Below are 68890 nucleotides of genomic sequence, written 5' to 3'. Positions count from 1 at the left end.
ACCCAAGAAAACCCTTGTCCTGGAATAAACCTCTTCCAGGTGCCCAAACCAGGCAAAAGCAGATTCAATGTCAAGGGCTCCAAAAGACAGGAGCTGTTTTGGATGCTCCAGCTGGAATACCACTCACAAAAGCCATCTCTTAATAAGCAAAACTTCACCTGAATCTCCATCCCCTGGTATCTTGCCATTGACGAAGCAACTGCTGCCCCCTAGTGGTGTGAAGGGACAGGCGTGGGATGGGGGTGTATGTGACCGGTATGGTACTTGCATGAGGAAGAAAAGTCAGAGGACCGAATGCCTCACAGTTGCTTTCCCCTTTTTATTAAAAATAGACCCAAACACTTTATGTATCATACAAAAGTTTCGTTCGCTGGTGGCAGCCACGAGGAAGCCTGGCCCCGTAGCACTGATTTCCCGCCTTCCCCCCAAGGGCCTGGGTGCCAGGGAGCAGTGGCTGGGCCTCGGAGAACGCCCACAAAGCCTGCTTGCTCTGGAATCTGCCAGCTGGGGGTGAGGCTGTTCCAGGGCAACTCTCCCTACCCCACGCAAGGGTCAGATACTTGAAAGTGCCTCTTCAGTGCCAAGATAAACAAGTGGAGTGAAATGGAAACCCCTGTGATTCTTTTATTATTACCCAGGGCCTGGGATTTGGGATTTCCACCCCCAACGAATCCTTGCTTCTACAAACGGGGGTGGGAAACTTCACCCTTAGAGACTCTGGTATCTCCCGGTGTCTGAGGCCAAAATTTCACTCCACCTCGAGCCTTTTCCCACCTGCTATTCTGTGGCCTAGGATCTACCAGTCCCATGACTCAAAGTTGCTTCTCTGTTCATTCACAGAGGTGGAGCAAACACCGATTCTTCCCGTGGTCCTCTCTGCCTGAGTCTACGCACCGCCATCCCCTCAATGTTCAGGACCTTGGGGCTAGAAGGCCCCACAGCCAGCCCTTTCCCCCAGTCTGTCTCCCTGGCTGCTGCCCACTCCTGAGCCTTCAACACCCCTGGGGTACCCCAGAGCCCCGTGCCAAAGGGGCCTGGGAGTGATGAGGTGGAGGCAGGGGAGGGGTTGGCGGGAGCCGGGTTTCCCCCAGGGGTGGGGCAGTACTCATGCTGGTATGGACGCTTGGCAGGGCCAGGGGACAGGGGTGGGGAGAGTGGGGCATGCGGAGGAAGGGCACAGCCTGCCGGAGCCCCTCAGTCCCAGCCGTTGTCCTTCACCATGTGTGACATTTCAATGATGTACTTCCCTTCCTTGTACTTCTGGCTTGTCTCAAAAGCTTGTTCCTGATGGAGGGGACGCCGTGAACGCAGGACAGAGCAGTTCCCTCCCAGGCATTCCTGCTGCCACCTGTGTTACCCCTGACCCCAACCCCGCTACCCTCCACCCAGTCCAACCCACTACTAGCTCCCTCTCCCCTCTGGATCATGCAAACACCTAACGTGGGCACTGGGGCTTGGAGGGCCATGGAGACCCCCCTTCAGAGGATGGCCCTCTCCCTCCCCCCGGTACTTACATATTTCCAGCCGAGGGTGGTTTTGCAGCTCTCACAGAAGATATCAGCTACCGAGTGGAGCCCCGTGAGAAGGAGGCGCTGCTCAGCTGGCCCGCAGCCCACGTTGACCCTGTCTCAGGAAACAGGAAGGACCCAGGACCCGGTGGGGTCGCTCTGTCAGTCTAGACCCCGAACAGCCCAAAGGACCTTCCATCTGGAGAGAGCTTAACCCTCCAAATGGAAGCCCCTGCCTTCAGCAATCCACCCTTTTCTGGCTAGTGCCTAGGCCTTTTCCTTCCGGTGCTGGGATTGCAGAGCTGCCCAGAATCCCCCCGCAGAAGAACTGTAGACCGAGTTCCTGAACCGCTTCGCAAAAGGAGAGGCAAAGGCAGCAGGTGCAAAGCCACCTTCAGATGGCTCACCCTGTTTCTCCCAGAGGAAAATTATTCACAACACAAGCACACATGCACAAGGAGAGAGGTAGACTCACACGGAGTTAAACAGGTAGGCTCGGCCATGGCTCCCTTGGAAGGACTGTGGAGACATAGGACAGACAGACAGTGACTACTGGGTAGCCCTTGACCCCAGGGTTACCCTTGCACTGAGTCCCCCCGGGACGCGGAGGAGGGAGGCTGGGCTTCGTTGCCTCACCCCTAGGTGATGTTTGGGCTACCTTGCGGGCAGAGCGGAGGGGAGTGGCAGGCCCCCCACTTGGCGTACCTTGGAAATGAGCTCATCGTGTTTGGCCAGGTGTGCACGGCAGTGGACGCAGCTGTAGGTGCGGTGGCAGCGGGGCAGGTAGCTGCGGAAAGTCTTGGTGGGGAGGCAGGCAGGGGCCGGGCCAGGGTCGCAGCTGGGCATGACGGGCTGGAGGACGATGCCCTGGCGGGCAGGAGGGGCTGGTGCCGTGCAGCTCCCACACAGACGGTCGCAGGTGAAGCAGCGGAGCAGGTTGGCTAGAGCCGTGTTTCAGGGCAGGAGAGATGTGGGGGGGCTGCCCGGCCAGGCCCCCCCCAGACGTGAACCAGATAGAAATGGAAGTCACCTGGGAAGAGGGGAAGGTGCATCAGGAGAGCCGAGACCGCGTGAGGAGCCCCTCCTGCGGGGATGGAGAAGATGGGGCTCTGCTCACCTCCACCCCTACTTCCCCCCGCATCACCAGCAACCCTCCTCAGCGTCCAGTCGCACTGTGTCTCCCTGTCCCCTGGATGACAGTCTGCTCTGGCGAGCCTGGCAGCGGATCCAGGCCTCTAGCCCAGGAGGTGGTGTCTCTCCCTCCTGGGGCGGGAGCAGCCTCCACCATTTTCCGCCGAGAGCAGCCCGCCGGCACCGGCGCTGCCATGGGAGCAACGTCATTTGCAAGTGCTCTTTCCTTGGTTTTCAGTTCTTTTGTGAGGATCTGCGTCCCACATGCACTGGTAGGCTCTGTGTCTCTGTGGAGCTCAAAGCCTTTAAAAAGTTGGGGGTGCCTGGCAGTTCTTCTTTCTCATGGCCTCCGTTTGCAATATAATTGGTCCATCACACATTTTGTGTGGGAGGGAGGGGCGTGATGAGAAAGGGAAGGAGAGCAGGCAGGCAGGTACACACACTCTGCTCCAGCCCTCTTCTGGGGCTGGAGTCCTGCATTCTGGGAACTAGAACTTGATGGATGTCTCATCCGGTACCAAAGACCTCAGACGTGGCTGCTGCCCAGTCTTGCACCTTGGTCCACTCATTCTGGCCCAGAAGCAACACTGGGCTTGTCTTCTCAGCCTCTGAGGCCCTCGGTCTCTCTTTCCTGCTCTCTGTAATTGCTGCCTTAGCCCTCAGTTAAGGACTTGGGCACCAAGCCTAGGAGAGAAACTCTCTTTCCTTCGGGCGCATCTGACAGCTGGAACCGATGGGCAATGGGGACTGTGTCGGGGAGGCCAGCGCTCCTGGGCTGTGTCTGTAGGGTGGAGCAGCGTCTAAGATGGACAGCAAAAGTGGAGGCTCTTATTTTCAAAACCCGTGCTTTGGGGCCCAAGGCAGAGGATGTTTCTCTTCACCTTCTCCCAACAGCAGGACGAACAGCAGTGACTCTGTGGGTGACATGAGATAAAATAATTGCTGGGTCCTGATTAAGAATTTTGAGGAAGATGCCCAGACTCCAGCCCCAGAATGGCTGAGGGTGCTGGATAACGAGGGAGGTGTCCCGTGTTGGTTCTGATAAGCAAGTGAGCTGCTGTCTTCTCCCTCCTTCATGGGGCCTTCAGGCCCATGGTGGACGGTTTAGCCCAAGTCTGGTTCCGAGATGCCAGCTGGGTGCTCTGGCAATGCTAGGCCACTAGGCAGAGCCGAGGCAGTGTGACTGAGCAAGCCAGGGCGACGGGCTCTCATCCTGTCCTCTGCGGTGGCCACCAGCACCCCTGCTGCTTCAGTGCTTCCTGGGGCCGCCAGGCATTCTGTCTACAAAAACCCCCTGGCAGAGACCATCTTCAGATTCAGGCCTTCTCCCCCTGCTGGGGCCCAGGAAGACACCTTGGGCTGTGTTGAGGGTGACATTGGGCTCTGGCTGCAGGAGACGGGCCCTCCTCACCAGCCCAACTCTTCAGCCTCCACTTCGCAGGTCTGCCTTCAACTTTGCCTGCAGGTTCCCCTCTGACGCGCTCCAACTAGCACACCTTCGAGGGGCCTGGGGAGGGGGCCGGGTCCTAGCTCTCAGACTCCTTCCCCAGCCTCCAGCACGCCTCCCTCCCTCTCTCTCCCCTGCTTCCCCATCTAGCTCAGGAGAGGCTGCACAGAAGGCCAGAGAGTCACTCACGGGAGGGGAGGAGGGGTCACTTCTTTCCCCATCTCAGATTACCGAGAGAAGCAAGTTGAGCAAATGACTGGGAAAAAAACAAAGGCAAGCTGAGTGCTGGGGAGAGGATGCTCCCCCAAGTGAGATGGGGCTGGACCGTGGGAGGCGGGGGAGAGGGAGGGCTGGGGGAGGGGGATGCCGAGCAACCGGCGCTGACGGCAGAGGCGCCGAGGCGGAGGCTCCAGGAAACAGGTGCGAATCCCGTGCCTCTTAGGGGAACAAAAAGGGAGGGGGACACCTGCTCACAAAGGATTTTCTCATCTGCTCCGAGGCTGCGGCCCCCTCCGGGCTGGCATTCCTTAGTAGGGTAGGGTCCGAATAATTAGCAGCGCAGCCGGCTCCCAGGGCGGGCTTTGGGGGTCTGCACCAGCAGCAAAACAATAAACAGTGATGCCTGATGCTGCAGCCAGAGTTGCCGGGAAATAAGTGCGGGAACCGTCAGAGCTTGGAGAGGGATGAAGGAGCTGAGAGAGGAGCGGAGGCAGCGGGGAGGGGGAAGGGAGGACAAAGGGTGGATGAATAATGCTTTTGCAAAGGGGAGAAAGCGGCACGCAGCAGAAGGAGGAAATTTGCAAAGGGAAAAAGATTCATTTGGAGAAGGGCTGCCCCCTCACCTTGAGGTCTGCTCCAGAGATCTCCGTCTATCTCTCTCTCTCTCTCTCTCTCTCAATCTCAATCTCTCTGCTCACTCTTCTCTCTTCTCCTTCCGCTCCTTCAATGGGGAAGGGGATGGGGGCGGGGGGAGGGTAGTTAGGGGCTCAAGACTGGGGCTGCAAAGCTGGCCAGCTGCTAGGGGGCCAGAGGTTGTCTCTCGTCTGTACCCCGGGCTGTGGGTGAATGTAGCTGTATGTTGTGGAGCTGCATCATAACACTGTGAGTCATCCATCCCCCCACCCCCCTCACCTCCCACGTCAGAGCAGGGCTGGGAGACACAGGAGGAGGGTTGGGAGGAAGGGAGCGCGCAGGCATTGAGGGATGGGGCTGGGGGAGTGATGCAGAGGGATGGGAGCAGAGGGGCGGGTGCAAGAGGAGAGGCTGGCTGCTGAGGAGGAAGGCAGTGTGGCCAAGGAGACAGCAAGAACCTGGGGGAAGGACAGGGCTGGGCAAGGATGGCGTACAGTACGGGTGGCAGGACTGGAGGAAAGGTGGTGGCTAGGCGGGTGACAGCGAGAGACGGGTGCAGAGTCAGGAGCGTGCACACACATTCAAGATGATACATTTCCCATTTCAGCTCTGGTACCAGCCTTGACGCAGGGAAAAGAAAGACACAGTAATTGTCACATATGGCATAGAGTGCCCCCAAGCTTGTACCAGCCACTTCCATGCCTCAAAGCCTCCAGCTGAATACCCCCGAAGGAGTCATAGACCAAATAGGACATCTCACATGCAGGAACCTCTTATCACCTACCTCCAAATTACTTGGGCTTCGTAAAGGGAGACACCCACGTTACATAAGATTCTCTACTGGGCTATAAACTTTCCGAGGCAGGTCCTCTGGGAAACTCCTCTCTGCATCCCAGGACTGCGATGCCTAGCGCAGAACTTTGCATACACAAGATTCTCACAAAACAGCCGTTGAGTTGCATCTTCAGATGTTGTCCAAGTGTCTGGCTTTGGTCTCAGAGAGACCTGAGTTGGAATCCCGGCTCTGCCAATACACTTCCCAGACACCACTGGGTGAGTTACTGATAAACTTCGTGCCCCTGATTTGCTCTTCTGCTAAATGAAGCTAATAATGTTTACCCCATGGAGACGTGAAGTAAAGTGAGACAACATGTAAACACCTAAAAAATGCCTGGCACGTGATAGGCACTTAGTAAACCCTAGTTACTGTCATTTCAAAACAGTGTTCTCAACTTAGTACCCCTAAACCCAGAGCAGATTTACTATTAAATTCTGATAGCTCAAGAGACACATGCCAAGTTTATGTCTGATGAAGAATTTAACATCTTTCTTGCTATTTTTGTATCGGTTTCCAGTTATACTTCAGTTGACCCAGAATATTTATCATGGAGTGTTACAAGCTGCTAAAGTAGGTGGACACAGAACATAACCCTCTAAGAGAAAAACTCCGATTTCTAACCAAGGCTAACAGTCAGAAAACGAAGTATTTTTTACAAGCAAGGAGGGGGAAAAGTTAAGGAAGGGAAATAAGGTTAATGGGAGGCAGTGCTAGCTGGGTCTGAAAAAGTGAAAAGAATTCTGAATATTTAATAAGGGAAGATTCTGGGGTTTAAGGTAAATTCTGAAAACACAGTGTGGGTATCTTGAGTGATGTTACCAGAGGTTTGGAATTGAGAGGTAGAACTGAGTAAAGAAAGAGGGAAATATTCTTGCCTGGGCAACAGATGAGAAGGGAAATGTAAGTGGAGGAGGCATTTGTTGAGGAAAACAGTGGGAAGTGGGAAAAGGAAGGTGAGTAGTTTTTTAGGGCAAGGTTTGCAAGTGTGGAAGCAAAAAAGGATGCCACTTAATTTAAATGAACTCAGGAAGAAAATTATCAAGAATTTAGCTGGAAAGGAGAATGAACAAGACACGTGAGGACAGTATTATTTGGGGGTGGGGTGGAGATGACCTGAGTGCTTGGTGAAAGATTGAAAGTGAGGAAGGAGAGTGTAGGGAAGCACAGATGCTTTCAATGTTCTGCCCTGACTCTTTCTGTGTTTAAGAAGCAAAATGGAGAGCAGCCCAAAGGAGGGGGAGGGGTTTCTTCTCCCTAAAGTCAGCTTGAGATGGCTATACAATACCCAAATTAAGATGACCTTCAGATAACTGGGAGAAATTGCCTCAAGGGAGAGGCAAAGAAACAAATCTGGGAGATAGACTGCATGGAAACAGGAGAGGATGAGCTCACTAAGGGAGAGAATTTTGCAAATTTGGAAGACTAGAATTGAATTTTTGAAGAATGGTGAAAGATTAGGGGATACCTGGTAGTTCCCTGGAGAACTAATAGAGCCGTGGTGAATGAATTAAATAATTAAAGCAAATCGCCAAAGAAAAAATACTGTGAGAAGTGAGAAGTGAGGGACTTCCCTGGTGGTCCAGTGGGTAGGGCTCTGTGCTCCCAGTGCAGGGGGCCCTGGTTTGGTCCATGGTCGGGGAACTAGATACTGCACGCGTGCCCCAGCTAAGAGCCCGCATGTCGCAACGAAGATCCCGCGTGCTGCAACTGAGACCCGGTGCAGCCAAAATAATTAAATAATTAAAAGAAGTGAGAAGTGAGGAAGGCACTCTTAGGAAGGGAATGGTAAAATGGGGCCAGCCGGAAAAAGGCAACCCAGAAAATCTTACCAGGCTTTTCTACTCAGATTAACCCTGTGAGCTGGACTGAAAAAAGTACTCATCTCTAAAGCAGGGATGACAATTACAGTGTGTACTTCACAGGATTCTTGTGAGGATTAGATGGATTTATACCTGTAATGCCCATAGAACACTGTGTGGCATCTGGCACTATGCATTTGCTATTATTATAACGGCACTCAAACTCCAAAATCTTGGGTTTGAGTACTAGCTTGGGCAAGACGCTTCACCTACCTTCGTCTCCTACCTCACCTGAAATTGAAGATGATAAAGCTGACTTTACAGGTGGCTGTGAAAGAGGATACCTGAAAGGGCTTTGAAAAATGTAAACTACAAATAGATGGCATCGTTATAGCTTCCCCTCCTCAACTTACAATAACTTAAGAGCTAACATCAGATGCTTTCTATGTTACAGGCATTGGGCTTAGTACTTTACATATATCATCCTATGCAGTCTTCAAAACGACTTGAAGAGGTTGGGTACTGTTATCGCTAGTTCACAGTCAAAAAACTGGGTCTCAGAGAGTTTAAGTCTGTGATTTGCCCAAAAATCACACAGCAAGCAAGTGGCATACAAGGCAAAGAATACAAGATTCCAAAGTCCAAACGCATCAGAAGCGTAAAGACGTGGCCCAGCCTGTTGCTTGTGGGGTTAAATGACTGACCTTGTATAACTGTCAGGGATTTAGGGCGGGAAACAGAGTCCCCAACAAAACTCCCCGCTCAATAGGAGAGAGGTTGTTGGGTAATGATTGACTTGCAGAGTAACTGGAAGAAATTCTTGGACTTCTATTCGTTTATTTAAAAAAATTTTTTTTAATGCTCTCTAGGGGACAAACGTTGTGTCGGGTTGGGGATGACAGTCCAGGTTAGTCTCTGATAAGCTGTTTTCCTCCACGTTCCCTACCCCTTGGTTTCCTCGTATCCAAATGGGGTTCTGCTAATTTCCCGGTTTCCAGGCGATCGTGGGACCTAGACTAGTGAGTCCCCTTCGCATCCCGCCGCCCTACCCCTCCCCGGACGGCAGGTGAGCGGGACTACTGTGGCGAGAGGCCCCAACCGCCGCGTCTCAGCGACCATTGGCCCCCTCTGCTGGTCCCCGCCCCGCGCGGGGGCGTAACCGCCACTCCTCCTACTCCGCCCGCCCCCGGGCTTCGCGAACAATGACGGCCGCCGTCCGCCCACCTTTGACGTCACGATCAAAAACAATCCATTAACTACAAGTCCCAGAAAGCCGAGCGGCTGCGCGAGCTCGATCGCTCGCGGCTGTTCTGGCACAACTACATATCCCAGGGGGTAGCGCGTGGCCGCGGCTTCTCCACTGCGCAAGTGCGGAAACGCCTGAATTTCCGGTGTGGGTCTAGGCGAGCGTGGCTAGCTGTTGGGTTTAGGTCCTAGTTAGTGAGGGCTTTTTGGTTTCCAAGTTTGGGCTCGTGGCTGTACAGGTAAGGTAATAAGCTCAGGAACGCAACCGTCGCTTCCTTGGAGCCTGGGCAGATTTCGGTGCCTGGGGAGGCTGGGACAGATGCTGGACCTAGAGCTGCGATCCGGGATCGGAGATGGTTCTTCGCTGTTCCTCGGCGTTTTCTAGTTTATGTAGTGATTTTTTTCCCCCATTCCAGCAATCGCTGTTAATCCCCAGAACAACACTTTGTGTGAGGAAGTGTAAGTTCCTCCAGTTGACAACTGAGGAAAAGGTACAGAGAAGTTAAGTGATTTATTTGTCTAAAGACACTACCAGTGGTTGCTGAGCTGTTTTATTGCTGTTTTGAGTCCGAACCCGGTATTCTCTGCTTTGCATCCGGATTGCTGGCTCCCTTTCTTGTTGACTAAGAGGGTTAGGTTGCCTTTTTAAGTCTGGAGTATCCCAGTAGGGCGATGAAGGTGATGTAATCAAGTCTTTCAATCTGTAGATACCGTTTTCTTCTTACTCCGAGTCATGTATTCACTGGGTGTTTTTATAGAGGTGCCTTTGGGTTGTCAAGCCGTATTCTAGGTACTAGAGTTACAGCAGCAAACAAAAATACCCCGCCCCGTACGTTCTAGTGAGGGTAGACAGACAAATATATAGTGAGACAGATGGTGATCAGAGGTAAGAAGAAGTATGAAGCAAGGTAAGGAGAAACGTCCACTGGAGGATTTTGAAGTGAGTCCTGACTTATGTTTAGATCTGATATTTGTGTTCTAGGCACAGCAGCCACACAGAAAAGATGGGGGAGGAGGCCAATGATGACAAGAAGCCAACTACTAAATTTGAACTAGAGCGAGAAACAGAACTTCGCTTTGAGGTGGAGGCATCTCAGTCAGTTCAGTTGGAGCTGCTCGCTGGCATGGCAGAAATCTTTGGCACAGAGCTGACCCGAAACAAGAAATTCACCTTTGATGCTGGTGCCAAGGTGGCTGTTTTCACTTGGCATGGCTGTTCTCTACAGCTCAGTGGCCGCACCGAGGTGGCTTATGTCTCCAAGGACACCCCTATGTTGCTTTATCTCAACACTCATACAGCTTTGGAGCAGATGCGGAGGCAGGCGGAGAAGGAAGAAGAGCGAGGGCCCCGGGTGATGGTAGTGGGCCCCACTGATGTGGGCAAGTCCACAGTGTGCCGTCTGCTGCTCAACTACGCAGTGCGTTTGGGCCGCCGGCCCACTTACGTGGAGTTGGATGTGGGCCAGGGCTCTGTGTCCATCCCTGGTACCATGGGGGCCCTCTACATTGAGCGGCCAGCAGATGTTGAAGAGGGATTCTCTATCCAGGCCCCTCTGGTGTATCATTTTGGCTCCACCACCCCTGGCACCAATATCAAGCTTTATAATAAGGTCAGAGCCAGGGCCAAGGTGGGGTGGAGGGGAGGGCTGCTGTCAGGGTTGGAAGCTGTGGAGAAGTTTGCCAGTTAAAATTCTTTGCTCCCGGGCTTCCCTGGTGGCGCAGTGGTTGAGAGTCCGCCTGCCGATGCAGGGGACACGAGTTCGTGCCCCGGTCCGGGAAGATCCCACATGCCGCGGAGCGGCTGGGCCCGTGAGCCATGGCCGCTGAGCCTGTGCGTCCGGAGCCTGTGCTCCGCAACGGGAGAGGCCACAACAGTGAGAGGCCCGCGTAACAAAACAAAACAAACAAAAAAATTCTTTGCTCCCTCAGCTGGTATTATTGTCACATGATTTTGAAAAAGACAGTTTCAAAAATAAGTCAACCTCAGATTGGTAAACGTTTCTATGGACCTATTCTTAAGTGATTTACTAAATTTCTACTTAGGACATGAAACACAAGTGACAGAAGAAGCAACATAAAATAAAAATTAAATCCACGTTATGGGGTCACAACCACAGCCATTAAGAATGTCCATTTTTTTTATATCTAATTCCACTTATTCTAAAGAAGGGTAAGAGAGCTGTGGGTTGGTTTGTTTTTGTGGGTTTTTTTTCCCCTCACCTCTGTCCTTTCTTCTGCAGATTACATCTCGTTTAGCAGATGTGTTCAACCAAAGGTGTGAAGTGAACCGAAGGGCCTCTGTGAGTGGCTGTGTCATTAACACCTGTGGCTGGGTCAAGGGCTCTGGTTACCAGGCACTGGTGCATGCAGCCTCCGCCTTTGAGGTGGATGTAGTTGTGGTTCTGGATCAAGAACGACTGTACAATGAACTGAAACGGGACCTACCCCACTTTGTACGCACTGTGCTGCTCCCTAAATCCGGGGGTGTGGTTGAGCGCTCCAAGGACTTCCGGCGGGAATGTAGGGATGAGCGTATCCGTGAGTATTTCTATGGATTCCGGGGCTGTTTCTACCCCCACGCCTTCAATGTCAAATTTTCAGATGTGAAAATCTACAAAGTTGGGGCACCCACCATCCCAGACTCCTGTCTGCCTTTGGGCATGTCTCAGGAGGACAATCAGCTCAAGCTAGTACCCGTCACCCCTGGCCGAGATATGGTGCACCACCTCCTGAGTGTCAGCTCTGCTGAGGGCACAGAGGAGAACCTTTCTGAGACCAGTGTGGCCGGCTTCATCGTGGTGACCAGTGTGGACCTAGAGCATCAGGTGTTTACTGTTCTCTCTCCAGCCCCCCGCCCACTGCCTAAGAACTTCCTTCTCATCATGGATATCCGGTTCATGGATCTTAAGTAGAGATGAGCAGGAAGCCTTGCTGCCTGGGGCATAGAGATCTTCTGGCCATCACCTAAGGCAGATGGGCTGAGGTATGAGAATCTCTCGAGGCCAGGCTGACCAGTAAATGGTGGACTACTCGAAAGCGTATATTCTACCTCTTAAAACAGGTGGTGGTAACCGAACTCTTCTGATCTTGAACCAGAAGGAAAACCATGAGAATATAATTGGTTTCTTAGATCACCTGAGTTGCCACTTTGAATGATCTGAGTTCCAGAGAAGTCCCGTTTTTTTCACTGTGCTACTATGTGGGCTAATTTATTACTGCTTTATATTCTGTATATAGTACTTTGTTACCTTGTTTGTCCAGGATGAGAGAGTGAATTCAAAGGACTCCTTCCAATAAAGTTCATACTTGGGAAAAAAAGAAAACTATTTTAATAAACATTTTTGCCATATCACAGAAGTTGGTGTAATTTTAAAAATTTTTGTTTTTCCCCTAAGCATTATAGAAACATTATTGTAATGACTTATTGCTGAATGCCTAGAGGAGAAGAAAGCCAAGAGCCCACCTGTGAGCTAAGCAGGTGAATTTTTTATGATGAGTCCCCTTTCCTTTGCACTTAGGTAAATAGATGCTAAATCTGTTGTTTAATTGGAACCAGACCATAAGTCAAAATGTAAATTGAGCTTTCGGGTAGTAAGCTGGGAGAGCCCATTCTCTTTGATCTCTTGCAAATGATTGTCATTCCTGGTTTGGACTTGCATTATTGAATAAGTATCATGATGCCTTTCATCCATTCATTCTTTTTTTTTTAAATAAATTTATTTACTATATTTTATTTATTTTTGGCCATGTTGGGTCTTCGTTGCTCCACACGGGCTTTCTCTAGTTGCGGCGAGCAGGGGCTACTCTTCGTTGCGGTGCGCGGGCTTCTCATTGAGGTGACTTCTCTTGTTGCAGAGCACGGGCTCTAGGTGCTCAGGCTTCAGTAGTTGCAGCATGCTGGCTCAGTAGTTGTGGCTCACGGGCTCTAGAACTCAGGCTCAGTAGTTGTGGCACACAGGCTTAGTTGCTCCGCGGCATGTGGGATCTTCCTGGACCAGGGCTCGAACCCGTGTCCCCTGCATTGGCAGGCGGATTCTTAACCACTGTGCCACCATGGAAGTCCCCATTCATTCTTTCCACACATTTTTATCATGCACCTACTATGTGACAGGGACCATTCTAGATGGGGGGAACAAGATAGACAAAGTCTTACAGAGCTTACACTAAACATAAAAAGGTAAGTGCTGTGCAGAGACTTAAGATTGGGTGATAGGAGAGAGTGGCTGGGAGGCTTTTTAGATTGGATGGTCAGGAAAGGCCTCTTCTGAGCACACATTTTGAGTTAGGACCTGAATGGCTGTGTGAAATTGGGGCAAAATCTTCCTGGTGGAGGAAACAGTGCAAAACCCTAAGAAAGGAAAAAAAAAAACTTAATGTGTTGGATGAAGGGAAAGGCCAGTGTGGTTGGAGTATAGTGAATCTGGGGGAGAGTGGTAAAAGTTGAGGCTGGGGTTGGGGGGAGGGGGACCGCAAAGACCAGATAATGTAGGGCTTTTGTAATCCAAGAGCCGTGGGAAATGATGGGAGAGGGGTAATGTCCTAGTCCCTTCAGGCTGCTGTAAAAAAATGCCACAAACTGGGGTAGCTTATAAACGTCAGAAATTTTTCACATTTTTGGAGGCTGGAATGGCCCAAATCAAGGCACCAAGCGTGGTCACGTTCTGCTAAGGGCTGTCTTCCAAGTTGCAGATTGCCTGTCTCAACTGTAGCCTCACATAGTGAAAGGGGCAGGAAGCTCTCTGGAGCCTCTTTTATAAAGGCACTAATCCCATTCATGAAGGCTCTACATTCATGACGTAAGCATCTTTCAAAGATTCCATCCCCTAATACCAGCATCTTCGGAGATTTCAGCATAAGAATTGGGGTGGGGGGGCACAAAAATGCAGACCATAGCAGGTGGTTAGACGAGTGACATGATTTATCAATAATTTCCATTGAAGAGATCGCTGCTGTGTGGAAAATGGGTTATAGAGGCAAGAGAAGAAGCAAGGACACAAGTTAGGAGACTTGTGGTAGCTTCAATGTGAGAATGGATTAGAAGAGGGCAGCAGAGGTAGAGTTGGTGAGTAGATTGCCTTGGAATATTTTGGAGGTAAAATTGATAGGACTTGCTGATGGGAGAGGTGAGGAAGAGCAAGTGTAATCAAAGATGATTTTTTTACTTGAGCAACTACTACATTTTTTACTTGAGCAACTAGATCCGATCTGAGATTGGGGAAACTCTGGGAGGGGAAAAGGAAACAGCAGGAGTTCTACTTCGGCAGCGTTAAGTTTGAGCTATTAGTCATCTATAGGGGATGCCACATAGACAGTTGGAAACATGAGTCTGGAGGGTTGGGGAGAGTTAGGGTTGAAGGTTCGTGGGAGCTTTTGGCCTACAGAGGGCATTTAAAGCAATGGCATTGGATGAAGTCACATAGGGACTGTGTAAGTGGAAATCAGAAGTAGGCAGAATAATGGACTTTCAGGGCATTCCAAACATAAGAGGTAAATTATAATGGGAGCTAGCAAAGGAGACTTGACTATTGATCTGGAAGTATGGATGTCGGTGGTGACCTTGAAGGGTGTTGTCTTGGAATGGTGGGGATGAAATCCTGTTGAAACATATTGAGATAGATAAACAGAAGTGGAGATGACAACAATAGAGAACTCTCAAGAAGCTTTGCTTAGAAAGGAAGTGGGGGTGGGGTTATGGAGTCAAGGGAGGGTTTGTTGTTAGGTTTTTAGATAGGATACCTCTCAGCATATCAACAGATTCTAGAGGGGGAGAATTGAATGATGGGTATGGGTGTGTCCTTTATATGGGTGTGTTTTTCATTTTTCAAATAAAATGTCAAAAAATTCAGAAGAAAATGAAGGGTGTGGGATCCAGAGCACAAGAGGGGAAACTGTGCCTTAACACAAGCAAAGACATTTCAGAAGGACAGGAGGGAAGGCAGCAGTATTTAAACATAAAAAGGTCTTTGGTGGTTTTGGTTCTGAAAGGGCATTCTTCTTTGCACCTAAATCCAAGCCTAGCATTTTGTTCTTGTCTTCCTGTAAATACCAGAGAGTTAAACTTAAAAAAAAAAAAAAAATGACCCTGTAGTTGCCATCTGTAGACATGAGGAAATGCAAGTGGAGAGGATTTGAAGAAGTACAGATAAACTACACTAGAAAAAAAAAAAAAAACTATAAGGTATTACTTGACATATATAGCAAAGTAATTTATTTGAAGTTCGGTGGTCTGGATATCTCATTGTTTTAGTCTAGATGAGCGGTCCCCAACCTTTTTGTCACCAGGGACCGGTTTCGTGAAAGACAATTTTTCCACAGAACGGAGGGAGGGGGTGGGGTGGGGCGGACTATTTAGGCGGTGATGCTAGTGATGGGGAGCGGCAGATGAAGCTCTGCTCGCTTGCCTGCCCTGCTCTCAACTCCTGCTGTGCGGCCCGGTTCCTAACAGGGGGTTGGGGACCCCTGGTCTAGTTTTTACTGTGCAGTACTTTTCAGAAGAGGCTGTCAGTTTAAACCTTATGTTCTATTAAACATCCTTTCCAGGAAATATCTTCCACGATCCTAAGGAAAACTGGATAAGAAAATGGAATCTCTCTCTAAACCTTGGGATAGTGATTATGCCACCATTAGTGCTCACCTATCGAAGAGCTTGGCATACAGTAATCCAGTGTCCCAGGGGAGTTTAGTATACGTGGTTGGTTGGCGGAATGTAGGATACTCATTCCTATTTAGCACTGTCTAGCCAAGAGACAAAACAATTTACAGGTTCTTAGACTGTTGAAAGTGGGAAGAGAAAGATCCCTAATCTGTGAAGTTGGGGGAATGAAGTCTTAAAATCCAAGAAAAATATACAATAGTCAAATGACATTTGATTTCTTCCTAAGGAAGCAACCTGATTTACAAATAGAAAATCCTCTATAAATAAAACAAATATTGTATCTCCAATACCTTACCTTTACCTTCTATAAGGTCTAAAGTTTTTAAATTTTTCATTTTTTTAAAAAATTTTTCATTTTTTAAATGAACACTCATTAAAAGAGAACTCTCCAGGGTGATGCAGTAAATGGCAGATTGAAGCCCTTAGCAAGAATGAACTAGAACCTGTTATATATGCCATGTCAGAGAAGGAACTAGACTAGATCTCAGAAAACAGAAGGTAGACTTTCTCCTTTCCCTTCCTGCTTAGTGCTAACTTATCAGAGCACAGTCAAGCCATCAACATTTGACACCAAAGCCGAGGACAGACCACAGGATTTAGAATCACACTTTACAGGTGAGACACCTTGGCTTCAGAGAAGTGGCTGGTGGAACACTTTTTTGAAAGACTATTATGTAATAGCCAGAGCAGCTTTCAAAAGAGAAATGGCCTTGAGCGAAATGAGAGAACACTGGGCCTTGCTCTTGGGTTCACATCTGTGTTGGGCTAATTAGGGCAAAATGTGGCGCTGTGAGCTAAGTAGAGCTGGCCAGCAGCTCGCCAGGGACTGGAGCTTCTAGAGAACCTTTTCCTTCCTGTCTGTATTCCCGGATTGGGAGAGGTTAGGCTTGGGGGCGTCCAGCCTTTGTGTTGCGGTGAAACACTAAGGGAATTAAGCGGAGCCAAGAGCCGGCTCTCACTCCAGGGGGCTGCCACCGCCTCAGCGCGCATTCCCTGCGCCTCCTTCCAAGGTTGGCACTACGGCTCCAAGGCTCGCGACCGCTCTCCTTCCTCTTCCTCCCGTGCCTTAGGCAGGAGCTTCGGCCCCCACTGACTCTTCCAGTCCCTGCGGCCCTTCCCTGCGGAAGCCGCAGCCCAGACCTTTCCATTATCCTGGGATTCTGCTGGTACCAGGGAACTCTTCAGACTGAGGACTGCTCCATAAAGATGGTTTTAAATAAAGTTTTCGGCATCCAAGAAGGGGGGGGGGGAGGGATTGGGGGAGGGCTATTTAGTGGCCGAACCGTTGGCCAATGCATGAAGGGGCTGAAGCAGGAAGACGCAGGGGCCAGTGGATGATTGGTTACGCCAGAAGCCTGTCTAGACTGTACCATACTTATTGGAGGGGGGGGTTGGCGAATACGGGAGGGTAGCTGCTTGTTCTTGAGTACTTTCAGTAAACACATATAATTATTTTTTACTTCTGAGGATTTCTGCCTCGATTCAGGAGGGGTAGAAAGCAGGATGCAGGAAAAAGGAATATTCGCTCGGCCATTTCCCCAGTTCCAACTCCTGCGCAGTATGCCCAGCCTCCTCTCCCAGTTGCCTGCGGAGCCGGACGGCCCTGCGCGCGCGCTCTCGTTTTCTCGCGTGGTACGGCGCTGTGCTCCTGCAGCCAATCAGGCCGCGAGGTCGCCGCGGTCGCCGGGGTGCGCGCGCACGCCCTAGAGCAGAGTTGGGGTGGGGGCTATGGGTGAATGGGAGAGTGAGCGGGGGCGGGCGCGGCGGCGCGAGCCGCATGAATGAGAGAAACGTGCCCCGCGCGACATGTCGCGCGCGCCCGGGACAGGGAGCCAATGAGAACGCTGGGAGGGCTCGAGACCCGGCACTGAGGGCAACGGCCGCGCGCCGGCTCGAAGACGAGCGTCGCCGGGCGGGAGCGCGCGGAGCGGGGCGGGCGTGGAGCGTGCGGGGGCCGCGCGCTGCCTCTCAGAGGCCGGACGGCGCTGCTGAGAGGCGGCGGCGACTACGACGGCAGCGGTAACGGGAACCGCGCCGGGGGTGAGTACTCGGGACACGGGTCTTTGCGGAACCGGAAGTGCCAGGCCAGGAAGGTGGGAGGGGAGAGTGACCTCTAGGGAAGGGGGACCAAGGAGGGGGAGGTAGCTTGAGGCCCCATTCCTCCCCCGGGCCGGGTCATCCAAATGCCGCGGGACCCTTGGGCCCCGGAAACGGACGACGAGTAGAGGCCGGGGATCCACGGCTGCCGGGGCTCAGAACGGGTTAGTGTCGGGCCGCCGGGTCCTAGGTCGGGACCCCGGTCCCTCCGCTCCCGGCGCCCAGCCGCCGCCCCTTCCGCCCCCGGCCCTGCGCCCCGAGGCTCTGTCGCCTCCCGCAGCCTGCTCCCGCAGCCCCAGTGGGCCCTGCTGCCGCGGATTCCGTCTTCTCTGTCTCGGCCAGCCCTGCCCCATACGGTGTTTCTCAGTGCCCCGGCTCCGGGCTGGGGACTGGGTGCTGTTCCCTCCCTGCGTTTCACGTCCCCTCGCCCCATTCTTCTGATACTTATTTTGGCTCAAGCCTCATCCTGTTACCTGTTCTTTCGCATCCGTCCGCTTCCTCCCCTACCCCCACCAGCCGGGAGCTCCACGCTTTTAGTACTTCGTACTTTTTACAAGTGGGAACTCGAATATATTTGCCATTTTTTAACCTATAGGAATCTGTTATGGGACAGGGCAGAAAGTGTTTTACCCACTTGGCCGCGTGAAAACATTGAAATGAGAAGTAAGAAAGTGACAGCGTTATGAAAGGAGGTGTAGGATCACTTATATGTTATACTCTAGACCATTTTTCTGCCTTGGATTTTTCACTTACTGGTTAATGCCATCTTGTCTAGGTTGACCTTATATTCGCATCTCTATCTTTTTATCCCAGTATCCCTTTGTACTATATTAAATCTCTTCAGAATATTCATTATCACCCGTTCTTTAAATGTTTACAAGATTTATATTGCCATATACTTTGGTACCTTGGTATAAGATGATAATACCCATATTAAACTTCTATTTGACTCTTCAGCCAGTATCTTGACATGTGGATTATTCCATGAAACGTTGATAACTGTGTTCACATTTACTGTATTATACCATTATATCACTTTATTTCAACAAACAGTACTTTTGCTCTCAGTCATGCTGCCGTGTCCATTTACACCTTTAAGGAGGTACTTGTATTAAACCTTTGTTAAAGCCTTGAAACCACATATTCTATAGTTTGTTTTATATATACATATTCCTATTCCATAGATTAAGCCTGAAATGTGTCATACACATTCTTGTACACCTTTCTCATACTGGTATGGATCCAGACTGCTGGCTCTGATGAACCACACTCACCCTGCAGTCTCATCCCTATTACCCACAGTACATCCTTCTGCTAAGCCTTGGTGCGTCTTTATTATACCCAATACATTCTTAGGTTTTGTCTTGTCACTTCTAATGCATATCCCCTAAACATCTGAGATAGTGATATCTTTTGTTTCCCAGTATTGTACTCCCTAGATGCCGTGGCCTTTTATGTCTCTGAATTACTTTGGCAGTATTAGCCCATGTGACTTTTCTCCTGTCAGAAAATATAATCTGAAATAATATATGGTGTTTAAATGACATCCTACCCTAGATAAAATATAAGCAGTGCAATTGTCCATCTTCTCTAATCTTTGGGGTTTTGAGGGGCAAGTTTACTTTAACAGTACTGTCTGTAAAGCAAGATTTTGCTTCTCACTGTTAACAAAGTTACTTAAGCCTAAATTCAGAAAGTTGGGCTTTGATTCCTGTAGGAGTCAATCTATTCTAATAATGCTGTTTGACCCTCTAAAACTCTTTTTTTTTTTTTTTTTGAGAGAGAGAATGAATGAATCTTGAAGGAAGGCGCCTTAGCCTTTCATGCCACAGAAAAGAGAGGAAGTGCTAAATTCCAGGGTACATTCATATTTCACTATTCAAAACTTTCGGTATTTTAATTTCAGCCTTTGGAATTAAGGAAGCTATTACTCCTCTTAGGTGGAAAAAAAACCTTAAGTAAAATTTTTGGTCTGCAGATTCCAAGTTGTCGTCACTGAGCAGGTAGTGTAGTGGATGAGAAAGAGGTAGAAAGGGTTTGTGTCGGCAGAGGGGCCTGTGAACTCTTGGGTTCTGAACCTGACTGCTCACATCATTCAGTGGAATGGCCTCAGGCGTTCTCTAGCCTTCAATTTTACCGAGTGGGATAAGGAACTGTGTCACCAGATAATGAGTTAAATGCTTTGCGATCACTAGATGAAAAGCATCCTATAAAATCCAAAGTGCTAATGTTATTTTGCTACTACCATCAACAGAAGTAATTGTTATTTTTAATCATATAAGGGAAGGTGGGGCTCACTTGACTTCCTAATAGGCCAATGTAGGAATAAAAAACTGTTGAATTGGGAAGAAAAAGACCAGCACCGCCACCCCCCCCACCCCGACCTTGTTCACTCAGTTTCTCATAGAGGGCATCTCACCTTTCAGTGCAGGGACATTTCTCATCCAGGTCCTTTCATGAGTTATTTCAGAAGACCAGAAATTCAGCTTTTGCCTCTTTAAGGTTATAACTAAAAAATATAGAAGGGGAAGAGTGAGAGAGACATACACAGAAAGGAAATGAGACTGTCCTAATTTTGTCCTACTTTTTTCTTTTTTCGTTGTAGCGATAAATATTCTCTTTGTTCAAAGACAAGTCTCTTTTCTAGGACTGCCCTTCACTGCTGTGCCTTTGTTTGTTTTTAGATTTTGATATTCTTGGTATTTGTTACTGCCCATGTGTGTCAGGTGAGATGGGCCCCATCTGTGTCAAGAGCTAGTTCTTTGATGACCTTAGGCCAGCTGAAGCCATGTTTTTCTTTTTTCAATATGAAGAGGACTTAAAAGAGTGAAGAATTCTGAACCCATTGTCCTCCCAACTCACAGTCCTTTCCCACAAACACATAGTGAAGTAGAAAATCATCTTTCTTTCAAAAGGCACTTTTTAACAGAGTAGCTTGTGGGGTTTTAGCCTTGCTGGTCTTAAGAAATGCCATGAAAAAATTTCTCTGATAAAGATATTTGTTTTTCTCCAGGTGAGGCACTGTAACACCGTTGAACTCTGCATCCAGAAAGCCCAAGATTGAAGAAGAAAGATCAGACATTGACTAACCTGGAAATAGGGACCTCTTTGGAACATTGCTTTCATCCACAGTAGCTTTTAAAAGTATCATCGAGTGGAATTGATTTCTCCATCTTATTTTGCTTATTGGGAAGAACATGGCTTCAGGGATTATATGTTTCCCTTTAGTTGTGCATGAACTCCATAGGAAAAGGAGCCCTTAAAGGGTTTGGGAATAACGAGAGACTGAAGACAGGCAAGCTTGCGCGCGCACGCGCGCGCGCTCTCTCTCTCTCTCTCTCTCTGTTTTCCCTCCTGCTTCAAAGAAAAGGATTTACAACTCAACCTTGTAACAGCTGCTGCCCAGCTTTAACCATCAAGAGAAAGTAAATAAAATTAAACCACCATTGCCAGACTACAAGCCCTGAAGTCAAGGTGTGGGAGTGGTGGCGTTGAGAAAACTGCCTGAAACGGACAAAGACTGCAGTAAAAACGGCTTCTCTTTAAAGCTGGAAGGGGCGCCAGGTTCCTTCTTGGATTGAAATAGAAACACCTCTTTTAGGTGCTGCTCACGTTTTGTGGAAGTGTGGTAGTCGTGGAGGTTCTGTAGTATCTCCTCCAAAGGATTTTTCCCTGCTTGAAGTGTTCCGTCCTACCCTGATATCCTCCCCTTCTCTCCTTTGGAAGACTCGCCTCCCTCCATGAGCTGTTCCTTGATCTGTCTGACTGCCCATGTTCTCTTCCTGCAGCCATATTCATGTGTACAGCCTACTGTGTGTCTCCAACTTTTAAGCCGTACAAGTTGTGTTTCTTAATCTCTCCTTCTGCCTTGTTCTGGGGAGGTGGTTGTTCGTCATCTGGAATCACCTTTCCCCCTCCCATGTGCTTTCCTTCATTTGAGATCTTTTGACCTTTGGTTTTATTTGGGAGGGGGAAGGGTGATAATTCTAAATTTTCTGCTTCCCTGGTTTCCTTCTGTACTCTTCTGGCCGTTGTCTCCCTCATCCCATTTTCTTGTCTGTTCCGCCGCTGTGTGGGCCTGGGCTATGCGGCAGGGCAGATCTTCCATCAGAGCTCCAACATGCCCGCGGAGTCTGGAAAGAGATTCAAACCCAGCAAGTATGTTCCAGTCTCGGCAGCCGCCATCTTCTTAGTGGGAGCTACGACCCTCTTCTTTGCCTTTACGTGAGTTTTCTCCCAGTAGTGGTATGGGCGGGGGTGGGGGGGTTTGGTTCCATGGGAGGCGAGGGGGTATTTTTCCTCTTGAGTTTGGCTACTTACTTGCAAAGGCAAGTGACTGGGAGAGTTTGAGGTCTGATTCAGGTAAATCCAGATCCCAGAGATGCGGCAAGAAGAGTAAGAACAGGCCTACCCTCTCGACCTTGTTAGGAATTTCACTCTGCTGACTCCTCTACTTTCCCCTGCCTCCCTTCCTTTGAAATCACAGATGTCTTCATATTTTCCTACCCAGTTTCATCATTAGATGATTCTGCGCTAGGAAGGAAATGGGAGGGAATCACCAGAGAGTCTTGAAGCAGCCTAAGCAGTCAGTTCTGTGAGAGAACTGGACTAGATGAAAGGTTTTTCAAAAAGTAGTGGCTTTTCCCCAGGATATCTGAAGCTTAGATTTGAGACTGTGGGAACTGGGAGTACTAGAGAATTTCAGAATTGGTTTCGAAGGTCTACCAATAAGATGGTTTGGGCTCTTAGAGTTACTCAGATGGTTTTCTCTGTATTCTTAAGAGCCAAAGGCTGGAGAAGGGAAGGCCACTGGGAAAGGGCAAGTTTTATTTAGGAAGAGAGTTCTAGAACACTTCCTTTACGTTAGTTCCTGCTGAAGGGAATGACAGTCATTTCTCCCATTCCCTGGTCCTATTAGGAAAAACAGTTGGTGTCGAAAGATTTCCCACTTAGGATATTCAGCCTTTGTTCATCATCTGCTTGTTACTGGAGGAGACGTGAGTGATTTACATCTTTTTCCTTTTCCCTGGTATTTCAGCTGTCGACTACCTGGCAAGCGTCTTTGCCGTTACCTGTTTATAAATTAACAAGTACCAGGCTTCTGAGCCTTAAACTGTTGAGTCATTGAGTTAGTGTTCCGGTTGTAGCTCTTGGAACAATCAGAGCATGCTAGATTTTCTGGGGAGTTCACTTTGCTGTGATTCAGGCTCAGACCTAATGGTGGGGTGCTGTTTAGAGCCAGTGTGAGGTTGCTGGCAAGAGGAAGAGAATGAATTGACGTGGCTGGGAATAAAAGCAGTTTGGAGTCATTGAAGGATGAATGAGCAGGAGTTGCTGGGGTACAGGCAGGAATTAAATCTGAGATAGGAGGGAAGGGGCACTCGCCACCTCCACCCAAACAGAGCTTATGATGCCAGAAGGAATTCTAAAAACTATGGGTCGTTTGGCCAAAAGAGTAATAATGCAAAAGTAAAGTAAATATGATGTTTTCCTATTTAGTTTTTAAACAAGGAAAGAATGAATCTATTATCTAAGGTATGGGCATCATCCTGCTTCCCACCTCTTCCTCTAAAGAGTAGAAGTCATAGATTCTTTGGCCCCCAGCTCTTCAGCCTGAGCATACCTGTTGAAACCCTCAAGGATTCCACTCCTACTCATAAGGAGTGAGTCTTCAGTGTCAGACTTGTTTTGGTGCCTGCTCTTATGACCACTAAGTGGAATCAGCATTTTAACCAAGGGACATTTATATGGGATCTTAGTATCTTTATAGCTGTTGTGGTGCTGTGTCAGAAGGGATAAGTACAACACCAATTTGACACCCTTAGACCTGCTTAATTGGGGAGGGTCTGTTTTCCTTTAAGAGGCAAAGCCTTCAGGAAGTTAGGAAATTTGGGGAACTGGCTCAGTGGTTTCTATTTCAACCCATCTGTTCTTGAGTTTGGACAAGCAGAAACCTTGTTCTTAGTTTGCTAATCTGGAACCATTGAAGTGTTTGGCTGGTTCTACCAGTTTTGCCACAAAGAGTTGTCCTGACATAGACATTTTCTCAGTGATAGTTGAAGCTATTTAACCTGCTTCCCCGTTGCCTGATGCTAGAAGAGCAGGGAGCGCTCCTTATCCCATGGTCTCTCAGCCCCAGGACAAAGAATTTTGGAGGACAGTATTGACTCTTATTTGGAAATACTGCCTCCAACCCAAAGTTAGAAGAGCCTTAAGTCTTAGCTAGAGTTCTCCCTGGCAGTTTCCTCAGGACACGTTTCTGGGCTGTCTTTTCCTCCCTAGGCTTTCCCTTGTCCACTTTGGGGAGACATAAATACCCTGTTTATCTTACCTAGCTCTTGGTACCTCTGAAATTCTCATCTCTTCCTCGCCGTCTGACCATAGCAGTTCCTCTGCAAGTATACACCTGGGCTCAGGTACCACTGTTCTCCAGAACTGCTCTGTCCCTTTTGATGTTCAGTTCTGTGTTTAAAACCATATACCACCTAAAAAAGAATGACTGGTTTCAGATAGAGACAAGAGGAAAGCTCTTTTTGAACCAGCTCCTATTTGGGGCCTTAAACCTGTAGCTACTTTGTCATCCTCCTGTTCTCTTCACTAGGCTACAACTGTCTGTTCTTACGTTAGTATAAACCCCAGGTGAGAATTACTTCGGGACCTATAGGACTGGAGTAGGAGGAAGAGCCCTTTCAGCTGGCAGACATAATTAGTGGAGGCATGTGGGCTTCCACTAATTAGGAACAATTTACCCTCCGTGTTTCTTTGTCAAGCAGGGAAGGCTATGAGCAGAAATTATCAGTTGGGTTTCGTCATCAAAAAAATGGTGATCCTCTTCTGCCCCAGAGAAACTCGAATAGAACAGTTGAGGTCTCGCCTTTTGACCCCGTCCCTCTCATTTATAGGATTTGTCCAGTACTAAAGCTAGGCAGGAGTTATTGGGGAACCTGTGTTAATTCTTTTCTCTTTTCACTATTTGGGAAGGAGAGTGTCTGCTAAAGTAACCCTCCTGGTCCCCATTAGGTAACAGACACTGCATTTAAGATAATGGGCCTGGACCCTCATCTGGCTTAGTTTAGTCTCCTTTTGTGATTGGCAGGGGGGCAGTGCCAGGTGAGAGGAGTAAGCACTGTTTGGGACAAGCTGATTTTGGTAAAGTCTGTTAACCTTTGTGGACCTCTTTCTTCTGTGTATAATGAGGAAGTTGACCTAGAGCAATTTATTGAAGCAATATGACCTTTTTTTTTTTTTCAAATGAGATCTTTTGGGGAACCCCAGTATTTAAAATGTCAGAGTAGGGCTGCTCTGGTTCAAGTGAGGCTGGTGCATAGAGGCCCAGACACTGCGTATCTCCTCTTTGCCTTCCTGGGGACCCCTGAGACCTTCTTAGGGCTCCTGGCAATACCATTTGAAATAAATCGCAGAATTGTATCCCCTAAAGTCTCCTTGAGCTGTGAGTTAAGTCAGCTAGTTTCCCATATATCTGTTTCTATAACTGATGAGGTGGGGACTTCCCTGGCAGTCCGGTGGTTAAGACTTTGCCTTCCAATGCAGGGGGTGCGGGTTCGATCCCTGGTTGGGGAGCTAAGATCCCACATGCCTCGTGACCAAAAAACTAAAACATAAAACAGAAGCAATATTGTGACAAATTCAATAAAGACTTTAAAAATGGTCCACATCAAAAAGAAATCTTAAAATAAAATTGATGGGGAGGACATGGGGGTAAAGTCTCTGCTGCAAGTGATCCTCTGTGGGAAGGATAAGTCAGGGTTGTCCAGAAATCCATGATGGTCTTTTCAGTGTCCCATCCATGAAAGAGCTTTCTCCATTACAGTTTCTGCCTCTATCCCCTCTCAAGCATTTCATCCACAGAGTTGGGCAACCTCAGTGACTCTCCCTTCTGGCCTTTTTTTTTCATGACTGCAGAGGTGCTAGCACCTGATTTGAGTGGGAGCAGCCTCGTGATTTAGGGCATTAATTGAGCAGTGGTTGTACTTTTCTTCCCCACGTTGTTTTCTCACCTAGGAATAAGCGCCCAAGTCCTATATCTTGTATTCAGCTGCTTGAAAGTCTGGTAAGACAGGACAAATCAAGTCTTTTACGAGAAATTTATCCACTAGAAGGGGAGAGACTGTTTTCCTATGGAATCTTGAGGATCCCCAGGGGCAAGAAGTGGGATATTCATTCTAGCCTTGCCTCATCACCAAAGAACACTAGTCACAGTGTTCATACACATAGTCAAAGTATGTGCTAGGCATGGGAGGAATGCATAGACCTGTTCTTTAGGAGCGAAGTGCCTCTGTTGTTAAATGTTCTTGAATCTAGTAGTTCAGAGGAGAGGAAGTGGAGTTAGCGATGAAGGTGGAGCTGGAATGATAATTGATGATGATGGAGATAGTTAATAATGTGTTTTTTTTTGTTGTTTCTTCTCTCCCATGAATGCTCAGTGTTAAACCAGCTGGCTTAAAAAGAATTCTAGGCTCATTTCAGACACTGTGTCCTTCATTCTCGTACCTGTATTAGGTAGCTGACCTAACAAGCTTGGAGAGTTTCCTGTGAATTACCTAAGGCTACAATAGCAAAGCATTGATCAAGACAGGGTTAAAATCCAAAGCTTCTTGACTCCTACTTTATTTTTCTTACCAGGAACTTATCCATTTTTGATAATGGGCAGAGTTAGAGAGGGCTAGGAAACAGATTTGCAGGAGTGTGGGTATTGAAACCCACTCTCCCAATTTTATTTGGCCTTGAAAACAGGAGTGCTAAAGGGATGGGCAGGAGAGCCTGTTCACCCTGGGATGGTATAGGTTTGGGAGTCTCATTGGTGAGTCAGCCAGCCTTCTGGGCTACGGCCACTCCCTCTGCTTTGGAGCTCTGTGATTATCGCCATCGGCTAAGGACGAGCCCAGCAGCTCCTCAGCCCAGCCCTCCTCCGTCCATCAAAGGCAACAGATTCAGATGGGCCACTTGGGGTGGTCATTTAGGAATCTGGCAAAGTTCTGTAGCAACGGCAAGCCTCTCCTGGAGCCAAGCAGAACGTGGGATACAGAGGGAGCAGGCTTTGGTCTCACAGGCCTCTCCTTGGTGGGATGTCCCCTCAGAGTGCTCAGGTTGGAAGCAATGGTCTTTGACTTGACTCTAGGAGCAGCTGTTGCCTGTGAAGTTGAGTTATTTGCATTATTTCCAGATACTGCCACTGTGAGGGTAGGCTTTATTTTGGCAACAGATATTGGAACTTGATTCTAGAGTTACACACTTCAGATGGGATGGGTTGATATCAAGAAGGTTGTAGGGGTAAAGTTCATTATCCAGGGGCAGGTCATTGGCAGGCTGTCCGAGAAATGGAGTGATTTGCTTTGTTTGGAAATGCAGAAACTGGAGAAAGAATGGGGTCAGAAAGACTGACATCTGGGCCTGCAAGGGGGCTGATGTCTCATTCTCATTCACCTTAGTTTCCCTCAGAGATGGAGGTACCCTTATTTTTTCAGAAGCTCAGGAGGCCACGTAGCCAATTCTAGGAATGAGACATTTAAATCACGGACATTTCAGTGTTCTAAGGATTTCATTTCTTTTTCCCTTCTAATTATCTTCCCAGGCTGTAGGAGTCAAGTGAGTCACCCTTTCTCCTCTCCCTGGGTGGAAATTAAAGTGACAGCTAAGTACTAGGGAGGTGCTCTGACCTGGATGACTGGTTTTCAGTTTCTCTCCCTCCCTCTTAAGGAGCTTAGGAGGTCAGGCTTTGGGTGGGGCTGTGTAAAGACTCTTCTTGCTTGTATTCTACCCCAAACCCTGCCAAGGTATGGGGACATCTTTTTTGAATGAAAGAACCCCCAGAGGAAGAGGCTTCCATAGGAGACTTTGGTAGAATAAAACTGGAGCTGTGACTGAAGGTCTGTTTTTTCCTTGAAATCACTGCCTGCGCTCTAGCTTCATTATTTTGTCTCCCAACTATGTACTGACCCATAAAGAGAAGCAGAGTTAATTGATAATTACTATCTAAAAAGCCTGGCACATCATAAATATTTACTTAAATTTTTTTTTTAATGAATGGCTAAATGGAATTTGAATAGATAGATGGTGCTGGTAAAGACTTGTGAGATGCTTTGTGACAATCAGTTTTACTTCTCATCATTAGTTTATTTTTCATTGAGGAGCTCAGTTCTTCTGAATTGTCCTGAATCACTATTCAGGGCTGTGCTTTTTATTTTTTTTCATTTATTTATTTTTGGCTGCACTGTGTCTTCGTGGCTGCGTGTGAGCTTTTTCTAGTTGCGGCGAGCAGGGGCTACTCTTCGCTGCGGTGCGCGGGCTTCTCATTGTGGTGGCCTCTCCCGCTGCGGAGCCTGGGCTCTAGGCGCGTGGGCTCTAGGGCACAGGCTCAGTAGTTGTGGCGCACGGGCTTAGTTGCTCCATGGCATGTGGGATCTTCCCGGACCAGGGCCCAAACCCGTGTCTCCTGAATTGGCAGGTGGATTCTTAACCACTCTGCCACCAGGGAAGCCCTGTGCTTTTTATTTTGATGGAGACAGATCACCTCTCAACAGAATCCAGGACTGCTGTGGATTAATTCTCCGGAGTCTTTTGCTGTCTTGTTCTCCTGGCCCCTTCTTCCTTTCCTTCAGTGAATTCTTCCTTTCCTTCCACTGGTCTAGATAAAGGGAACAGGGACAGATGCTGGCCTAATTCTGGAGATTAAGTTCTCAGCCACAAAGCAGATTAGGGTATTTAGCCACTGTTTTGTTATGGGAAGTTCTTCCTGAGCTGAGACAGGAGAGAGGGTGTTTGATACCACTGACCAAGCAAGCAGCACATCACATGTTCTTTTGACACTTCCAGCTCCCAGGAACCATCTTCAGAGAAAGGGAGAGCTCTTGCAGCATTCCTGAGACATATATCCTGACAGAAACTGAGCTTAATCCTGGACTAGGTCACTGTTTTGTCAAGGAAAAGTTACCTAAAGCATATCTCTTGATTTGAACCCTGTGGAATATTGGATATGTGTGGCCAGTTTCTTTTTCCTGCAGGATTTGGGGCTGCTGTGGTCTGATGAAGTCTTCCCTTTTTTTGCTCCTCCACTCTTCTGCTTCATTTATTCATCTCGGGGTCTAGTCCTGTGTCTTGGTGTCCTTCCTTACCTGTGAGTGGTTTCCTTTTCTTTACCTTGAGAGCTAACCTCTAGTTGAATAAAATTCTCAGGGATATCTGATGTATAATGTATCTGGAGAGACTTTAGGCAGTTGAGAGTAGTTCAGAGCCAGCTGGGAGGAGGGAAGAGAAGCCAGAGAGGCAGGTGGTGTCCCATGCTTTGGGTGAATGTGCAGGTCAGTGGGGCATGGCTGGGGTCCAGAAGCCTCAGGCTGTTCCAGAGAAGGGAATGCAGCTGGTGTCAGTTACATACTTAGTCCCTAGCTCTTGTGCCTGGTTAAAAGGAGGTAAGGACAGAGTCCAAAACATGTGGAAAGATCCACGAGGTAAGAATGAATTTGAAGAACACAGACTTTAGTGGGTTATGAGTCTTGTACCTTGATCAAAAATGAGTATTTATTTATTTATTTTGGGCTGCGCTGGGTCTTTGTAGCTGTGCGCGGGCTTCCTCTAGTTGCAGCGAGCGGGGTCTACTCTTCATTGTGGTGCACGGGCTTCTCATTGTGGTGGCTTCTCTAGTTGCGGAGCACAGGCTCTAGGCACATGGGCTTCAGTAGTTGTGGTGTGCGGGCTCAATACTTGCAGCTTGCGGGCCCCAGAGCGCGTGGGCTTCAGTAGTTGCGGTGCGCGGGCTCTTAGAGCAGGCGGGCTTCAGTAGTTGTGGTGCGTGGGCTCTGGAGCGCAGGCTCAGTAGTTGTGGCACACGGGCTTAGTTGCTCTGCGGCATGTGGGATCTTCCTGGACCAGGGATCGAACCCGTGTGTCCCCTGCATTGGCAGGCAGATTTTTAACCACTGGACCACTACGGAAGTCCTAAAATGAGTATTTCTGTGGGAAACTAGACCCACTTGTTGGGAAGGATAAAGATAATTTGAGACTTCAAAGGTGAACCACACAAGGTTTATATATAGGTATGGGGACTGAATCTTTTTTTTTTTTTTTTTAATATTTATTTATTTGGTTGCACTGGGTCTTTAGTTGCAGCTCGCCGGCTCCTTAGTTGTGGCATGCGAACTCTCAGTTGCAGCATGCATGTGGGATCTAGTTCCCTGACCAGGGATTGAACCCGGGCCCCCAGCATTGGGAGTGTGGAGTCTTAACCACTGCGCCACCAGGGCAGTCCCTGAATCTTTATAGATTTTTTTATGTGGCTGGTGTCCAAAGTGTTAGAGGCAGCCCCTCATTTTCTTTATTATCTGTGCAGCTGTCCAGGACTAAGCCTCTACGTGTCACCTGCAGTGCCCATCTACAATGCGATTGTTTTTCTCTTTGTGCTGGCCAACTTCAGCATGGCCACCTTCATGGACCCAGGGATTTTCCCTCGAGGTAAGATCTCCCTCCTCTCTCTTGGAAATATCTTACTGCCTTTGAAAAAGAATGATTTTTGGACATTTATACATTTGGTCTGGGGCCTTAGGAGTCTTGGGGTTTGGGATACTTTTATAGTCTAATGATGAAAAGCAAGTCAGGATCTTAGGAATATATGTCATAACTTCTAGGCATCTGATCCACTTTGGGTCAACTCTTTGATTTTCAGTTACTCATTCAGCAGAAATTTATTTCGAGCACATGGGTTGGGCATTGTTGCTAGGTTTGATACTATCTAAGATGAATTAGAGAGTGACAGTGTGATAACAAACTGTAATGGAAGCATGAGAAAGGTTCTCTGAGACCTTAGAAAGGGGCACATATATCTGCCCAGATAAATTGGGGAAATGCTGCTGAAGGTAGGTAGGAAGGACTTTACTGAGTAGAGGATGGAAGGGAAAGGCATTCTAGGAAGAGGAAGCAGCATATACAGAATTGTAGCTGTGAAATGCAGAATTCAGTGGGTGGAAGTTAGAATGCATGGTGGGGCCAGAAGGGGCAAGAGATAAACCAGAGCCAAGTGTAAAAGACTTTATGTGCTCAATTAAATAGATTATAATTCTTCCTTTGGATAGCAAGACGTCTTTAATTGGGGGAATCACAGGATCACATTTCCTTTTACCTTAATAATTCTTTTCTTTTTTTGTTTTTTTTTTTCTTGTGGTACGCGGGCCTCTCACTGTTGTGGCCTCTCCCGTCGCGGAGCACAGGCTCCGGACGCGCATCCTCAGCGGCCATGGCTCACGGGCTCAGCCGCTCTGCGGCATATGGGATCCTGCCAGACCGGGGCACGAACCCGTGTCCCCTGCATCGGCAGGCGGACTCTCAACCACTGCGCCACCAGGGAAGCCCTACAATAATAATTCTTATAAGAATGTACAGATACCTTTTGGGAGGCTATTGCAATAATGCAGACCAGATGAGAACTTGAATTCAAAGCTGGATTTACAGATTTTTCATTAGTAGACCCAGCAGAATTTTTCATTACTAATTGCTTACTAGGGGAGAGTGAGAGGGTGAAGGAATTGTCTAGGGTAGTTCCAAGGTTCCTAACCTAAAAGATAGGTTGTATGCTGGTTCTTTACCAAGACCCAAGTTATAGGACTGTTGAGTGGGTTTGGAGGGAAGACAGAGCATCTTAGACATGTTGAATTTGAGATACTTAATGGATCATTCAGGTAGTTACCCAATGGGCAGTTGAGTAGTCAGACTCATGGCAGAGTCCTCAGCCATGTAGTATTTGAAGCAACAGGAGTAAGATTGTCTAGAGAAAGTAGAATGAGATTAGGAAGGAACGAAAGTCAGCCTGACCAGCACTGACATTTTAATAATGAGGAGGAGGAGGAGCCGCTGAAGAGCCGCTGAAGAGGGACTGAGCAAGGAAAGTTAGGAGGAGGACAAACCGGACACAGTGGGAACTGAGGAGAGTTCATGAAGTAGCTGATGGTTGGCAATATCAGAAATTAGGTCCAGTAGTATGGAAACTCAAAGTTGCCCATTGTTTTAGTGGCTAAGAAATTAGTGATCTTAACAAGAATAGTTTGAGACCTCCCTGGTGTTCCAGTGGTTAAGACTCTGCGCTTCCACTGCAAGGGGCCTGGGTTCATCCCTGGTTGGAGAATGAATAAGATCCTGCGTGCTGCGTGGTGTGGCCAAAAAAACAAAAAACAAAACAAAAAACCACACACACACAAGACTAGTTGTTTTTTGTTTTTGCTTTCATTGTTGTTTTTTTTTGGCCACATGGCTTGCAGGATCTTAGTCCCCGACCAGGGATTGAACCCAGGCCCAGCAGTGAAAGCACTGAGTCCTAACCAGTGGACTGCCAGGGAATTCCCAACAAGAATAGTTTTAATAGTGTGTTTATGTATGTATGCGGGAGAGAGACAGTTAAATTACCAAAACTATAATGGTTTGGAAGGCAGTGAATAGGAAATGAGGAAGCAGAGTCAATGAGTATTAAGATTATTCTTTCAGGAAGTTAAGCAGAGAAGGCAGAAGATGGAATATCTTAGGGCAGAGGGAGGAGTTTTGTTTGCTTGTTTAATGATACAGAACACTTTAGCATGTCGATAGCATGAGGAGGTAGAACCAGAAAAGAGAGAAGCAGGAGGTGATGAAAGAGGGTGATTGAAGAGTGGCCATCTGGAAGAAGGAGATGCTTTGCTCTGCATGTTGGTAGGGTTATGCTTACAGAAGTAGGCTGTTTCTGGAATAGGAGGTGAGAGTGAGGACCAACCAGCATTAGTGGAATAAGAGATAGAAAGAGAATTGATGATGGTTGTTACTGATGACATCTCATTTTTCTCTCAAATGTGAAGTTACCTTGTAAGAGTGAGGCAGGTGGGATTGGGATAGCAACTTCAGTGAGATGAGGTTTTTCTGAAATTCATTGTGCTCACAAAGCCTGTGTCACTGTGCATGGTGACTTTTGTTTCAAAGCTTAGATTAACAAAAGGTGCTTTGAGTCCCTAAAGCCAAGGAAGGCTATTTTAATGAGCGTTTAATGTTCATTTATCAAATATTTGTTGATTATTATGATACGGTCATTTGGGATGATTATTATGATGGTCAAATAGCTCGGTCTTGAAGGGAAGATAGAGAAGACATTTACATAAATAAATACACTGTGGTAACTTTAAAGAATAATCAAAGAACTGTAGTACTTTGAGAAAGCTCACTTCTGATATGATAGTGTGGAAGAATCAGATATTTCAATATAAGTAGCATTTGAATTTTTTTCCTTTAAAAAACTTTTTTTAAAAAAGATTTTAATAAGTAGTGAATATTCATTATATACAAAGTGTAAAAAAGGTAAGTACCACCTATAATTTCCCAGCCCAGAGATAACTACTGTTACATTGTGGTATATTTCCTTCCAATCAATATTGTGAAGATTTATACATACAATATTTATTTATATATACCATAAATCTGTAGCATATATATGTGTGTCTGTTTTTATTTCTATTTTCAAAATGGGATCTTTTTGTTTGTACAGTTCTTTACCTTGTACTTTTTCACTTAGTTACATTGTTAGCATTTCCCTAAGTCAGTACATTTGAAAACTTTTAATTCCTATACCATCACTTACTTAATTTTTCCTTCTCATGGGTATTTTTTTTAGATTAATAATAAAAAATGAAAATTGCACACTATAGATGAGAAGGCAAACGATGTCCTTTAAGTTTTGAAGTGGGGTGGTGAGTTTCTGATAGCTGAAAATTGAAAGGGCATTCAGGTAAAGAGAATGTCTGCAACCAAGAAACAGTACTGAAATGTATATAGGGAACTAGGGGAAGATCTTTTGGGCAAGGGTGTCTGTGTGTAGAAAAAAGGTTGATGTTAGTTCGTTACTTCCTCTTTCGGATTGTTGTAGTTCAGGCGTGTACTTGTAGATACTGAACTATTACGCAAACTCATTATAGATGTGCTTGGATATATAAAGTGTCTATTTCTTTTGAAATATAATATGTAAACCAAGAATATCAGCATATCCGTAAACGAGCCACCTCTGAGTCATATTCTTAAACCTCATTTCCCAGTGTAGAATAAATTGCTTCCTCATCTGCGTTTCCATAGTGTTGTATATAGAGCTGATCTCACCATATTAGAGTTACTAGTTCCTAGTCTCTCTCACCAGTAGACTGTGAATTCCTCGAAGGCAGAGGCCACATTTTAAATATCACTGCATCCCTAGTGCCTAGTACAGTTCTAGCATAGTCATTTTTTCATTAACTTTTACTCTCTACAGCTGAAGAGGATGAAGACAAGGAAGATGACTTCAGAGCTCCCCTTTACAAAACAGTGGAGATCAAGGGCATCCAGGTGCGCATGAAATGGTGTGCCACCTGCCGCTTCTACCGTCCTCCTCGATGTTCCCACTGCAGCGTCTGTGACAACTGTGTGGAGGTAAGAACTCTGGGTGGGGTAAGCTGAACCTAAGTTATCTTCTTCCTACCCACAGAATAAGAATAGAGTCCAGTGGATTCTTGGCCATGGATGAAAATATAGCCCTGACTGCCTGGGCTGTGTTCTAGCTCTGGCAGAAAGTGTTAGCAACGATGTACGCATGAGAGGTAGAGCATAAATATTCTGTTACAGGAGGGAGCCCCAGTGGGTAGGCATAGGCTTTCCCAGCACCATAAGTCATAGCCCCAGCCTTCCATCCCTTGGCTCATCTTTTCAGTTATTTGACCTGCTTAGTGTTCTCCACTCCTTCCACTTCATCATGCTGTTGCCTTCAAATTTTACAATTCTGTTTCTTTTTTCTGCATTCCTTGTCTTTTATTTTTAACCCTTTTTTCAGTGCATTTTTACTTAGCTGTAAGCAGTTGCCTGCCAGATTTTTCTTCCAAGCCTCTTTTTTCATGAATCTTAATGTTTCTGCAAAGCCTCTGACATTTGTACCTCTCAGAGTTCCTTGGTCACATAGGATAAACTTTGAGAGGTGGCCTTGGCCTTCGATCAACCTCTGGAACGTCTTCCTTATAGATTGATAGAGCAAGATAAACTGCATGAACTGTTTTTAAATTTTGTAGCTAAATGGTGAACATGATGACAGGTTATTAAAAGAAACACTTAAGTTCTGCTGTTTGTTCTGTTTGACAGAAATGGTCTAGTGCCATGGTCCAAGGATGCCACTCAGTCTGTCTCATTTTGCTCCTAGGAATTTGATCATCACTGCCCCTGGGTGAACAACTGTATTGGTCGCCGGAACTACCGTTATTTCTTCCTCTTCCTCCTTTCCCTGACAGCCCACATTATGGGTGTGTTTGGCTTTGGCCTCCTTTATGTCCTCTACCACATGGAGGAACTCTCAGGGGTCCGCACGGCTGTCACGTATCCTTCAAGGCCTGTGGGTTGCAGGAGTGGGAGGGGGAAGAATGTAGAAAGTTGAGTCCTGTGGCAGTGAGGGTCAAAGGGAAGATGGCTACAGCACGGGCTGGGAAAGGCGAGATCACGTTGCTCTGCTCTCCTTGATTGTCTGGCTTCAGAATGGCAGTGATGTGTGTGGCTGGCTTATTCTTCATCCCAGTAGCTGGCCTCACGGGATTTCACGTGGTGCTGGTGGCTAGGGGACGCACAACCAATGAACAGGTATGGGGAGAAGTGATGGGAGATCCCTGAAGAGCAGGGCATGTGTCTCTTGGCCCTCTCGTTAGTGTATACTTTTTATGATGAGGTGTCCAAGTTCCTCATGTAAGCATGAGAACGGGCCATTTCTTAGTTAACAAACATTTATAGAATGTCTGCTGTATACTGGTCAATTTAGGCTCTGAGGTAATAGAAACAGTGAAAGACCTGGGCCAGCCCTCAAGAAGCTTACAGTCCCGCTTAAAGGAAAACAATTATTTTTGTGCCCATAACAATAGCTAACCTTACTTGCTTTTTCTTACGTATGTTATCTTAGTTTTCAATATTTAGAGAGCTATTTATCCCAGTTTTACATAAGGAAACTGATGTTTAGAGTCAGATAGCTACCATGAGTGGACCCAGAATTTGAACCGATGACCCTGACTTTGGAGTTCCCATTCTTAGTCGTCACAAGTATAAGCTTCTTTATGGTAGGACTGTATTTTACTCATTTTTATATCTCCCAGATAGTGGGTGCACAATAATTTGTCATTGATTTGTGTTTTGGCTTTTGGAGGTCAAGGTCCCATTTTTTGACTGATCTGGTCCTTTTTCCCTCCCTCTAGGTTACGGGTAAATTCCGGGGAGGTGTGAACCCCTTCACTAATGGCTGCTGTAACAATGTCAGCCGTGTACTCTGCAGTTCCCCAGCACCCAGGTACACCTACCCCTTTGCTCTAGTGTTTGCCCTTGGTCAAAACTTTTGTCTTCTTTGGGTTTGTTCTGGCTGCCTTTTAGGGAGGGTTCTCTTAGAATGGGAAGTGCCTGCAAGGGAGAGGCATGCCATCCTTTAATGGACCCTGTGAGTTCAGTTGTATTCTTTAGATATTATGTTACTCTCTTTGGAGAACTGAGGATGAGATTTACTCGAGTGCCTTGAGCTAGGTGTATCTGCCCCTAGGCCTGGTCTTGCTGTTGTTCTTGTTCTTCATAGAATCAAATAAAACCGTTCAATGCTGATCTTTTCCCTGGCCTGGTAGGACTGTTTCTTGTATTTGTAAAACTGCTCTACCCAAGGTAGGCAACCATTAGATATTTTGGAATGAATGAATGAATGAATGAAAGCCCTCTCACTCTTGACACTCAGGTATTTGGGGAGACCAAAGAAAGAGAAGACAATTGTAATCAGACCACCCTTCCTTCGGCCAGAAGTGTCAGATGGGCAGATAACTGTGAAGATCATGGACAATGGCATCCAGGGAGAGCTGAGGAGAACTAAGGTGAGGAATTTAGGGAAGTAAAGCTAGGTAACTTGGGGGATCTCACCCATGGCAAAGAGATGGAAACTTGGCTTTGTTTACATCTCTCTTATAGTATTTATCATTTTCTGATTTGTGTTAAAGTTACTTAAACACATATCTTCTTTTTCCCATTAGATTGTAAGTTCACTGACAGTAGAAATTTAGTCCATTCATTTGCATGTCTTCATAGGACTTAACATAGCAGCTTATAGATGGTAGGAGCTCAACAAGTAGTTGTTGGTGAAAATAAACAAGTAAGTGACAGAATGAAACCCTTGTTGAAAGCTTTTCTTTCTCCAAAACCATCCCCAAACTGATCTTGTGTCCTGTCTTCCAATTCCAGTTCAGAAGTATGTGATGACTACCCAGTGCCCCTCTTATACCAGTTTCATACTTTGAGTTGCCCTAACGCTCAGTTCTCTAAATCTGATTTTCCCTCATGTATCCAGTCTAAAGGAAGCCTGGAGATAACAGAAAGCCAGTCTGCAGATGCTGAACCTCCACCCCCTCCTAAGCCAGACCTGAGCCGTTACGCAGGGCTACGGACACACCTCAGCCTGGCTACTAATGAGGGTAAGGGCAGAAGCAGGAGTGAGAGTGTTATTTGTTAGCTGGGGAGATGACACAGGCAAGGGCTGGGAGGTAATGCTTGTGCTGTGACTGAGAAAACCCAGCACGTGGTACTTGAACCACTTCTTTGGACAGCCAGGAGAAAGGGGATGACAGTTCGCTATTGGCAGTGAGTTGGACATCTCTGTGTGTCTGTGTGTACTCTCAGCATCCGGACAGACCAGAGAACATTCTGGGATCTGTTTGGTACATTCACTCACTCTGTGTTCTGGGCTGGTATGAGTCTGTAGTCTTGATTTCAGCAAAACCATTATGTTCCTTTGCTTGGTGTATCTTTTCCTACCTTGTTCTCCCCCTGTACTTCAAGGAACTCTAGCCAGGTTAAGAGAACAGCTTGTAAAGTGGTGCTCCATGGGCCTTTTTTCCTGCAGAGAGCAGCCTCTTGGGCAAGGACAGCCCCCCCACCCCTACCATGTACAAGTACCGGCCGGGCTACAGTAGCAGCAGTACATCAGCCGCCATGCCTCATTCTTCCAGCGCCAAGGTACTGAGTGCTCTCTAAGAAGTAGGGTTGTCATGTATGCCAGCTGTTCTGGGAAGGGAAGGAAGCAGCAGAGGGAAGAGAAGAAAACGAAAGGCATTTTACTAATTATTGGCTTAGTAATAGCATTGACAGTTTGTCCTTCATCCAAGAGAGGTCACGGTAGCATAATAGATAAAAGCATTGATTACAGCGTCAGATCTGAGTTCAAAACCCAGTTGTGCCATCACAGAGAAGTTCCTTAACCTCTCTTAAGTCCCATTTCCTGCATCTTAAAACAAGATATTATTTGTTCCTACTTACAGATTTACTTTAGGGGTTAAACAGGATAATGCATGTGAAAATTCTAAGCATATTGCTGGCACATAGCAAATACTGTTTTTGACTGCCTCCTTGGGCTCTGGGGCCTAGTGTCCCAAGAGGGGACAAGAGGGGGAGCACCAAGAACCTGCTTTGCTTTTCTCCCTCAGTTGAGTCGTGGGGACAGCTTGAAGGAGCCAACCTCAATTGCGGAGAGCAGCCATCATCCCAGCTACCGTTCAGAGCCGAGCTTGGAGCCAGAGAGCTTCCGTTCTCCCACCTTTGGCAAAAGCTTTCACTTTGATCCACTGTCCAGTGGCTCACGCTCCTCCAGCCTCAAGTCAGCCCAGGGCACAGGCTTTGAGCTGGGCCAGTTGCAGTCCATTCGTTCAGAGGGCACAACCTCCACCTCCTATAAGAGCTTGGCCAACCAGACACGTAATGGAAGCCTATCTTACGACAGTCTGCTCACTCCTTCAGACAGCCCTGATTTTGAGTCCGTGCAGGCAGGGCCTGAGCCAGACCCACCTTTAGGCTACACCTCTCCCTTCCTGTCAGCCCGGCTGGCCCAGCAACGGGAAGCCGAGAGGCACCCACGTTTGGTGCCAACCGGCCCAACGCACCGAGAGCCCTCACCAGTCCGGTACGACAATCTGTCGCGCCATATTGTGGCCTCCCTCCAGGAACGAGAGAAGCTGCTACGCCAGTCACCCCCACTCCCAAGCCGTGAGGAAGAACCAGGCTTGGGGGACTCAGGCATCCAGTCAACACCAGGCTCAGGCCATGCCCCTCGTACTAGTTCCTCCTCAGATGATTCGAAGAGATCACCCTTGGGCAAGACTCCACTGGGACGCCCAGCTGTCCCCCGTTTTGGCAAGCCAGATGGGCTAAGGGGCCGGGGACTAGGGTCCCCTGAACCAGGCCCAACTGCCCCCTACGTGGGCCGATCTATGTCTTACAGCAGCCAAAAAGCCCCATCTGGTGTCTCTGAGACAGAGGAAGTGGCCTTGCAGCCATTACTGACACCCAAGTAAGTATTAGTCCATCCTGGCCCCCAATGGACTTAAAAGTAGTGTAGTGCCCTGCAGAAGGTATCAGGGCTTCACTTGTACATTTTAGTGCAAGTGGACCCAGGGTTATCCTGCTTGTAAGATAGCCCTTCATTTTCACTCTTATTCCAGCTGCCTTCATGGGCTATTCCTGTTAAGAGACTGAGGATTAATACTTTTTTCTTAGTCCTGTCTTCCTAAAAAGTAACTTATTTGCCTGAGAGTGAAAGGAATAAGTAGAGGAGAGGGAATCAGGCTGCTTGTAAGCAGGGCAGTAAAATAAAAGGGAATCTTTGTGTAAGAAAGTATATATGTAGAAAGCACATTTTTTTCTCTTTTTTTTTTTTTTTTTTTTTTTTTTTTTTTTTTTTTTTTTTTTTGTGGTATGCGGGCCTCTCACTGTTGTGGCCTCTCCCGTTGCGGAGCACAGGCTCCGGATGCGCAGGCTCAGCAGCCATGGCTCACGGGCCCAGCCGCTCCGCGGCATATGGGATCCTCCCAGACCGGGGCACGAACCCGTATCCCCTGCATCGGCAGGCGGACTCTCAACCACTGCGCCACCAGGGAGGCCCTTTTTTCTCTTTTTAAACTACCTCCTTTTTCGGTGCTGCGTGTCCTACTTCTGACACCTCTCTCTTCTTTTCTTCCCAGAGATGAAGTACAGCTCAAGACCGCCTACAGCAAAACCAACGGGCAGCCCAAGAATATAGGCTCAGCCTCCCCTGGCCCAGGCCAGCCACCTCTCAGTAGCCCCACAAGGGGAGGAGTCAAGAAGGTGTCAGGGGTGGGTGGCACCACCTATGAGATTTCGGTGTGAGCTTTGGGCAGCTCCCCTCCCCCACACCTCTGCGCCTACACCAAAGGGCCCCAGGTGGCCACCTTCCTTTCCTCAAGGGGCTCCCCTCCCCTGCATGGACATTTTTTAAACAACCGATTCCAAGAGGATGAGGACATTTTATAAAATGCAGTGGGGTTGGGGAGTTGGAGAGTTGGGGCCCTGAGACTGGGGTAGCAACCCCCTTCACCTTTTAAGACCTTTCCCTTCCTTAACACCTGGACCAGACTCAGTGGACATTTGTGCAATTGCTCACCCTGGAGGGAACCAGATCATTTTTAAACCAGAAATAATTTTTTTTATTATTGTTACGGATTCTATTTTTTTCCTCTTCTGCGTTACCAGGTGTGTGTACATATATATATATATATATATATATATATATATATATATATATATATATATAAAATAATAAATATCAAAGAAATTATATATCTATCCTGGGATGGGAAAATGAGGGAGGGATATGTATAAGGAGGGGGATTTTACTCTTCCTCAGACCAGCAGAAAAAGAGGGGAGACATCGATCGAACTCTTCCTTTTCCCCGTGGTTCCCTCTTTGTCCCAGTTACCATCTAAGGAAATAGCACCCCATGTTGTTGGTGCTAAGTGACCAGGAAAGAAACCCAGGGAGAGGCGCGTCTGGGTGGGGTTTTGGTCGGAGGAGGGAAGGACCTGGAGAGGAGAGTTTGTTTTCTAGGCTCACTGGCACTTAGTTTCCCCAGGGAAGGGGTCACAGCCCCATGACTTTGGTGGTGGTGGTGGGGAGATCAGGACAAGAGCTTGGCTGAGCTCCAGAAACAATATTGGATAATCCCCCCTTCTTGGGGGAGAGGGATTATGGTGGGCTTCTTCAACTGGCCCCTCAAAGCCTTCCCCCAACTCACACGGTTGACATTATTTTTAAAATTCAAGGCCGGGAGAGAAGAATCCAAAAAGCAATATTTCTCATCACATGCCAAAAACGGGATAGAGAGAAGGAGTGGCAGGCCTAGGCCCCTCCAGTTGTCCCTTGGGGGTTACCCCTCAGCCCACCTCAGTATGGTGCTGGGTAGAGGGGATACCTGGGTTCTAACCTTTAAGTAGGGAAGACCCCAGCCTCTAAACAGAAGCCCTTTTATTTTTTATTCTGATTAGCCATTTTAAACCAACAAGGAATAAAAAGAAATCCTGATCTAACCAGTTCCCCCTGACTTGTGTTATTTTGTGTGGTTAAGGCAGGGTGAATGATCTCTGATGGGAAGTTAGTTACAAGGAAAACCTCGTAAGTGTCTCTGGTCCTGGTCCTTCTTTAAGCAGGACTATAGTGAAAATAACCACTTAAAACAAGAGGTCCTGTTTTTATTTCAGTGATTTAAATGTTTCAGAAAAAGGTCTTTTGTAACCACCAAAACTTGTCATTTCAAAGCTTAGAGAGCTCTTGACTTTTGCCACAGTTGTTCTTTAATACAGAATTTTGTCTCTGGAAAATAAAGCTCATTTTGGATGTAGTCAAAGGTGAGCTGGTGGATGATCACAGGATGAAAGCCTATTAAAGGCAGATAGACTAGAGGGATATATGGGTGGCAGTCTGACATCTCATATTGTCTCTTCCGTTTGTCGAAAGCAAAAGGCTGTGCCCTAATTTTAAAAAGGCACCCTCAGATACTAAATCTCAGAAAACTGGCCTGAACCCTCTATTTTCACTGTCCATAACTTAAGTATATAAACTCTTGCTCTGAAATCCTAGTTAAAACGAACTGAATGAGTGGTTTTCCACCTGCTGATCTAGGTGAACAATCTTGGCTCACGGCAACCTGTTCTGTGTCAAACTGAGCTTAAAGTCAGATTACATTAGCTTGTTTTCTCATGGATGTTTTCTGGTTATCTGGCCTGCTGCAAAGACCGAAGGGATTTATTTTACATTTTGCTAGTTTAGGCTACCTTTTTTTTTGCTGTCTTAGAAGCTTAGAAATGTTTTCACATTGGCCAAGTAATTTCATTGTCTTAAGGAATGAGGCAGGTCAAAAGTTCTTATTATAAAGAGAAGCATTTACCTTTGCTTGCCAGAGGTTTATTTCAAAAAATGATAGGCTTGACCAAGAAGCAACCTTGCTGAAATATGTTGGTAACTGTGGGTGCTTTTTCCGTTGGCTACTCTGTTTCAACACAAAATTGACCCAGAACACAGCTGAGACCTAAGTGAATCCGCTCCTTGAGACAGAGCCTGAAGATCATCCAGGTTACTGGTTCTCAACATTACAGGCAGAGTGTTATGTGTCTGCTGTGGAAAGGTATTAGCAAGCTCTGCCTCGCCTTTGGACCATGTTCCCCAATCTCATTTTGGTGGTTTCCCTGCCTACTGATGAGATAATGTAATACAAGACCCAAATCCCCTCAGATCTTAGCATGCCTTGGCTTAAACCCTGACTCTCATAGAAAGGCACTTACCTCTTAACAGGCAGCCACACTTCAGCCAGTTTGATAAATGCAATTTTAAGAAAATAAAAATCCTAAAAAATCAGATAAAGTCCTAAATCAGACAAACGGCACAAAAGAGATGAAAAGAAAGCTTCCTGGGAGAGGAAGAGATGTCCATGAGAAAGCAAACTGGGCTGAGGCTTACAAAAGCATAGCCCTTCTCTCTTACAACGTGTTCATCTTAACTGAGCACAGCAGGAGCTGGCTTCTGTCCCAGCTGCAGGGGATGCTCCCAAGGTGGTGACCAAGAGCCTGGAAGGCAGCTTTTGTCAGTGGGTTCAGTACAGCAGGAAGGTCCTCCTGGCAGAGTCCCCTGGTCCTGCTAGCGGAGGCTGCTGCTGCTGCTGGCCTGAGAGCTGCCCACGCCTGGGTGGTCAGGGCTGTGTCGGTTCTGGGGAAGAAAAGTGAGCAAGAGTAAGAGAGCCAGACTCCACCTAGGATGAGTGAGATGGGAAAACTCACCGGGCTGCAGACACCAGCCGCTCCCATACCTTCTTTTTCTTCTTCTCTTTCTTCTTCCGTTTCCGTTCAGGATCCTCTTCTTTTTTCTTTTTCTTCTTCTTGTGATCTGAATCAGATGGTGTTTCTGTAGGAGAGATGAGGAGCCTATCACCTGTCGAGCTCAAAATTCTCCACCGCCGTAAGTCTGAAGACTAGAGGAAGACCCCTAGTCGAGGGCAACTGCTTTTCTTCAAATGACCAGAAAGGATTTGGAGGCACTGCTTAAGCTCCTGTCCCAAGTTCCTACTTGCCCAGGAGACCCACATTATGTCAATTTCTTCTTTAAGGAGAATCTGGGAGTCCAGGGCTCATAAGGAATTTGACTGGGTTTTTAACTGAGGAAGGTCAAAACAGATTCAGAACGTCCGGTTTTCTGGCTTTGAAGAGAACCACTTCTTACCTGGGGGGACCGGATCCTGGGTACGGCTCTGTTTATGCTTCTGCTTATTCTTCTTCTTGGGAGGCTGAATATGCATCAGACGACACTGCTCTGGCAACTGAAGGAACCAAAGGAAGGTCCAGGTGAGGAGAGGGAGGAAATCCCCTGCTCCCATCATCTGTTCTGCTCAGTAAGTTATGAAGGAACAGAGGTAGACAGAAAAACCACCTCCGTGCCTTTCAGGCCTCCCCATGAGGGGACTCACCGGGCCTGTGTGGAGGCGGAAGCCAGTCAGCATGGTCCCTGTGATAGGATTAAAAGAGCCACCAAGAATAGGGGGCTTCTCAATGAGGGAGCGGAGGCTGCTGTTGTCATGGGAACCAGGCAGATCAATCATCCCTGGCAGGTCAGGCAGGAAGTTACTTAGCTTCTCCTTCACTTTCTTCCCACAGAATTTATTATAGGCATGTTCCAGGTTGTAGTGTGTGATCAGATTAGTGCTGCCTGTCAGCTCTGTGCTGCCTGGAAGATACAGGGAGAATAATCATAAGAAAAATTAGTACCAAGAGGAGAGAATTTTTTTTTAAGTCATTGACCCAGAAGGGAGTAAATCTTTTAAGTGAGAATTACCCAAATAAATAAATACAAGTTATTTTTAAAGTAAGAAATAGCAAAAGTAGGGCTTCCCTGGTGGCGCAGTGGTTAAGAATCTGCCTGCTAATGAGCAGGGGACACAGGTTCGATCCCTGGTCCAGGAAGATCCCACATGCTGCGGAGCAACTAAGCCCATGCGCCACAACTACTAAGCCTGCGCGCCACAACTACTGAAGCCCACGCACCTAGAGCCCATGCTCCGCGACAAGCCACTGCAATGAGAAGCCCGCGCACCACAACGAAAAGTAGCCCCGCTCGCCACAACTAGAGAAAAGCCCGCACGCAGCAACGAAGACCCAACACAGCCAAAAATAAATAACTTTATTTAAAAAGTAAGAAATAGCAAAAGTAAATAACATACAATAAACACTAAAAATATAATACTATAGAATGGTAGGTTGGAATGCGAAGGAGAAAAAATAGGCAAAAATCCAAATAGGGCAGCAGTGGAAACTGCTTTAACCCAATGAAGGATACACTCGGACTAACCAGAGTAATAACTTACATGATGCTTATACTCTGTGCTAAGCACTGTGCACTGTTCTGTGTTTCATAAATGTACTAATGAGAATTTATACTTTTGGCCATGACCAGAATAATATAACCTCACAGCTGAGCTACAACCAAACTTAGGGTCAAATATGACCCAGTGGCTTGAGTGTCTTGCTTCCTTTTTTTTTTTTTTTTTAACTAAGGAGATTTTTCTAGCTACTGCTGCATAACTTTTGTTACCACCATCTTTAGTCTTCCTAATAATACCAAATATGATAGCTTTGCCTAGAAGAAAGAAATGTTTGATTAGAAGCTGGGCAACTAGACTTCTAATCCTAGCCGTCCTCTATGTCTCAGTTTCCGCTTATCTATGGAATGGGGTAAAAGCTACCTTAATTACACAATTCTTTTTAAGGTTCAAATGAAAACATATTGAAAAGTATAAAGTAGTATATAAATGGAAGGCATTATTAGTATAAACATTTCACGGCTGGCTTTTTTGAAAGAATACAAACTTATGAGTAATTTAACTAGGGTCCAGTGGCGAGGGTAGAAATATCTAGCCTACAATTTCATGTATAGTTATGATGAACACTCAGGGTACAAATGACAGAAGTGACTTGTTTATAATCATTCACTTGATAAAACTCGGGTTCTGAGCTATGAGCCCACTGAGGACAGAGAAAATGCCTTGTTCATTCACGGACCACTGGTACTCTGCACACATTCAATGAACAATGTATTTTTCCCCCCCACCTTCAGGCTTTACGTTATTCTTTTCCTTTGTCTTCCCAAGCCAAATATCTCAGAAGAGTGGTCCACGGTAATGGAAGGAGACTCAGTGCCCCGGTACTTCTCATAACTCAGCACTGCTTCCTGCCATTAAGAGCATCCTGATTTTTTTCCTCTCTGTCAGCTCTCCTTCCAGATGATTATTCTCAAGGCTCAAGTGAAAAGGCACTCTGTGCTTTTTTGTAAATTCTTTAACTTAAGAGTCCATCCAACTTTCTGTTTTGCCCATCAGTTCTATGAAGATGACTTATAAATCTCTCTTCTTCAGTTTCCTCTCCTGAAAACTAATCTTCCATTTCCAACATTGTCTTAGTTAATTCACTGCAGATTTAATTTTTTTTTAACTCCAAATCTTCCCCACCTCACTCATGGTTCCTTTATTCTAGTACATGGCACCCACATTCTCCAGATATCTTTAGAAGCAGTACTCAGTTCAAATATCTCAATGGTTTCCTATTCCCTCAGGAAAAAGCTCAAATTCTTTTGACTGTCACTCACGGTTAAACACATCTTACTGTAACTTAGCTTTGGGGCCTGACCAACTGCTACTCCCCTATGTAAAATTTCTGATCCATCCAAACGGGTATCCAACACCTCCTGAAAAAAATACCCCTCATATTGTTTCCTTTTAGAAAATTTCGTTTAGAAAAATTGACCTAATTATAGGAAAATTCTTCCTAATTTTCCTCACCAGTATGAATTCTTCGAAGTCCAGCTAAAGTGACAACTTATTCTTGCTGTCACGTTGAACAACAAGAAACACATTTTGAAAACCATTACGCAGTTCTTAGTAGTTGTATGTGAGGCATGACCAGAAAATAATGACATTGATCCTGACAAGAAATAACAGTCACTATTTTATCTTTAAACGACATACTTTTCATTCTTAAGTAAAATTAGCTGCTTAAAAGCAAGGACCAAGCTTACTGATCTCTATCTCCTTCTCATCACATGCTCCCTTTTTACACACCCAGTGTTTGCCCAGAACGGATAGTCAATATCTATCAAGTGATTGCTGTAAATGGGTACAATCAGAACAGGTTAAGGTTAAAGAAACTGCTGGTAGACATCAACCACTAATTAACTAAAGTCAAGTCAACCTCGCTATGCTTCAGGGTTTTTTTTTAAAGATTTAAAAAATATTTATTTATTTGTTTGGCTGCGTCGGGTCTTAGTTGCGGCAGGCGGGATCTTCGTTGCCGTGCGCGGGGCCTCAGTAATTGCGGCGCGTGGGCTTAGTTGCCCAGCAGCATGTGGGATCTTAGTTTCCCGACCAGGGACTGAACCTGCATCCCCTTCGTTGGAAGGCGGATTCTTAACCACTGGACCAGCAGGGAAGTCCTTGCTTCAGTTTTTTCAACTATAAAATGCAGATAACAATGCCTATCTCAAGGGACTATTTAAGTATTAAATACTATAATATAAATAACTGCACTGTGAACCTCAAAGTCTGTAACAATATTCATTATTATTTCTCTCAGCTCTTGATGTAGCAGTAGGACTTGGGATGAACTAAAAGGCATCCTGGAGACTTAACACATCCAGAATGACTCTTGAGGACCTCCCTGGTGGTCCAGTGGTTAAGAATCCGCCTGCCAATGCAGGGGACACGGGTTCGAGCCCTGATCCGGGAAGATCCCACATGCCGCGGAGCAACTAAGCCCGTGCGCCACAACTACTAAGCCTGAGCTCTAAAGCCCACGAGCCACAACTACTGAGCCCGCGAGCCACAACTACTAAAGCCCGCGCGCCTAGAGCCCGTGCTCCGCAACAAGAGAAACCACCGCAAAGAGAAGCCCGCGCACCGCAACGAAGAGTAGCCCTCGCTCGCCGCAACTAGAGAAAGCCCGCGCGCAGCAACGAAGACCCAACGCAGCCAAAAATAAATAAGTAAAATAAATAAATTAAATTATTTTTAAAAAATTCTAATCACTTCCAACAGATGAGGAAACGCCGAGGCCCAGAGAAGGAAGGAAGGCAACACGCCCCAAACCAACAGGAAGTTTGAGGCAGATTTGAAACTAAGTTCGCAAGGATATTAAATCAGAACTCTCAAGTTGCAAACTCAAACTCTGGATAATTTTTAGGGAGCCATAAACCACTGTCAGGGACAGGGGCACGACAGAGCGTGAAAGGTGGTCACGGATATCCACTCTTCTCATTCCCAATCCATCCCAAGAATTCATGTCATCCCTTTGCTTCTGAATCCTCAGAGTCCTCTCTGATATACAGCTCTGGAATCCCCACACGCGTCGCCTACTTTACCCCTCACCTCCGCCAGCCGGCTGAGAGCCACGCCCATTCCCTCCTCGCTATGATCTGACTGGCTGGCTTTGGCCAGGCCTCGTACTCACCTGGCAGCTCCCGCATTAGGTAGAAGGGGCCACAACCTGCCGCTGACTTGTCAGCGCCGGAAGAGGCCGAGGCCGCGGTTGGGGGCGGGGCCGGGCCGGGCCCTCCACCCGGAGGAGGAGGCGGTGGGGGTGGAGGTTTTCCGGCTCCGAAGCCGAGTGCGGTTGGGGGCGGCGGTGGGTCAGCCTGAGCCCCGAACAGCGCCGTGAAATTCTCCATCGTCCCCTCTGCCCCGGCGATGTCCCGGTGTCTGGCGTTAATGATTTTCATTGGTCAATCTTTTCCCGGGGTACCGCCCCCTTTCTCCAGGAGCCTCTTACCATTGGATTGCCTCGGGCCCTGCCTACCCTCTTCCGTTAACTACTTCCGGCGCCTTCTGAGAACTTTCCGGAAGTATTACCTACCTTTATTAAATTCTCCTCCTACCTCCGTTCTCCACTGTCGTATATTCAATAATATGACACGTAGAAAAAGCGACAGCTAGGTTAGCCAATAAAGTATCAAATCCCTTTCTCAGATTTTACCTGCCGTAGAGGCCAATCAGAGATCTAATTCCGGGTCCAGAGGCGGTGCATCCGACATTGGGCCCAATGGAAGCCTCAATGGTGGGAGAGGCGGGACCAGACCTACGGACGCCGAAGAGCGGTCGGCGCCCCAAGGGCCGGAAAGATGGCGGTCCTGGCACCTTTAATTGCTCTAGTGTTTTCGGTGCCGCGACTTTCACGATGGCTGGCCCGACCTTACTACCTTCTGTCAGCCCTGCTCTCTGCTGCCTTTCTACTCGTGAGGAAGCTGCCCCCTGTCTGCCACAGTCTCCCTACGCAACGCGAAGACGGTAACCCGTGTGACTTTGACTGGGTGAGCGACCCCCGCCTTAGGACCCCGCGGCCTTGACTGTCCCTGCCCCTGCCCCTGTGATTGCATCCGGGAGCCCCGAGGTTTACCTTTTTGAGAACATCTGAGGTTCCGAGCCTCTAGCGGACTTAACAGACTATTAGGAGTGTAGGGCGTGGATCGTCATCGAGCCTAAACCTCTTGTTTAGGATGGGAAAACATCCGGTTAGCCTGCACAACAGCCTAAGTCTTCTGCCTTTTGAGTCCAAGCTCCTTTCCATTTCACAGTTCATAGTCGACAACAGACCTACCCAAACTAGGCAAGTACACTGTTTTCCAGTGCTGCTCATTATGTAAAGCCTTTTGAGGAACCAGTGAGTTAAACAAGGCAAGTAGTATTCTCGTTTTATTGATGAAGAAATTGATCTAGGCGTGGTTAGGCGACTTGTCCAAGGTCACACAACTAGTGAGTGACTAGGACTTGAAACCACTCTTCGGCCATGGTGCCAGCACGCTCTGTCAGCCATTGCTTAATTCAGTTAACAATTACTGAGTGAGGACTGTTAATGCTAGGCACTGTGCTGCATCCTGGGGATGTAAAAATGAATAAAATTGTTAGGACTATTGAAATGGAATTGTAAAAAATACATTGCAGAGAAATCTATCCCAAGCCTCTTGCAGTATTCCCTGAGCTGGAGTGGAGGGACCACTCAGAAGAATAAGTTGAAGCTCTCTGACCTCTGCTGTGTAGACGCATCTGTATTCTGAGAAAGGAGGATCACCTGAGTTTTTGTCCTTTTTTCAAGGCCCCAAAATGAGTCTTGACCTTTAACAGAACCCCCCTTCCTTACTTTTATTCTCCATCCCTTGTTTACTTTTTAATATTTCCTCTGTCCTTTCCCAGTGTTATTAATTAGCTCAAATGTAGCCATGCTACTTCAAAAGATTCTATTTTTATCTATACCACTTTAACCAAAATGAGACTCAAACATATAAGTGGATAGTAATAAAGATTTTAATAAAAGGAGGGACCTTTTATACAATAAATTTCTCTGTATACTCTTGTCTTAATTATGTGCAAAATACTGTAAGGTTTTATTTTTTCATATTACTCTGTTATGTTTTTTGTTTTTAAACTATGTAGGGTTTATGGCCAGTGTTTGTTTTCCTGGAAAATCTGTGTTTTGCTGATTTACTTTGGTGATTTGGAAGTTAGAATATAAGGTAAATAATGTTAGCAATAACGGGTAAACTTAAAAATTTCAGTGGCTTAACAGAATAAAAGTTTATTTCTGTTTTATTAAATAAAAAGAAAGAATCAAGTATTTTGCTTTTCCTTTACATACTGTCAGAGTAACCAAATAATTGATATAGAAAAATTTGAGCTAATACAGGAGTGATAGCATTTAAAAGTCATGTAGCATTCTCTAATGAAATAATAAATCTAGACAATGATCATCTAAAGCCATCAAATGAAAGGTTGCTATGTCCTCTGAAGTGATTCAGTAGGGAGTACCTAGTACCTCCTATGATGTATTTTTGGCAAAAGATTTGGATTTCATTGTATTCACATCTCTAGATTTCATTACCATTTTACAAGAAATATGGGAAGTAGAGGATCATCATCCTCAGAACACACACCATGAGTATGCAAGCAGCCAAATCCAAGAAAGTCAGAAAGTTGACGGTGCAAATGACTCAAGGTCTTCAACAGATAAATAGCCTGGGATAAAAAGGAAGAGCAGGTATCCTTTAGAGATTAAAGAAGACCAAAGAAACACATTGGCCAAATGCAATTTGTGGTTCTTGCTTGCTTGTTCCTGATTTGAACAAACGACTGTACAAAGTTGTACAAAATCTAATACTTTGTTCTTTGAATTTGAATAAGGGCCAGGTATTAGATAGCAATAAGTAATTATTGTTAATTTTGTTAGGTATGATGATGGTATTTTGGTTTGTTTTAAAAAAGTTCTTGGGACTTAACTTGGTGGCGCAGTGGTTAAGAATCCACGAGCCAGTGCAGGGGACATGGGTTCAATCCCTGGTCCGGGAAGATCCCACATGCCGTGGAGCAGCTAAGCCCGTGAACCACAACTACTGAGCCCACATGCCACAACTGCTGAAGCCCGCATGCCACAACTACTGAAGCCCGCGCACCTAGAGCCTGTGCTCCACAACAAGAGAAGCCACCGCAATGAAAAGCCCACGCACCGCAATGAAGAGTGGCCCTCACTTGCTGCAACTAGAGAAAGCGCATGTGCAGCAATGAAGACCCAATGCAGCCAAAAATAAATAAATAAATGAATAAAAATTTTAAAAAAAAGTTTTTATCCGTAAGCAATACATACTGAAGTATTTACAGGTGAAATGATGTAGTTGGAATTTGCTTTAAGTTTCTCCAGCAAAAGAAATGGGTAGCATAGATGAAATTGAACCATATTGGCAAAATATTACTATTGAAGCTGAGTAATAGGGGTTTATTAAGGTATTGTAGGGGTCAGAAAAGAATTTTCCCTTTACCCTTCTGAGGTCTTGCCTGAGACCCCCTAATAAAAGACAGATTAAAGACAATTAGGGCTTCCCTGGTGGCGCAGTGGTTGGGAGTCCGCCTGCCGATGCAGGGGGCGCAGGTTCATGCCCCGGTCCGGGAGGATCCCACATGCCGTGGAGCAGCTGGGCCCATGAGCCATGGCCACTGAGCCTGAGCGTCTGGAGCCTGTGCTCCACAACGGGGGAGGCCGCGACAGTGAGAGGAAAAAAAAAAATTTTAAAGACAATTAAAATACAAACAAGTTTATTAACATGTATAACTTGTATACAAGGGCGATACCCAGGGAAAAATCAGTAACTCAAAGAGGTGGCTTCCAGCTTATATGGCATCTTCAACAAAGAACAATAAGTTTGTGGAGAAATGACAGGATGAAGGCAAGAGTTTTAGGCTTGCAAGAGCAGAAAACTGGAAAGGTAAACTAAAGGTAGATAAGGGCTAGTTTGTTATGTAGATTCCTCTGGTGCTGTCTCCAGGCTGATAGGGTCTAAAGTTATCTCCCCTGATTAGTTTTGTTCTTGGTAGAGGTTGGAGGGACACCTTTGAGAATTTGTGTCCTACCTTTCGACAAATAGGTAGAGGGCACGGAGCTTTTCTTTCTTCTACTTCTGAATTGCCTTTAGACTCAAAATAATCCTTATGTCAAAGTGGCATATTTTGGGGTAGCATATTTGGCTACCCTCAGTATCCTCTCTGCTTTTGTATATGTTTGAAAATTTCCTTGATAAAAAGCTTGAAAACAATGAATAAACAAGTGAACAACCAAGGGGGCTCAGGTTTATATAGTTATTCTGGAACCCTGTCTCATGCTGTCTTCAACTGATGGCCTTAAGATCCTTCCAGCATCATCAAGCCAGCAGATGAAGAAAGAAAGCTGGACTGCAAGGGCATACATACCCTTTCTTAACCACCTGGGCACAGATGGCACATCACTTCCATTCACATTCCATTTAGGAGTACTAGTCACACAGTTCTCCCTAGATGCAAGGAGGGAGTCTACCTGCAGTATGCCCAGGAGAAAAAGGAAATAAGGTTTGGAGTATACATGGCCAGTCTTTACCGCAGACCCATTCTCTATCTTTAGAGTATATTCCTTTTAGTCCTATCTCTGGTCTCCTGATTGGCCATACTTCCCTTTTTAAATTCATCTTTCCATAATTATAAGTGCCAATTCTAATCCAGCTTCATTCTTTTTTTTTTTTTTTTTTTTTTTTTTTTTTTTTTGCGGTACGTGGGCCTCTCACTGTTGCGGTCTCTCCCGCTGCGGAGCACAGGCTCCGGACGCGCAGACTGAGCGGCCATGGCTCACGGGCCCAGCCGCTCCGCGGCATATGGGATCCTCCCAGACCGGGGCACGAACCCGTATCCCCTGCATCGGCAGGCGGACTCTCAACCACTGCGCCACCAGGGAGGCCCCAGCTTCATTCTTGAAAACTCTTACTAATTTCTACTCGGATGTAATATTTAGTAAGGTCTGTCACATTCCCTACCCCACACTTTACATGTTCATTTCTAAATCCAGTCAGTTGCTTTCTGTTGGAGATTGAGGCTAAAAACCTAAGTCCCCGATTGCTAGCTGTAAATCGCAGTTAATTGGTTCTGTCTGAAGTAAAGATTTGGATCCCTGTATTATAAACAGAAAGGTATGGAAAGCCTCAGACCCTCCCCCTGTACTTTCTCTCACAAAGTCCTTGTTACTCTTCATTGCAGTCTTTACTCTTTGAAATTATGTCATGTTTATCGTCTGTCTCACTCATTCACACGGAGCTTACGTTCTAGAAGGTGAGAAAGAACAGTAAGCCAAGGGTACTGAAAACGATATTTTTTTTTTCTTTTTTTTTTTTGCGGTACGCGGGCCTCTCACTGTTGTGGCTTCTCCCGTTGCGGAGCACAGCCTCCGGACGCGCAGGCCCAGCGGCCATGGCTCACGGGCCCAGCCGCTCCACGGCATGTGGGATCTTCCCGGACTGGGGCACAAACCCGTGTCCCCCGCGTCTGCAGGCAGACTCCCAACCACTGCACCACCAGGGAAGCCCTGAAAATGATCTTCGAGAGCTTTGAAAGGCCTCCTTCAGCTCTCAAATTATATTAAAGGTGCATGGGTTATCACTATGAATATTAGGTGGAGAGGAATGGTTTAACTTAAATGAAAACAAATGGAATAACCATATGTTGTATTAATGGAATATTACTGAGAAAGTTTACCTGGAAAAGTTTTATTTTACCAGGGTCACACTGAGTTGATTGTAATATCTACAGTTTTATACCATATACTTAATATAACTCTTTCATACTCATCTTATTTAATCCTCACAGCCCCATTTTGAAATATTCAGTCAAAGAAACCGAAGCTCAGAGGTTAAGTGCTTTGCTGAAGGGCACCAGCCAGTTTGTGGCAGGGATAGAACTGGAATCTAGATCTTCTGACTGGTGTTTTCCCCGCTACACCTTAGCTGACTCCAGTTATTTCTCTATGGTTACCATTCCCAGTGTGGATCTCTGTTGGTTTTTATTACATATTTGGCTCCCTTGCTCACCCAAATCATTTCTGTTCATGGCATTCCTGTCCCTCTGATTCTGTTCCAGAGAGAAGTAGAGATCCTGATGTTCCTCAGTGCCATTGTAATGATGAAGAACCGCAGATCCAGTAAGTGTAGCCTGCTTCTCTGTCTCTCAAGATTAGGACTAGTGACCTCTGAGGTGCTTTCATCCATGTTATGAGAGGGGCGTTATTTGGTGAACTTGTCCCTCATTCCGTGCCAAGGCTGAATTTGATCTTGGACTTTTTTTTTTTTTTTTTTTTTTGCGGTACGCGGGCCTCTCACTGTTGTGGCCTCTCCCATTGCGGAGCACAGGCTCCGGACGCGCAGGCTCAGCGGCCATGGCTCACGGGCCCAGCCGCTCCGCGGCATGTGGATCTTCCCGGACCGGGGCACGAACCCGCGTCCCCTGCATCGGCAGGCGGACTCTCAACCACTGCGCCACCAGGGAAGCCCAATCTTGGACTTTTATCCTCCTCCCCCTCTCCCATTTCAAAGTACTCCAGGAAGAGGGGCAAATAATAGGTCATAGGAGCATGCAGCCCAGCCTGACCTGTGACATCTCTGTGTTTCAGTCACCGTGGAGCAACATATCGGCAACATCTTCATGTTTAGTAAAGTGGCCAATGCAATTCTTTTCTTCCGCCTGGATATTCGCGTGGGCCTGCTTTATCTCACACTCTGCATAGGTAAGGAGACCGCAAGACTTGGTTGTGGGAACCAAATTCCATCCCCAAACTAGGTTCTCCACAACCTTCTGCCATATCTTATACCTAATTAATTATGTGTGAGCCTCAGATGATAAGAATCTACAGAGATTTTAAGAGGAAGGGAATGTGTCTGTGTATGTCCACAAAATGCACTCTTTGGTGCTTGAAATCTTTGAGTTGCTTTGAAAGTAAATCCCCTGCCCAAGGCCTTATATGTTTCCTGTGACAACTTTTTTCTGTGTTTAGTGTTCCTGATGACATGCAAACCCCCATTGTATATGGGCCCTGAGTACATCAAGTACTTCAATGATAAAACCATTGATGTGAGTACTCTTTCTCCCTCTGTTTCTTGGGTCCCTTGTGGGTGATTTTGTAGTTGTGCTCTCTACTCACTAGGAGGAACAACAGTGCTTCAGAATGGAAGTCAAGGGCACTCGTTCACTGTGGGATCTAGAGGAGAGGTATAGGGAAGCCAGGATGAGGAATTAGGTGCTAAAGTCTGAATCTTTCCAGGAGCCTGTGTAATCCGGTTCACTGTTTGTTCTGTGTGTGTGACAGGAAGAGCTGGAGCAGGACAAGAGGGTCACTTGGATCGTGGAGTTCTTTGCCAATTGGTCTAATGACTGCCAGTCATTTGCTCCTATCTACGCTGACCTCTCCCTCAAGTGAGTAGGACAAAGGGAGGGATGGCAGAAATTATACCTTCCCTCTCATTGTTTTTGGCCTTGATTTTTGCATACTGCAACCAAAGGCACTCCCACCCCCACCCCCAAATATCTGTACTTCTCCTTCATTGATTCATTCTGTCTTCTTTCACCATGTTAAATATATTCTTCTCAGGTACAACTGTACAGGGCTAAATTTTGGGAAGGTGGACGTTGGACGCTACACTGATGTTAGTACACGGTACGTGAGGGCCTGGGCAGGGGATCATTCAGAGTGATATACACAGATGCATTTACAGAGTACCTTCTGGGCCCTGTAGGTACAAAGTGAGCATGTCACCCCTCACCAAGCAGCTCCCCACCCTGATCCTATTCCAAGGGGGAAAGGAGGTCATGCGGCGGCCACAGATTGACAAAAAAGGACGAGCTGTCTCTTGGACTTTCTCTGAGGTATATGAAAGAGTGGGCAAGTTTTGGAGGAGGGTGTGGAACAGTAGGTAAGTTTTAGAGCCTAACCTGGGTTTAATTCCTAGTTCTGCTACTTGCCCATAAGCTTTGAGAGTGTGGACTAGTTATTAGACCTCATTCATGAATTCACTTAGCAGATTTATACTGTTTCTATCATGTGCCAGACATGCTAGTACTGGGCAACAATTATTTGTTGAGATTTAGTCTCAATGGCTCTTGTACCTATAGTCTTTTTCCTTGGCAGTACATTGGAGATGGTAGCGCTTGGCTCACAGGTTTTGTTTTGCAGGTTACATTAAATAATATAACCATAATTCTTGGCACAGTGACTGGCACATAATATGTAAATATTAGTTGACTTTTCCAGGTACCCACAAAAGGACAGCTGGGTTAGAGTAGATTCCTGTCCTTTGCTTCCTCCTTTCCTAGACTGTGTCTAAATACAATTGACCCTTGAACAAATGGGTTAGAACTGTGTGGGTCCGCTTATGTGGACATTTTTCAATAGTAACTACAGGGCTTCCCTGGTGGCGCAGTGGTTAAGAATCTGCCTGCCAATGCAGGGGACACGGGTTCGAGCCCTGGTCCAGGAAGATCCCATATGCCGCGGAGCAACTAAGCCCGTGCGCCACAACTACTGAGCCTGCGCTCTAGAGCCCGTGAGCCACAACTACTGAGCCCAGGTGCTGCAACTACTGAAGCCCGTGCGCCTAGAGCCCGTGCTCTGCAACAAGAGAAGCCACTGCAACGAGAAGCCCATGCACCGCAACGAAGAGTAACCCCCGTTTGCCACAACCAGAGAAAGCCCGCGCGCAGCAACAAAGACCCAACGCAGCCAAAATAAATAAATAAATAAATAAATTTATTTAAAAAAAAAAAAAGTAACTACAGCACTACACGATCCATGAGGTTGGTTGAAGCCGCCGCACGTGTGGAACCACAGATTCAGAGGAACTGTGGATACGGAAGGCTGACTATAAGTTATAGGTAGATTTTTGACTGCAAGAAGAGTTGGCGCCCCTAACCCCACACCTTTGTTTAAGGGTCAACTGTACTTACTTCCCAGACATAACACCCCCTTCCAACCTGAACCCTGATGTGTGCACCTCTCTTGCGCAGGAGAATGTGATCCGAGAATTCAACTTGAATGAGCTATATCAACGGGCCAAGAAGCTATCAAAGGCTGGAGATAATATCCCCGAGGAGCACCCTGTGGCCCCAGTGCCCACTGCAGTGCCAGATGAGGAGAGCAAGAAGGACAAATAGGATCCCTGCCTTCAGCACTTCCTCTCCTGTCGATCCCAGGCACCTCTGAGGCCCTGCCTTTTCTGTAGCCACAAGCGTTGCCTGAGGCTTTGGCCGTTTTTTTTTATGTTTTCCCTGTTTGGCTCTGCCTAGGAGGGGCAGGATATTGCTTCTGACTTTTAAGAGGCATCCAGGGAAATGACAGGTATCCTCCAGGAAGGCCTCTACTGCTGTGGTCTGCTATTTCACTGGAAGGAGGGAAAGATCTTACATGGTGGAGGGGGAAATGCTTTCCTTCCAAGCTTGGGCCAGTGTGTCAACTGCTGTGTGCTGCCCACACATCTCCATCACACTCTGGTTTCATTATTCCTCATAGTGGATATACACAGCCTGTTTAGATTAAACCCTAACATAACAGGCCAAGATGCAGAGTTAGTGCTAAGATTTTTCCCTCAAGACTCTTGCTTCTTTAAGCCGTTTTGACTTGGTCTGTGGCCTATATTTAAAAAGTATAAGCTTGTCACTGGTCCCAAGGAGAAACCTTTAACCACAGAGTTTTCTCATTGAAGATAGTATTGAATAATCTCCCTGTTTTATGGAGATTGGGAGGAAGGGGAATAGAAGTTTGAGACTTCCTTTGTGTGGTGGGCCCTGGAGGAGAAAGCCCCTGGGCAGGGTCTCACTCACCCTCCTAGTCCTCCCCACACCCAGTTAATGGTTTTCCATAATAAAGAGACTGGGACTTACTTTTGATTGCGCCTTTGTGTGTTATTCATGTATTAGAAAAGCCAGACAACTGCAGAGGCGTTGTCCATCTTAATTTCAAAGGGCATCCTGATCAGTTTCACCAAATGCTGTACATCGGTCCCCACGATTGCTGAGAGCTGGAGAAGGTTTAGATTCCCTAACCCTAGAGTTAAGTTGTCTTGGTTTGGGATTGGTCCGCGGGTCCCCGGAAGGAGGTTTTGGGTAGGGATCGTGATGCACACCATTTAGCTGGTCGCGCGGTTACAGAAAAGCCTGTGTGAAGCCCGGCTCGTTGTCAGAGCTGCCGCCTCCCCCCAACAAGCACTGGTGGTTCGGTCTGGAGCCTACCTCCCCCGTCTCTGCGTGCAGAGTGGCTCTGCCCGAAGGCCCCGCCCCCAGGCCACGTGGGCGCCCAGCGCCACGCTTTCTGCAGTTTAAGAGAGGTTTTGTTTGGAGAGTCGAGTGGGTTGCGGTTTGGATCTTGGAGCTTGGCTGGCCTCTCCTTGGTGGCCGCGTCTCCACCCTATTCCCGCCCCAGGTCGGCTCGGTTCCCAGCCGGGCTCCAGGCGCCATGGCTTCCCGCGGGAGGAAGCGGAAGGCCGAGGCGGCGCTGGCCGCAGCGGCCGAGAAGCGGGAGAAGCCGGCTAGCAGCCAGAAGGGAGTGGAGGAGGCGAGCGTCGTTATCGAGCATTGGTGAGGGGGTCTGGGGAGTAATGGGGGGCGGGCAAGGGCGCCGCAGACCAAGGGTCCCAGTCTCTGACCTCCCCCATCTCTCCTTAGCATGAGCTGACGCGTCTACGGGCGCAACGCCGCGGCCCTGAGCCAGGCGCTGCGCCTGGAGGCCCCGGAGCTTCCAGTGAAGGTGAACCCTACCAAGCCCCGGAGGGGCAGCTTCGAGGTGACACTGCTGCGACCCGACGGCAGCAGTGAGTGAGGGCCCGGGGCGGGGCGTTGGGGGGCATGGATCCGAGGCGAGGAAGCGCGGGTCTCAAACCGCCGCCATCTGATGATTTCGGGGACTTGCTGGTGACTTCCAAAGTAATTTCGCTTCACGTGGACTTTTCCCAGGTACGGAGCTCTGGACTGGGATTAAGAAGGGGCCCCCACGCAAACTCAAGTTCCCTGAGCCTCAAGAGGTGGTGAAGGAGCTGAAGAAGTACCTTTCGTAGGGAGGTTTGGGCAGACGTCCTCACGCTGAGGTTGGAAATGGGAAACGGGGGAGAGTGGACTGATCTTGGTGTGGCTATTGGCGGAGCAGCACTTGCTGTTAAACCCCTTATTTCACACAGGACCTACATTTTCATAACTCTTTTCTGCTCTCAGGATTTCCTCTAGTGGGAATACCTCTTCCCCTTAACTGGTGGGAAAAACTGAAATCCGCAAAAAATGATTTCTATCCAGTGTGCCCTTTGCTAACTCCATGTTTCATTTCATTGTCTTTGAGCTAAGTCGTGGAATACCGATGGTAATGTAAATGATTATAAAAATGCAAATCGTGTCCTTAGAGGATGCAGTTAATTGTTGCCCTTGGGGTGTGGACCAGTTTTATATATTTGTTTTTTTAAAAAACTCATTTTCCTGTAAATCCCACTTATGTATTGGGGATTCCCTTATTTATTGGAAGAGTTATGATTCTCCCCTTTCCTGATCAAACCTTTGTGTAACTTCAGGTATGCCTACTCCTGCTCTCTTGTCTTGCTTGTTACTGGTACGCTGTTTCTGTTACCACCCCATGTAATAACCCTGCATTGTAGTACTCTCACTCCAGGTCACAGGATTTGAGCTTGTCTTTATCCCTAGTGCTTCATAGAGTGCTTTGGCATGTTGTCAGGCACTTGATACGTTGAGTGAGATGTGGGGGGGAGGATGCAGTCCTTGAGCTTTCCTGGGTTTGTGTGTTCAAGGGAGGAGGGCTGGCTCTATGATTGCCTGGAGCCCTTCTCTAACTTTTTTCCCACTCTCATTTTCACAGCCTCTGTCCCTGGTGATGTTGGAGCATTTATGACGGGACATGGCCAAACTTCAGTCATGTGCCTGAAGCTGTGGTTTCTTCTCCTCCAGAAACGGTGGTTCAGTTGTGAGGCAATCCTCTAGTAAAGGCACTGAAAAGTTCTTGGATTGGTTTAATAAAAATCAAAAGTATTTGAGTTTGATATAATCTATGAGTAATGAAGTAAAACTTAATCTTATGGTAAGGGATGCCCTAAGCCAGCCTTACGGGATTGGTCCCCCTTGTGTTTTTCATAGCCTAAGGTCACCAATTAACTTGGAACTCCTATGGTCCCTGTTAGAGCATGTGAAATACTTGTAAAAACTATGGGGAAAAACTAAATAATTTCTTTTTGAAAAAGCAACTGTATCTTTTTCAACTCACTTCTCCGAAGTGATGATAGAAGTACATCTTCCTGGCCCCTGTGGAGGTTCTGGCTAGACTAACCATACTGGCAGTGACTAAGCCACGCACATTAGGTACTAGACAATATCCTGTCGCTCCCACCCACTTAAGTGTTCCATCTCAGCATTGTTTCACACCTCCTTCTGGAACATTTTCTCTCCCACAGAACCCCCACCACAGGGGGCTGGTCTTTCTCAGCTCTTCCTGAATCAGTTATTAGATGCCTCTTGACCTGGGAGACCTGGCTTTGGCTGTTACCTCTGACCCACTAGAGTTGTGACACACAGTTTATTGTTTCACTTGTTGTCACTAACTGCAAAATAGATTATAAAGAGGTAAGATGGTTCAAGTTCATAATTTTCTACTCATGGAACGATTTTTGCCTGCCTCCAAAAGCCTGGGGAGGGAAGGAGAGCTGGGGGTTTATCTGCCTCTTGTGCTAAGAGGACAGGGCATGTGCTAGCCCGCCCGTGTACCTTCTGTTAACCAACATTTCCCACCCTCCCAGTCCCTCTAACCTGCCCTCCCCACTTCACTACGTTAGTATGTCCACCTCTGTTTCTGACTCTGAGGAAGGGTCGGGCCATACGGAGGGAATACTCACGGGCACAATCCCCTCTGACATCGAGTCCACCACATCAATCTCTTCTTCTTCAGGGCTAGCAGGAAGTGGATCCAACAACTCAGAGCTGCCAAATCCCTCGCTTGCCTCTGGAGCAGGGTATAATACTTCATCCCTAGTTAGGGACACTTCCAGCCCAGTCTCCACCCAGTTTGAACAGGGAGGTGAGAGGTCCCCATAGGACCTTTGGGGAGGGTCAAGGGAGTTGATGTGGAGAAGTTTGAATCTCTGACCATCCAGTGGCTGGGAGCTGGGAATTTCCAGGTCTGGAGTCCAAGAGCCTCCCACTGAAAGCACGTCCCCTTCACTCACCTCAGAGGGCATGACAAGGGGGATAGAAGGCTCAGCTGGCCCTTTGTTCTCACCAGCGGGTTCCTTTTCCAATCCTGTGATTTCCCTGGGCCAGAGCTCCACGTCTGGCAAACACCATTCTTCCCCTTCAATCCAGTTCTTTCCTGTTTCTGTCAGGTGATAACTAGGGGTCCTACAGCCCTCAGCCCAGGGACTCTCCAGAGACCCTATGGGTGGCTCGATGTCTGAGCCACAGAGCATGAAGTCCAGGATTTCCTCCAGCTCACTGGTGGCAGCAGCACTCGTGATCCGGTACTCCTCAGCCTCGCACGGCTGCCTGAGCAGGGCTGTGTCAAATGCATAGGGCTCTCTGCAGTCAATATCCAATCCCGGTTCCTTCCCTATCAGCTCTGGACTGGACCCAAACTCGGACTTCACCCCTGGGTTGTCTGGGGAGTAGCTAGCAGAGAGCAGAATGTCTTGTAGCCTAGAGTGCATGGGGGAGTCCTCACACAGCTCTGTTCTAGCAGATGTCATTTCCTGCTCCTTAACTGAGGACGGTTGAGTCCCTGGAGGCTCTTCCGAGTCTTCAGGTTCTGGGATCTGAGGGCTCCCTGGAGGCTCTTCCGAGTCTTCAGGTTCTGGGACCTGAGGGCTATCTTGAGAGTTTTTGAGGGGAGGCTCTTTAACTACCTCCCAGCAGGTCCCGTTGACAATCTTACGAAGTTTCACTCTGCCAACCTGCCCCTCTGCAGAGTGTGAGTTAGGTGCCCTGACTTCAGGGCTCTGCTTCTTGTTCCCACCCGACTTTCCAGGACCAGATTGGCTTGGGGTGCTCTGTAGAGGACTAGTTCGCCCTGTTTTCTGCTTGTCCTCTGGTGCTTCTTTATTTATACTCTTCTGCCGCCAAAGACGCCGGCCAGGGGATGGGGGTACTGAGCTGGGCCCACTTGAACGGCTGGCAGGCTTGGACGTACAGACATCAGGAGACAGCTTTGAGCGGCTCAGCCTGATCTTCCTGGGCAATAGTCGCTCGTCCACAGAGGGGTGCAAGCTGGGTGGGGAAAGTGCTGTAGGACCAAGGGCAGGGTAACTTTTGTTCTCTTTAGGTCCCTGACTGTGGCTTGATGGTGAAGAGCTTTTTTCTTGTGGAGTTGGGCAGGCTCTGGCCTTCCTCTTGAGCAGAAGAGTGCCCGACAAGTTCTCCGTGTTCTGTCGGTTGTTCTCCTGGGGCCCCTTCTCCTTCCCCGAGGACTTCAATCTCACTGCCCCAAGAGGACAGGGAGTCTGGGTAATAGGCAGTGGAGTTCGAGGGCAGCGGATGGATGCCACCACCCTGGCAGAGATGGGAGCAGCACTTGGAGGTTGTAGGCACTCCCTGTTCAGTCTTCGACCCTGAGGGGCCTTCACCAACTTCCCACCCTCTAGATGAAGGGATTCTAGCTCAGATACACGGAGCTGACGGGCAGCAGAAAGCACATCCTGGGCTTCTTCTCGAGATACTTCCATCTCTGAGGTGTACAGGAAGTCCACCAGCTTCCTAAGTGTCCTGATCTTCAGGCCCCCCAGCTCGAGCACCACCTTCCGACCCTGAGCTGGCCTCTCCCGCTCCAGGCGCTCTGTGAAGAAGGGGCTGCAGGCCGAAAGGAGGCAGCGATGGGCGGGGACTGCCTCACCTGGAGGGAAACCCAAACACTAGAGTTATCTGTCTCATGCCGACTGGCATGTTCACGGGTTAAGCACAGACATTACTACCTAAATGTGCTGCCTCTTTTCTCAGTTTCCCTCCACAGAAGTTGAAGTAGAAGGATACATTTATTTCTTCTGCCTGCCTGGAACATTCTGCCATTACCTAGCTAACTCAGTTTTTACCTACTTTAGGCTTTCAGAAAGCCTTCCCCCACCCTACCCCATCTGGGTTAGGGGCTCTGTAGCTATCATAGCATTCAGCTATCTGCACTGTAATTGTCCATCTCCTTCACTAAACTGTAAGCTCTGTGAGGACACAGACCGTGTCTGTCTTGCTCACTGAAGTATATAGCCAGTGCTTGACACAAAGTAGGGGATCAAATACTTGCTGAGTAAATGTTTTCGACTCACACAAGAGTTTAAAACTTTGTATAGAAGCTGCTTGTGGTCCAACAGAAAGATCATGAGCTCTGGATGTGGATGATCAGGGCTCAGTTCTCTCCTGAGCTCTCTCCACTGCCTGGTATCCACTGTCCTGAACAACCTTCTCATTTTATGGGCACTTCATGGGCAATTTCCGTCTCCAATGGCTTCAGTTACCAAAGGCTTGCTGATGACTCCCAGATCCTACATCTGCCCAGGTATCTTTTCTGAGATATTAAGCATGCCGTAGCCTGCATGACTACATGGAGGTCCCACAAGTACCTCCAATGCAACCTTTCTAGAAAGTGAACTCATCATTCCCCACACTCCAAAACTTCCCAATTTTTACTTCAAAATAAGATAGCACATTCATCCAACTGCCCAGGCCTGAAAACCAGAAGTCATATTTGATTCTTTTCTCTTACCCACTGCATCTAGTCAAACATTAAGTTTTTTTAAAAAGCTAATACTTCTTGAGTCCTTATTATGTGCCAGGCATCTAAGGATTTTAGCAGCATTAATTCATTTAATCTTCACTGCAACCATGTGGGGTAGCTGTCATTACAGATGAGTAAACTGTGGCATAGTGAAGTAACATGCCCACAATTACAGTTAAGGAGCAGGGACAAGATGTGAACCCAGGGCTACAGTCTATGCTCTTAACTGCAGCAAGTTTTGTAAATTCTCTTGAATAGCTCATAAACTATATATTTCTTTCTATTCTCAGTGCCTTAGTTCAGGCCACCATTCCCTCTCTCCTGAATTCCAAAATAGCCTCCTATCTGGGCTCAATAACAATCTAATAATTCTTCTCATTGCAGCCCGAGTGCTGTTTCTAAAGCAGTTAGGACCTTCTTGAAACCTTTAAATACATTTCCCAGTGTTCTGAGGATATAGACCAACTTCCTTGGTATAACACTTCAGACCTGCTGATCTCTCTAGCCACACCTCTGATCAATACACTTATAGCCTGTGCTCTAGCCATAATGAACCACTCACAAATCCCTGGTCACATGTGTACATTTCTGTACATGCTGTTTTCTCTGCCTGGGAAAATCTTACCCCATTTCCTCCTACTTCTATGTGTCCTTCACAACTCACCTATGGGGTTATTTATTTATTTATTTTTTTTTTTTTTTTTTTTTTTTTTTTTTTTTTTTTTTTTTTTTGCGGTACGCGGGCCTCTCACCGCTGTGGCCTCTGCCGTTGCGGAGCACAGGCTCCAGACGCGCAGGCCCAGCGGCCATGGCTCACGGGCCCAGCCGCCCCGCGGCATGCGGGATCCTCCCAGACCGGGGCACGAACCCACGTCCCCTGCATCGGCAGGCGGACTCTCAACCACTGCGCCACCAGGGAAGCCCTATTTATTTATTTTTAACAGTTGATTTTTTTTTTAATTTATTTTTTGGCTGCATTGGGTCTTCGTTGCTGCGCGTGGGCTTTTCTCTAGTTGTGGTGAGCGGGGGCTACTCTTCGTTGTGGTGCGCGGGCTTCTCATTGCAGTGACTTCTCGTGAAGTCACTGGGCTCTAGGCGTATGGGCTTCAGTAGTTGTGGCACGTGGGCTCAGTAGTTGTGGCTTGCGGGCTCTAGAGCACAGGCTCAGTAGTTGTGGCGCACGGGCCTAGTTGCTCCACAGCATGTGGGATCTTCCCAGACCAGGGCTCGAACCCGTGTCCCCTACATTGGCAGGCAGATTCTTAACCACTGCGCCACCGGGGAAGCCCCCTATGGGGTTATTTCCTCCAAGAAATTGTCCCTAACACCCATCCCCCAACCTACTCAAGTCTGTGAAGGATGCTCCTCTTTTGTGCTCCTGTATCAGCTTATACTTACCCCGATGTTATTTATTATACTGCCCAGTTATCTGGATGCACTGGTTATTTGAACGTCTCCCCTTTACATGGTTTCCTTACGAGGATGGACTTATCTTCATATACACTATATGCCATGCTAGTAAAGTACATTAGCATACACCAGGCAGTTGATACTTTTTATGTTTATTTTGAATTAAGGAATGCATCCCAACTCTGCACTTCCTAAGAGAACCAATAGACAAGTCACTTAACTCTCTAGGCCTCAATTCACTCATCTGTACTGCTGGAACCATGTAACGTTCCACATCTCACAAGGCTGTGAATCAAATGAGAATCAAATGAGACACTAAACTGTGCTATATGTACTCTGCAAACTGGAGAGTGTTACACAGTGTTGGCTGTCATAATCCTTTTTGATAAACGAAGAAAGTGAACTGGAAAGAGGTGAAGTTACTTGCTCATTTGTTACTGTTAGTAACAAAACTAGGACTTAAACTCAGACTCCTAGTCTTAGGCCTTTTACACTATACCAGGCTCTACCCCAAGCTGATTTAACATTTCAAGTGTAAAGGGAAGGGGTGGAAATAAGCTATATGTTTTTAGGTTTAACAACAAAACAATAAAAGCCATCAATTTGAAGACAAGAAAAAAGGAAAATATGTAATAGTATCATTTAAGTAAGTATCTAATACTTACATTGTGCTTAGTACATTAAAAATACTGTTCTAAGTGCTTTACGTATGTTAACTCAATGTTCACAACCATCCCACTACGGTGTATCCATGTTTTACCGAATTTCTATGCTTACAAAACTTTATAATTAGTTTCATTTTTTAAGAGAAGGAACATAATCTCACTTTCACTCATTGAAAAATGTACCTGTCCTAGAAACAGCTCTTTACCAAATAGCTTACAGTACTCAAAGGCAATAATTACACACTTTCCTGGTTTTCTCCTTCACTGCTTGGCCCTGAAGTCATTTATCTTAGTCTGTGGTGAGTTTTCAATTGAGTCCCTACTAGTCTCTTACCTTCTGCCTGCAGAAGGACATCACAGAACACACCATTCTGTTGCTGGTGATGAAGCTGCAGAAAAGCTAGCCGGAGGAACTGGGGATTCCTGTATAGGATTTTGGGACTGGCAGGAGAGCACATGTTGGTCTCTTAACAAACCTAGGTTTTCATCGATCAGATTCCTGTGGGTGAAATAATACCTTTCAGAAGCACGATTATACCTAATTTTTTTTTTGTCTTTGAAATGACAAGGAAATTTTGAAAGTGGGAGACAAAAGCATGAGTTGAGGAACCATAAGCCCAGGAATTGTGCCAAGGGTATCTTAAGAAAGAATATCCTAGTGGTTACAGGTGGGAGCTCAGAAACAGCCTAGATTTGAATCTCAGCTCTGTTATTTATTAGCTTAGCTGTATAATTTCAGGCAAATGACCTAACTTCTCTGAGTCTTACTTTTATCATCTAGGAAATGGGAATTATAACAGTACTGTACTTACCTCGTAAGGCTGTTTTAGAGATTTAATGAGTCAATTTTACCAAATTGCTTAGTACTGTGCATGTCTGGCACAAAACTAGCACTCCAGAAATGGAGTTGTTATTATCCTTAAACCTTCCTCATTCATGTTGCCAGAAACCCAACTCCTATGGTGCTCACTACTCATATTCTTCCTGAGCACCACATTTCTGAGTTTCATGGGTATACTTCCCCAATTTAACACATTTTAACAAAACACTATGGAGTATTCAATGACCTCTAGGAAGTCATACGCACCTTCTTTTCTCTGAGCTCACTCTATCACACTAACCAGCAGAGGGTGCACAGTAAAGAAAAGAAGCTGCTGGACTTGGTGGGAAGGTCTCTCACAGCAGTAAGAAATATTACCACCGTGGGTTCAGATGTTCTTGACCGAAGGGAGCCTGATTCCGCCTGGAAATTGGCAAAGAATCTGGCCTTTAGGTTTGTCAATCTGGTCAGTTCTCTGGCCAACAATAAAGCAAGGATAATTAAGCGTTCTACCCCTCCCAACACAAGCTGGGTATTCTGACTTCAGGCTCACTACGTTTCCAGCTTTTTTTTTTTTTTTTTTTTTTTCGTTTCCAGCTTTTTGCACTGAGATCCCCACGCTCACTGCACAGCTGGTGCTCCTTCTCTGGCACGCAGTTTTCTGTCAGGTGGCACTGAAGCTCCAAACAGTTCACGTCAAACTATCAGGAAAGAAAACAGTGGAAAGGTAAATTAAGAAACTGTAGGCTCAGTGCCATCCCAGCCAGAGAGATGGGGATGGAGGATGGCAGCTGTTGCAAGGGCCCAGAGGTAGGCCCTGGGGGAGCTTCCCAATCCACCAGCACTGGGCCTTGTCCCCAGACCCAACCTGGAAGAGCTCTGCGGCAGGAGGTGCTCCTGCTGTCCTCTCTGTGCTTGGGTCCTCGGTTCAGCCTGCCTTGCTTCCTCCCAAGGTCCAGGCTCGTGCGGGACGGGGCTGGGGGTGGGGGTGGGGGTGGGATTTAGCAAAGCTGCACAACGTCCTGAGTGTTCTCCCCGTCCAGAACCAAGGGAATCGGGGTTGGCGGGGGAAAGCAGGGCGCCTCGGCCCAACTCCTTTGAAGAGAGAGCTCTCGGCGCAAAGGTTTCTGGGAATGGACCATGGGGATCCCGGAGGCCTAATTCAAGGCTCACCCAACACTGTCACCTCCGGCCGCACGGGCTCTGCAGCCACTCCCTGGTGGCCTCGTCCTGCCGCAGGCCCGGGGATCCTTATGCACTGGGAAGTGGTGACAGCAAGGCCCTGAGGCCACGCGGCCGGTGCCACACACCTCGCGCCACCTTTCCGCTCACCGCACGTCGCGGCCCCGACGTCCTTCCTCCTCCCCCAGCTCGCGGGCTTACGTCTGCCCGAATACGTTATCCCCATTGGCCGAGGCTCCTCAAAGAGCCAATCACAGGACGAGGAGCGCTTTGGGCAGGAGGCTAAGTCTCGAGGGACTTGGAGGCTGCGGGAAGGCGGTAGGGCTGCAAGAGGAAGGGGGAAGGGCCCACTCGGAAGGAATTCTTCTGGAAGCCGGCCTCGTCTTCTGTACCCGATGAAAACACACGGAAAAGAGGCTCAGGACTCCCAACAGGGCAGCCTCCAAGGTGGTAGAAGGGCATCTGCGGCTTCCCTTTGAGGAGGCTGCGAATGGCCTCGGCCCCACTAAGAGTATCCCAGGCGTAATGGAGGAGAAGGCCTCTGGATGGCTCCAGTCGCACCTTGTCCCCCATGTCTCTCACTAGATGTCTCCTAAGGCCAGGAATGTTCTGGAACAAGGTCCTCGGGCTAGTTTCTGAATTCAAGTTTTTCACAGATTCCACTCCAGCCCCACATCTCGGAGACCTCGTGACCCAGGGGGTGGCAGAACTTTCCGTCTGGAGGGGGTCACCGGTGTTGATTTCCTTCGCACACTTCCCGACTGGAAACAGCTGTTCTCAGGGATGATATCAAAAATTAAAAGATCTCGAGATTAAACATTTAGAGAGAATGCCAAGCCACTTTAGAAATCTGGACAGCTGCTCTCTCCCCCGTGCGCGTTCGGACCCGGGTCCCGGCTTCGGGTAGCTGCCTGGTATGTCCAGCGCTGGACGGAGCCGGCTGAATCCAACGCCACTGGGGACAAAGTGTGGTGAATTCGCCCGGAGCAGCCCCCGCGGAGGCCAAGGAAGGACGATGCGTAAGAGAAGGGGAACCTGCCCACGGACAAAACATAGAGGGGTGAGTAGTAGAGGGCGCTCAAGTGTATCTTTATTGATATTTTACACCTTTTCAAAAAGGATTTGAGGTGGTTGATTGAAATATGGGGTGTGGGGGTAGATTTCCAAGTCAGGTAATATTTTCCCTAGTTTGAGGCTCCTGCTCTTAAGACGAAGAAAGAAACAAGGAACAGAAGACATTTTTGGTTGCCGTCATATTTCGAAGAGGGAGCAATTCGTGAAAGAACATAAAACTTAGCAGAGGGACAGGTTTTAGATGTTGTCAGCACCCACACACACACAAAGCGAGCAAGCAAGGAAGAAAAGGCAGAACGATACTTGTTCACGCATCTGTTACTGTGGAATCAAGACTGGATTACGCAGGTGCAATACCACTATAGGTGATGCTTTGGGGTTGTAAAGAAAATATAAGTAGTACATCTCCTCATGAATATATTGTTATCAGGATTAGATTAATTTTCAAGAGGTAGCGAGGACTCACTTCTTGGTTTTATGTTTGTTTTTTTTTTTAATCCAATTTTAGTTAAATCTTGTGTTAGTAGATTTTCTAAAGGGAATGATAAATGGCCATCCTACGCAGGGCTTCAAAAACGACAAACTTTGTATGGTAATGTGTTGTCACCAGAGGGTAGAAAGGAGTAAAAATGTTTTGTTTGCCTTTGTATGGATAGCCAGTGTTTTTTTGGAGTTGGATTTTTAAAAATTTCTTCTCCTTGGCATTTATAGTTTTAGTCTGTTTTAGAAGTAGAGCCATCA

General features: G+C 47.1%; 7 protein-coding genes across 13 annotated transcripts; 4 read left to right on the top strand and 3 right to left on the bottom strand.

Moving 5' to 3' along the window:
- Window positions 1–1194: 1194 nt before the first annotated feature.
- Window positions 1195–2354, bottom strand: YPEL4 (yippee like 4; the record flags this gene model as incomplete). Its single annotated transcript, XM_079708226.1, has 4 exons — window positions 1195–1284; window positions 1515–1623; window positions 1984–2027; window positions 2214–2354. 4 exons carry the CDS (start codon window positions 2352–2354, stop codon window positions 1195–1197), a joined length of 384 nt encoding a protein of 127 aa, XP_079564352.1.
- A 7339-nt stretch (window positions 2355–9693) lies between these two features.
- On the top strand, window positions 9694–11732 carry CLP1 (cleavage factor polyribonucleotide kinase subunit 1; the record flags this gene model as incomplete). Of its 2 annotated transcripts, XM_079708395.1 has the most annotated exons (3): window positions 9694–9728; window positions 9803–10430; window positions 11061–11732. In XM_079708395.1, 3 exons carry the CDS (start codon window positions 9694–9696, stop codon window positions 11730–11732), a joined length of 1335 nt encoding a protein of 444 aa, XP_079564521.1. The 2 variants fall into 2 exon arrangements, with proteins under 2 accessions (XP_079564521.1, XP_079564522.1); XM_079708396.1 differs by lacking the exon at window positions 9694–9728 and having other exon boundaries at window positions 9825–10238.
- A 9960-nt stretch (window positions 11733–21692) lies between these two features.
- Window positions 21693–40061, top strand: ZDHHC5 (zDHHC palmitoyltransferase 5; the record flags this gene model as incomplete). The annotated part of the gene is made up of 11 exons (XM_079708194.1): window positions 21693–21796; window positions 29919–30040; window positions 33837–33994; window positions 34752–34924; window positions 35080–35182; window positions 35785–35876; window positions 36306–36438; window positions 36909–37032; window positions 37461–37573; window positions 38041–38900; window positions 39571–40061. The coding sequence occupies 11 exons, from the start codon at window positions 21693–21695 to the stop codon at window positions 39734–39736; spliced, it is 2148 nt and encodes a 715-aa protein (XP_079564320.1). The 3' UTR covers window positions 39737–40061.
- A 2225-nt stretch (window positions 40062–42286) lies between these two features.
- Window positions 42287–47618, bottom strand: MED19 (mediator complex subunit 19). The gene is made up of 5 exons (XM_079708031.1): window positions 47387–47618; window positions 43360–43616; window positions 43116–43212; window positions 42706–42800; window positions 42287–42605 (listed from the first exon to the last, which is right to left on the bottom strand). The coding sequence occupies exons 1-5, from the start codon at window positions 47601–47603 to the stop codon at window positions 42537–42539; spliced, it is 735 nt and encodes a 244-aa protein (XP_079564157.1). The 5' UTR covers window positions 47604–47618; the 3' UTR covers window positions 42287–42536.
- Window positions 47619–48038: 420 nt separating this feature from the next.
- On the top strand, window positions 48039–56415 carry TMX2 (thioredoxin related transmembrane protein 2; the record flags this gene model as incomplete). Of its 5 annotated transcripts, none has more annotated exons than XM_079707621.1 (8): window positions 48039–48242; window positions 53353–53413; window positions 53882–53995; window positions 54263–54339; window positions 54575–54681; window positions 54857–54922; window positions 55002–55131; window positions 56269–56415. In XM_079707621.1, the coding sequence occupies 8 exons, from the start codon at window positions 48054–48056 to the stop codon at window positions 56413–56415; spliced, it is 891 nt and encodes a 296-aa protein (XP_079563747.1). The 5 variants fall into 5 exon arrangements, with proteins under 5 accessions (XP_079563747.1, XP_079563751.1, XP_079563748.1 ...); XM_079707625.1 differs by having other exon boundaries at window positions 54981–55131; XM_079707622.1 differs by having other exon boundaries at window positions 48054–48242; window positions 53257–53413.
- Window positions 56416–57564: 1149 nt separating this feature from the next.
- Window positions 57565–59299, top strand: SELENOH (selenoprotein H). 2 transcript variants are annotated; one of them, XM_079708779.1, is made up of 4 exons: window positions 57568–57834; window positions 57922–58067; window positions 58210–58340; window positions 59114–59299. In XM_079708779.1, exons 1-3 carry the CDS (start codon window positions 57713–57715, stop codon window positions 58308–58310), a joined length of 369 nt encoding a protein of 122 aa, XP_079564905.1. In that variant the 5' UTR covers window positions 57568–57712; the 3' UTR covers window positions 58311–58340; window positions 59114–59299. The 2 variants fall into 2 exon arrangements, with proteins under 2 accessions (XP_079564904.1, XP_079564905.1); XM_079708778.1 differs by lacking the exon at window positions 58210–58340 and having other exon boundaries at window positions 57565–57834.
- A 772-nt stretch (window positions 59300–60071) lies between these two features.
- Window positions 60072–65531, bottom strand: BTBD18 (BTB domain containing 18; the record flags this gene model as incomplete). The annotated part of the gene is made up of 2 exons (XM_079709579.1): window positions 60072–62125; window positions 65408–65531. 2 exons carry the CDS (start codon window positions 65529–65531, stop codon window positions 60072–60074), a joined length of 2178 nt encoding a protein of 725 aa, XP_079565705.1.
- Window positions 65532–68890: the final 3359 nt, after the last annotated feature.

This window comes from Hyperoodon ampullatus, assembly GCF_949752795.1.
Source record: "Hyperoodon ampullatus genome assembly, chromosome: 7".
In the NCBI taxonomy this organism is placed as follows: Eukaryota; Metazoa; Chordata; class Mammalia; order Artiodactyla; family Ziphiidae; genus Hyperoodon; species Hyperoodon ampullatus.
The sequence above is the reverse complement of the archived record's forward strand: the minus strand, read 5'-3'. Positions and strand labels throughout refer to the sequence as shown.

Bases quoted from the DNA above. Each gene is read 5' to 3' on its own strand.
- MED19 (XM_079708031.1), bottom strand. From the start codon at position 47,603: ATGGAGAATTTCACGGCGCTGTTCGGGGCTCAGGCTGACCCACCGCCG. The intron at 43,617-47,386 runs GTGAGTACGAGG...TGTATCTTCCAG, and splicing joins CCTAATGCGGGAGCTGCCAG to GCAGCACAGAGCTGACAGGC. The intron at 42,801-43,115 runs GTAAGAAGTGGT...TCTCTCCTACAG, and splicing joins CCAGGATCCGGTCCCCCCAG to AAACACCATCTGATTCAGAT.